At 39.9% G+C, this 72,089-nt stretch overlaps 1 protein-coding gene and 1 gene segment (V, D, J or C); both read left to right on the top strand.

Moving 5' to 3' along the window:
* Positions 1 to 313: 313 nt before the first annotated feature.
* LOC148646811 (interferon-induced protein 44-like) lies at positions 314 to 21,303 on the top strand. The gene is made up of 8 exons (XM_088608844.1): positions 314 to 415; positions 7,843 to 7,881; positions 8,744 to 8,783; positions 9,980 to 10,175; positions 10,850 to 10,999; positions 16,341 to 16,512; positions 18,204 to 18,304; positions 18,958 to 21,303. Exons 2-8 carry the CDS (start codon positions 7,845 to 7,847, stop codon positions 19,156 to 19,158), a joined length of 897 nt encoding a protein of 298 aa, XP_088464970.1. The 5' UTR covers positions 314 to 415; positions 7,843 to 7,844; the 3' UTR covers positions 19,159 to 21,303.
* A 19,231-nt stretch (positions 21,304 to 40,534) lies between these two features.
* LOC148646812 (immunoglobulin kappa variable 5-48-like) lies at positions 40,535 to 41,056 on the top strand. The segment is given in 2 exon segments: positions 40,535 to 40,607; positions 40,737 to 41,056. Coding segments are annotated over 2 exon segments (393 nt in total).
* The last annotated feature ends 31,033 nt before the right edge of the window (positions 41,057 to 72,089 follow it).

Here is a 72,089-nt window from a genome sequence, read left to right on the forward strand (position 1 = left end):
ACTCTTTTATGGGTGGGCCTTGTCCAGCCTTTAAGACATTATAGTGCAGAAATACATTTACACTGAAAGAGTGTAAGAAAGTGAAAATTGCTATTGTTGTTGCACATGTATACTGTATAAAATATAAAATGAAACAAAAACTTCAGTCATTGAAATAATCAGAAAATTAAAGCTTCTCCAAAACCAATGACTATGTTATGGTAAGACACAATGGACAGTGCCTTTAATGGTTAAACATCTGGGAAGTAAGCATGACAATCAGTACTGAAAGTGAAACTTCAGCTAAGTTTCATTTTTAGTAGTCATTTCCTGATTTGTCCTTTGCGCTTCCTGAACAAAAATCATGTTCACTGAAACTATTTATATTGATTTGATATTTCTGACAGTTCAGACCAAGACCTCTGCTTTGAAACTGGTAAGAAAGGGAAAAACATTTTTTCTGCATTAATGTTATTTTTATACTGTTGTATTGCATTGCAACACTAGAATAAGAGTTGTCTTTGATCTAGCTCATGATAAATTACTCTTACTATATTATATAGCAACTTTAAATGTGGATTCTCAAAGTGCTTTACTGTGAGGAAAAAAAGCTATAATGGGAGACAGCAGAATTTATTTCAAATTAGCTTTGGAATACAGTAAGAATGTAAAGGTAATGACACAGGAACAATTAAATAAAAGCCCTTCTAAAGAAGAAGGTTTTGCATCTTCATTTGAAAGTACTTAGGGAAGGTGACTCTCTGACATCCTTAGGGATCAAATTTCAGAGCTCTGGAGCGCAGTAAGAGAAGGCTCTGTCACCCAGAGAATGAGCTTGGGGAAGACCAGCATAACACTAACGAAGGTTCGTGGACAGTAGGAAGATATTAAGTCAGATAGGTACTGAGGTGTCAAGCCACATAGAGCCTTTTAGGTGAGCATGAGGTTTTTGAACTTGACACAAAACCTGATAAGAAGCAAGTGCAAAGACTCCAGGAGAGGAGTAATGTGATCAAGAGCTGGTCAGAATTCTAGCTGCTGAATTCTGGAATAATGTAGTTTGATCAGTGTTGATTTACTGTACTGTAGATACCTCAGCAAGTACAGATGCAGCCATTCAAAGTGCGCGGTACAGACACCGCGGTACAGATACCGCAGGTATGATGACACGGGGTACCGCGGTGCGTGATTGGTTGACCGACAGGGGCACTTGTGGTCTGTTGGTCTGTCGTAGAAAGACTTACTGTAAACGTCTTTACTGTGCCCGTTGTAGATATTGAATTTTACCACTGAAGGGAAATCTTAGTAGCTGAGCATAAAAAGAATAGGAGCATACTGTAACGCGTGTGAAGGCCATAAACGATATTAATTTTGGAACGTAAACATACAGTATATAGCTGGTCTTGGTACTTTAAAGAAAAAAATACACACCGGTATTCCATTTCTCCCTAAACATTGTAAGCTTCGAAGTCTTTAACTAACGTGAAACCGGAGTCAACAAGCATACTTTTAGAATTTGATTAAAAGGGAATATAATATGGAATCGCGTATCTCAAGAATTTAAAGACCAGACAATCGCAAACTCGTTTTCAATAAAATTATTTTATTCATTCAGCAGTTTTTGAGAGGGACATCCAGCAGGGAGAGACACACACACCGGTTTTCATTGACAAAATTTTTTTTTTTCAATTCCTCTTGTCTAACAGGAATGTTTTGTTTGTGGACAGACTGTTAGACAAGAGGAAAAGACCGCCTCCTCCTACGAAGCATTTCGTTGATCCGATCACGAATTATTTTCCAGTCGTACGCAGCAAGGGTTGAGAATCTCCGATTCACCATCGTACTAATGGTTTCCCGGAGATTGCAAGGCAAGGCACTTTTGCCTCTGGACCCATCGAAATTTACAGACGTGGTCCACCCCCAGTAAATTTCAAAAGTCACAAGATTTCGAAACACGAGGGCGGCGTAGCGGTCGGCTCTTGCTTTCCCGTCTATGCCGATGCACTGCAAGTACAACCCCCCCTCCATCTCCTGGGTGATGGGTAGCAGTTGGACATCTGGGAGAATTATTCGTCCCACTGGCATCTGTGAATTCCGCTGTGCTTCCTGGGGGGAGATAGCCGGCGGGGACAGCATCAACAGATTCCTGCGCGGTGGTGAACTGAGAGGCCGGGATGGAGTGTCCTGAGGCGGTGTGTGCTCTGCGGGGGGCAGAGCTTCCGCCAGGCATTGCAGCCTGCGCGGCAGGGAGAGGCACTTTTCGGGAGACAGCTGCTCAACTGTTTGACTCCTGGAACTCTAGCCTCCCAATCCTCCCCAGTAATGCATCGTAATGCTCCCGCTGCTGCCGAAATGTCTCCATACAGGTGCTGCTTCTACAGGTTGGCACCCTGGCCAGTGGCCGAGAGCAGAGACCCACGGCCTGTGGCAAAATAACATAATTCATGTAAGAAATAAAGTCACACAGTAGTATTCATCAGTCGCGGAACAGAAGTCAAAATAAACTTTTCTTTTTTTCCGTCTTACCGCTTTCTTTTTTACTGTCCTGGTGGTAGATCGTTTCGCCCGTGTGGTGTTTTCTTGAAGAACAGGCTACGAAGAAATAATTATAATTGAATTTAAAATTCAAAACGGCAATAATACCTTGTAATATGCGCTGTAATCGCGTATTTCAGATGAAGTCTGCTGTATTTGCTTACCCTTCGCTCTTTGGAAGCTGGGGCGGCAGAAGCACCCCGTCTCTTCCCGTAAAACGCCTTGGTCTCCATACTGTACTATGGTCGCTGTAGTGCAGGTTCGCAGTTTTTTTTTTGTGATGGGAGCTCACCCAATCCCTTGGTGTCTTTTATGCGTCACACATACTGTATTTCAGCGCCATATATTTCATGGATATTATGGAATATAATGGATGGATATCTTAGTTATCTTTCTAGTTCACAGGTTTGCATGCATAATTTAATTTTGAAAGCCACTGAGACATCAGGTACTACTGTTGTATTTATGAAAAAGAAACAAAACAAAAAACATACTAACAACTGTGCCATCCTACTCCTTAGTTAATACATTTTATTATTCATAAACAGTTAACATTGTTAGCAAAATATTTTGAATTATATTTAACCCTATTTTTTCTTTAGTTTTGTATTTAACTTATTATATGATAGTCAGACTTAATGTATATTTGAACAATGAAAATATATTTTTACAAGATTTTACATTAAGCACTTAAAATTAATATGGTTAATAATAGTAAACTGTAACATGCTGTAACAAGATCGGTTAAACTGCGAAGAAAATGCTTTCAGAGAAAATGTTTCAGGTGTGAAGAACATAGATCAATGCAATTTCAACCAAACCTGTTCCCACACACCCCGCCCCCACTACCATTAGAATATACACAAACATTTTAGCGTTTCATTCTGAGCAGAAGACCCTCACACCTGAAGAGTGCTGGCTGTGACGAATTAAACCGGTTTTACAGGTTTTAATCACAGACCATGTGACATAGGACTCAGTAAACTACAGTAACACCGTATTTGATAACGCTTTAAAAACGCTATAAAATAATGTGACTTGGCACAGAACAAGTCACATCAAGTCAATTTAAACACAAGCTGTCTTTAGCCCTCTAAGCTGGTTCATACAGAAATGTAGAGATCCAAGCTCAGAACACACAGCTTCATTAGCGAATACATATGCAGGACAACTAGAGAAGATGTTTTACAGAGGATGGATTTTTAGAAACATCCCATCAGACATCCCATCATATTTACAACGTGAAATCTAGAAAATAATATTACGTAACCAAAATCCGTAATATGGAAACAGAACCTGTGTAATTGTTGATAGATGATGTACTCGTAACATTTTTTCAAGACGAACTACAACATTTAAAAAATGACTTGTATGTACTTGATATCTCTAATCAATCCACGGGTCCCAGCACAAAACGAAAGTAAAACGCATACCGTTTCACGCTTCTTATTAGTTGCTCAAAAGTAATTTGACCGTATGAAATGCATAATATAAACCTAGAAACATATACGTGAGCAGTACTTAAGCACTGTAGTATCGGTGTTAAGACATACCTCTCAAATACTGTAAATCAAGTTAATAATAATAATAATAATTGCTTACACTTATATAGCGCTTTTTCTGGACACTCCACTCAAAGCGCTTTACAGGTAATGGGGACTCCCCTCCACCACCACCAATGTGCAGCATCCACCTGGATGATGCGACGGCAGCCATAGTGCGCCAGAACGCTCACCACACATCAGCTATCAGTGGGGAGGAGAGCAGAGTAATGCAGCCAATTCACAGAGGGGGATTGTTAGGAGGCCATGATTGATAATAGCCGATGGGGAAATTTGGCCAGGATGCCGGGGTTACACCCCTACTCTTCTCGAGAAACACCCTGGGATTTTTAATGACCACAGACAGTCAGGACCTCGGTTTTACGTCTCATCCGAAGTTAAAAATATCTCAAGACCGATTCTGGTCGTAATGAAACCATGCAAGGGAGTTTTTATGTCCGTTGCAGTTCTTTTGCAACATGAATATAACTATATCGTTATTAATTTCTTGAGATACGCGATTCCATATTATATTCCCTTTTAATCAAATTCTAAAAGTATGCTTGTTGACTCCGGTTTCACGTTAGTTAAAGACTTCGAAGCTTACAATGTTTAGGGAGAAATGGAATACCGGTGTGTATTTTTTTCTTTAAAGTACATAGACCAGCCATATACCGTATGTTTATGTTAAGATTTCCCTTCAGTGGTAAAATTAGATATGAATATTCAATACTTAAACGGGCACAGTTAAGACATTAAATATACATATACATATTGTATACAGTACAGTTTGCATAACATGTTTATGTTACGCGATTAAAAAATAAATAAAACTGGAAGGTCCAGCACCACCATTATGTTTATATGGTTGTTTTTGTTGGTTGGTTGTTATTATGGTTATTAATAATACGATCTATAGTTGAAATCTGAGCCTAAATAAAAAGAAAAAGCAAGTGATTAGGTTTATGAGCAATCTAATTACTTATTCGTTTAAAACGCTATATAAAATAAAGTTTATTATTAATTTGCTGGACAGAGCGGTGAACATTATTATGCATAAGACAAAGATAACGATCCTGATCAGTTTAGAAATCTGTGTACGCTGTAAGGTTTTTACTTCTTAAACTTTTAAAATACACGTTTTGAATAGAAAGAAATCCTCTTCCTGGCACAGTGTGTATAGCAGACCAGCACGTCTTTTTTCTCCAATCAGAGGGGTGTCAGATAGTGTCAGCCAATCACCATTCTGCGTTGGGTAGCAACGGGTGACTGTTCTCAGGCGGAAGATGTAAACAGCTTAATGTTCGTGTTAAATAATTTTTTTTAATTCAATTAAACGGGCACAGTTAAGACATTAAATATACATATACATACTGTATACAGTACAGTTTGCATACGGTAATATGTTTATGTTACGCGATTAGAAAATAAATAAATAAAAATGACCAGCTGGATTCGAACACACAACCTGCCAGTTGGTAGTCACGCACCTAGACCAGTAGGCTACAAGACAGCTCGTATGATCAGGCAGCCGAAACAGCCCTACACAGCCCTGCCACAGTACACGGATATAATCATACCGTTATTAAATTCTTTAGATACGCGATTCCATATTATATTCCCTTTTAATCAAATTCTAAAAGTATGCTTGTTGACTCTGGTATCACGTTAGTTAAAGACTTCGAAGCTTACAATGTTTAGGGAGAAATGGAATACCGGTGTGTATTTTTCCTTTTGATATTTTAAGCTCTAGTTGAATGATAGGTGTCGCATTTTAAATCATTTTCGTAGCTAGAAATTATGAAACGCCCTGTTAAAAACAAGGAAGTTTTTATGCCCGTTGAAGTAAAACAAAATGCCTGACAAAGTATGGCTTGGACAGATTCCAAGTGCTTGTACAAATGTGCTAAAGAAATTATACTTTCAGTATACAGCTTGTCCAAAGTCATCCATTATTAATACTATTAGTAATATCTTCAGTAAAGGCTTTGATGCATAAATATTTCTGATAAAGGTAGGTTGTGTACTTTTGTCCAACAGAGCAATCTTGGTTTCATAAAATATACCAACATTTTAATGACTGATGATTAACATGCTGTAATACACAGTTCAAAATTAAAGGCTCAAATGCTGTACATGAGAGGTTAAGCTCCCCCTGGCGGTTTTACAAGGCGACGCCGGATAGTTAGTCACGTGACACACGTGAAATGCGTGATACCGCGTGATACCGTGACACGCCCACCGGGGTATGCCGCGAAATACCTCACCCATTTTGAATGGCTGCATCTGTAGGGCATTACAGTAATCAATTCTAGAGAAGATAAAAGTGTTGATGACCTTTTCAGCTATAGTCAACGACAACATTGGATGTAGTCTGGCAGTATTTCTGAGGTGGAACAATGATGTTTTTACAATGTTTTGGTTCTGGTTCAAATACTGTATCACCCCTACCTTCTTCAATTTAGATTGCACCCCCACAGATAGGGTTACTGCACTGTTTAGTTGATGGGAGGTGAAGCAAGAAAACTTCAGTCTTGTTGCAGTTTAAATGAAGGAAAGTCTGTGTCATCCATGTTTATGTCTGCAATTACAGTGCAGAAACAGCCACTTCAATGTCAGGTTTAGCATGGATGTATCATCAGTTTTGAAATGATCATTCAGACCATGTGATCTTAATTGCTTGCCAAGTGGGAACATGTACATGCTGAATAGTAGGGAGCCCAGTATCAAACCCTGAGGAACATGTCATGCAATTACTTTATCATTATTATTACAATGATTTAATTGTATAATTATTGACATTTGAGCAAACTTAAATGATCATAGCACCTAGCACCATAATTACCAAGCAATACTTTTACACCGAACATTATCATAATTTTACTCAGTAAGTACAGTCATTGCATAATACAAGTGTTTATTCTTTCCCTAATTAATCTACACATATGATGCAACATTTAATTTGTATCACATATAAGTAGATTAGAAATACAAATTTTTGCTGAATACAGATATTTGAGGGTATTGTATTACATGTAAGTTCTTACATGTAAGAACTTGATTAATTTAAAATTGAAAGAGGATTGTAATTTTATTTAATTGGGCACTGGAGTCAACCATAATTTCCTAATGTGGTATTCAAATATAAACTCTTCTAAATCACTCAAAACAACAAAACACCAAATCATGTTATATGTAAAGATTTATAATTACACTCACACAGGATACATGGATCATAATAAATGTCAAAAGTTAATTAAAAGTTCATCTATACTTTTAAGCTTGAAAAACAGGAAAGGACCATACCCTCATTCATTTACAAATACTGTATTTGTATACCTTTCTTTTGTAAAAATGGTATAACTGAATATTGCTCTAATCTGCCAGCTACATAGTAAGTATAGTCTCAGGATTCATCAAGTGAAGAGAACAAGAAACTATGAAGTGTTTATTTCTCTTTTTAAATTACACAATGTTTTTTTTTTCCTTCACCGCTAATTTCGCAAAGAGTGTGGGAAATATCTTCTAGTTACCACGGCTTGATATCGAAGGAACCAGAGGATGAAACTGTTCCCATGTACTGCACAGTATATATTTACCTTATTTTCTAAATTCAGTAAGGCACAAACGAAATAGTGTGGTGACCTTTCATGCTCAAGATGCTATCTGCTCTTTAAAAACTGAAGTTTTAAAATGTTTACGTTTTAAGTTGACAGTTAAAAGTTAAGTAATATTGTTTCATGAAAATGATGCTGATTGAGTGTAACACATTTGTACTTCAATACAGCAATGGGTGGTTCCAAATCAGTACCAGAACCATCTCCAGGTAAGACCTGTCATTCATACATAATCTTCAAAAAAATGGAAAAAGAATATCTCAATAGCCAAAAAATTGTATCCAAGGAGTTAAAGATTACTTGGTCCCTATTTGCATACTCAATGCAGTTCTCCTATGTAGTGAGATAGGCTTTTAATTTAAATGGAATTTAATTCCACAAACAGAAAAGACACTTTGCACTATGCCTGTAATGTGTTCTTTGTAATGTTTAACTGAGTAAGATGGACTGTCTTGGAATGAGTTGCCAATACACCAAAATACCAATACCTCTTTCTCCAAGAATCTCAAGCCAAGGTCCTGCACCACAGCTTGAACTTGGGCTCTGCATTTGCATCCCTGAAAATTGGCCTACACATAAATAAGACAACACACTATCTTATTATTTCAAAAACTTGTCACATGGCCAATTTCCTTCCGCAGTCACAACCACAACTTCAGTAAACTGAGTATCTTAGCTTGCATTCAGAAAGGATCATGTGTACAATTTACTTTCATTTTGATTTGAAATGTGCTTATCAAGGTTGATTCTTTCTAACCCCCAAAAATAAAAATACCATTGCAGATCCCCTTTAAGGGGCTCGTCTACTGTACATTTCTATATCCCAGACAGATTGATACACGCACAGGAGTATTGAGAAACCTCTTCATATCAGTGTAGTATGGTGTAAACAAATATACAGTGCAAAGTTTAAATTCAAAGTTTTGCAACAATCTCAGACAGTCTGATACCTTACAGTAATTTTATAGTTAACCACAACATGATAGGAAATAAAGATGAAGAAATTGTGATGCTTTCCAGTCACTGCTTTTCGGTCATTGAGGCTGTCATGGTGTTATTTCTGTTTTTTAGACCTTAATACACCATGGAGGGAAACAAAATGGACCAGAGAGTAAGTATTTAAAACTGAAACCTACATCATGCTGATACTCCCAATAGGGACAATAGCTACAAGAACTACATGGGGGCTGTTAAATACAGTCCTGGAGTGCTGCTGTGTGACAGAAGTTGTTTAAACAGTCACAATTAAGACAATAATGAGTATTAAATTAAGAGCTGAACTGGAATGGCAATCTACAGATATGCACTTCCTGTATGTACCTCCAGACAATGATAGAACATCTGCGTTGACCTTTGCATTGGACACATTACCCGCAAACTAAGATTCTTCACGTTCTCATTCACTTCACATTCGGTAGATTCTAGGGCTTACAAACACATTAGAAAATGCTTACATTTACATGAGCCTTTTAACTCGAAAAAGCTAATGTCTCAGTCTTGCTAATCAATACGGGAGTGTGAGTTTTGGCCATTTTCTGTTTGAGACAAGATGGAAACTAAGACACCATTTCAGGGAACATGTCAGCGCTGTGAGGATAAAAGATCTCTTGTGCATAGTTTCTGATCTGTCCATATGCGTTCTTACAGAGGGGTTTTGGAATTCCTATGCTGAAAGACATCTGAAACCAAAATTATCCTGAAACTATTCTTTTCAATACATTTCAAGTATTGACCGAAGGAGTGTAATAAATAAAAATTAACTTAATAAATAGGCCTAATGGAAATATACTGTATATTTGGGTGGGTAGCTGTATCAGCATGCGTAGGCTGCAAAGGAACAAGTAATAGGTTTATTCCATGCTGAAAAAAAGAAGAGAGAAAACACAATGTTTCGGTTGTAGAGCCTTCTTCAGGTGTGTAACACACCTGAAGAAGGCTCTACAGCTGAAACGTTGTGTTTTTTCTCTTCTTTTTTTCAGCATGGAATAAACCTATTACTTGTTCCTATACTGTATATTAACAGACATGTTCTTAATTGAATAGCCCAAAAAAAAACATGAGTCAGGAAGAATGATAGCATTTTGTAAAGAACCATAATTCTTGGTCTGGCAAAAAATTGTTAAGTACAGTGATCTCTATGTATAGAAGGGTTGTGGAAAATCACAGTAAAGTGTAAATATAAAATGTAAATATTTCCTGCTGTCATGCTGGTTTTGACAATAAATATCCATATACTGGTGTAGGAACACAGTTATACATAAAGTCTGATTTTCCTGTGTTATATGATGTGTTCTTTCATGCTTCCAGGGAGAAAGAACGACTGATGAAAGAAATAAGGAACTTAACACCAAGATATAAAGAAGCAAAAGAATTAAGAATCATGATGACTGGGCAGATCAAGGCTGGAAAGTCCAGTTACGTCAATACAGTTAATTCTGTGTTTCAAGGTTATTTGACAAGCCGAGCTTTGGCCGGTAAGGATACACATAGTTTTACCAAGAAGGTTAGTAGCCATCTAGAGAATGAGCTGATTTTATTGGAGATTAATAAATTAATACATTCTAATTCTTTATAAACCATTTGCAAGCTGATAAACGTAACTTAGTTGTGATAATATATTGCAAGCTCTACGATGACTTCACACTAGCTGTTAATGTCAAGGATTGTGGCTCCTAAATGCAGAAACTTTTCTTATGGAGCCAACTATGTGACCTAGCAATTATAAGGGTGCCACATCTTTTTCATCACAGCAGGTTCTTTTTATCTTCCAGAACCACCAGTGCATCCACAGCCAGATATCCTAAATAATATCCCAGTTATTATCTTTTGTTGTGCAAATGCAATAAACAACTACACTTTTGACAGCACTACAACTAGATAGAGTCATTTTGAAAATCCATTCCTGAAGTGAGAATATAAAAAGATCGAATGTAGAAATGTCTTTAACATGTCGGTAAGTTTCCATTAGGACTGGAAGCAAAACAAAGGCAACTGTCCATGAGGACCTGAAGTGAGAAAATCTGATGGAGTCCTTTAATCACAATACAATTCTATTAAAATCTCCATAAGGACCCTTAAAAGTGCAATACACTTACACCTAAAAGTGGTTATTAAATTGTATCTGTGCAATGGGCATAATTCTCTCAGAATTTATCTTTTTGCCTTTCTGTCATTTAGCTTACACCATACTATGTAGAGGACCCTGCAAAAGGAAAAGATGGATTTCTCCCTTTTGTTATCTATGACATCATGGGAATAGATCATATTCTGACAAGACCTGATGACTTCATCGGTGCGGTGAAAGGCCATATAAGAGATGGATACACGGTAAATTGCATCACCTTTACATCACCACATAACTACTTTAGGAAAATCATCTGTTTAAGCATTTACTTCTTTATATGGGAAGCTTGGGGAAAGGAAATAATCCATTTCAAGGAACAGAAATAACCAGGCAGTAGTTCAATTTTAAAAGGTACTCGAAAGAAATTGAAATTTCGAAAGAAATGTTATTTTTTTCAGCGCTGGAAGGTACTGGACCTGTGTGACAAGAAGATCACCAGTATTCTCAACAGGCAGGAAGGTTCAGAGAACCCTTTAACAGACTACTGTGTGATCTTAAATAACTTGGAAATGATGAGAAAGTAGACAATGTCTAGGACAAAAGCCCAGTTTGGATTATGTATTTGAAAAACAAAGTGAAAACATCCAAACAACATATGATTACTTTTGCTAAAGAACATTTGAGCTTATAAAAGTAATTTGTTGAATTCCTGTATGTGCCTGTTGGTCTTCTTAAATTGTCTGGGGAAGTAAGTGGTACTACAATTAATCATTTGTTTTTGAAATAGTCAAAAACATTGGTCACTGGACATGATATACTGAATTTTTCAAGAGGTTACGTCTATACTATTGGATTTCCATTGCAATCGATGATTACTTCCACTTATATTTGTGAGTCTTTCAATGGCTGTATAGTCTTATATGAGAAGCACACTGTCCTCCACAGACAGTGCACACAAAGTTCTGTGGCGTTGGGACAGGACCAAATATAACCATATACTTTTTTGTCTCTTCAGTAGTTAGTAGGTTGGTTCTTTGTAGGATTTCTGTATGTGTCACAAGGTCAATTTCAGAATACGCTGGAAGCATTTTATGTGAAAGGAATCCAGCTGTTTTAAATGACAGCTGTAAAGTGTCCATGAATCACAACTGTAAAGAAGTGTGCATACTGTATGAATGCGCTGCCTTATATACTGCCACTTTAGTGTTTAGGTATAGATTGCTGTTACTGAAAACCCTCTATATGTAGATGTTCAAAAGATGATGAGGACTGTCTGATGCTGTTCTGTATGTCTAGGTCAATCTTCAGAGAGGCAGCTTTAGAGAGGCACAGTGTCAAATGTCAAAAAGGGTAAGAGGCTGGTAGGGCAGGTGGATCTCTGGATGGCCACAGACACAAAACCTCCAAAAACAAATCCCAAGTCCTATTCTATTGCACCCTTGTACAGCTGCAGTGAGTGTACTGTATCTTGCATTGCTTCTGGGGTGTGTGCCACAAAAACACAATCATCTGCATATTGAAGTTGAATAACATGATTTTAGCTCACTATACTATTTTGCATTTAGTTTGGAATCTCCTGACACTGAAGTGTTTCCCATTCAAGCTAAATTTAAAGAAATGCCCCGCTCTCTGCTGCCATGCCCATGGGCAGGAGGCTTGTAACACATAGAAGGAAGATATGACATAGGACTGCAAGCACATCAGGAAGCAGTTCCTCAGAGATGATGTCAGTGAACTTTGCCAGCAGCTGACAAGACAGCTGTTAATGTTGCAAAAGGATCTGTCACTCTTCTTCATATACATGGTGATTGTTTGCATCCCTCCATTGATGTGGAAGGCATTCCTGTCTACACACTTCCACAGCAAAGAGCTGAATGATTCTGGTGCAAACATCTCCCCTTTTCAGAATTTCAGCAGGATGAAGACAGGTTTAGTAGTTTTGTCATTTTTGTGGCACCTGATGGCAGGGTAGACTTCAGAGAATGTGTGTGGGAGATCCAGACCCTGGATGGTGGGCTGGAGAGGAAATAAACCAAGTTCGGCTGGTTTGAGAGTGTTTGGAAATTTGCTCTACTTCTGTACTGTTTTTCACTGATCCGTTATTAAAATAGATCAATCTGCACTCATAATAGGATTGAGAGGGCCATGAAAGATCTTCAATGTATCATAGAAGTTATGCATGTCATATTTGTCCGTGTAGTCCTGAATTTCCTATGCCTTGGATACCCACCACTCATTTCACAAGTATCGCAGAACATTGTGTACATTCCTCCTACATTCTTCCTACTGTTTTATGAGAACCTCAGAAGTGGGGTTGTAGGCCTTGTGCATGATGCCTAGTAAGTTGGAGACTTCTTCTGAGCCCTCATCAAACCAGTCTTGATGTTTTTTTCTACTATAGCCAATGCATTGGGCTGCCCGCCTTTTCATGGAGAGATACTGTATATAGGGGTCTATTTGTCCTCTATAGAAAGCTCTGTACTCATTTGAGCTTCACAGTTTCTAGAATGCCGTAAGTTGTTTCATGCCTCCACTTCTTGTCATACAAAGTATAGTTTTTTTCTTGGAGGACTTCTTTAGGTGAACAGTTGGCCCAGCCTTCATTTTGAGTTTAGCTATGATCATCTGGTGGTTCATCCAGCACTCTGCCCCTCTAATGGCTTGTGTGTCAAAAACTTGTTTAATATCAGAGCGCCTCACAATGATGCAATCTATGAGGTACCAGTACTTTGAACATTGGTGCATCTAACAGGCTTTGTGTTTATTTTTCAACTGAAAGATGTGATAGTGAAACTATGCTCAGTGCAGAGACATAACAGCCTCAATCCTTGTTAGCATATCCAATGCCTAGGTTTCCAAAGGAACCCACTCCAAATGTCACTTTTGCTCTCTACACTTCCATTGAAGTCCCCTAGAAGAAGGATCCTGTCATTTTTTGGGACTTAGTGGAGAGCATCATCCAACATTATAAGCAGCCTTTTGCTTGATTCTTTGATTTAAGAGTTTGCTTGTAAGCACTAAGGAGAGTGGCATGCTTCTCACAAATAACAGGAAAGTGGAAATGGAAAGTGCCATTCCATGTGCTTTTTGCTTATGCTAGTAGATGTTTCTGTGAGATTCAGAAGCATTTTTTTCTATTGCAAAGCAAACACCATGCAAATGTTGTTCTACTTAGGGCTATTCCTTCCAGAAGAAGGTGTAGCTTTCTCTGTCTTCCCCGAGAGACCATTCAGCCAGACGTATGGTTTCACTTAGAGCAGCTATATCAACATTATAATTTTTCAACTCTGCCACAATGAATGCAGTCCTGCAATTGGGCCTGTCAGTACCATAGCTAGTATGCCAGCAGCTATATCACTCTGCAACTCACAACTTGCAGCCCACTAAAGCTCAGCAGGTGTGAGCCTGGTCATTACCTGAATGGGAGACCTCCTGGGAAAGCTCAGGTTGGTGATGAAAGAGCTGTTAGATTGGCCAATACGGTGCATAAAATCAAGGTTCTGACTCTCTGTGGCCATTAAAAATCCCAGCGCATTTCTCGAAAAGAGTAGGGGTATAAACCAGGAGTCCTGGCTAAATTTCACCCTGGCCTTTACCCATCATGGCCTCCTGATAATCCTCTTCTCTAAACTGCTTCATCACTCTGCTCTCTTTCCAACTGAGAGCTGGTGTGTGGTGAGAGTACTGGCACATACTGGGTGCCTTCAAGTCATCCAGGTTGGGTAACACACTGGTGGTGGTGGAGAGGAGTCACTATTACCTGTAGTTACCACCTGGTTAGAGGTGGAGTGGAGTGTCTAGAAAAGTGCTATATAAGTGTAAGGAATTTGTAAAGGTTCCACCATCTGGCCACCAGAGGACACCCCAAACCCCTATTGCCTGCTCAGACTGCACAGCCAAGACACAGACCAAGCAGACGTCAGCAGCCAATCATTACTTGCCTAGTGTCCAGTGCTGGTCTGTTTTTTGGGATTTTGTCCAGTTACTTGACCATGACATTTTGGATCATAGTCCTAGACCTAGATTTTCAACTTCTCCTTCTGGCTCTGGACTCCCCCCTTGCCTTTTGACCCAAGCCTTGGATTCCCTCATTGCTGTTTTGGATCTTTGTGACCTTGGAACTTGCATAGGGTCCATTCCTTGCTTTCTGAGGTGTGGACTGGCCTAACAGAGTTATTATTAGTAGAACCCAGAACAGAACAGTATGTTACATGTTGCAAGTTGCTAGAGACATTTCTGTTCAAACACAAGACAGAATGTCCAAATAGGTGAGGTAACCTATCCAGGAAAGTTTGTGTGGAAAATATTTGGGGCACTTTTCTGGGGCTTCCCCCAGCTGGGGTGACCAGTGTGGTCACTAAATATGGCTGCTTGGATACAGGGGTCTGCCGGGAGCAGCTGACACTTAGATCCCAGCTGCTAAAGATCAATAGCGATGTGCTGCTACAATGCAGGGCCCTGACTTGGTGTCACAAGGAAACCTCAGGAGCTACTGGTTTGGATCCTATGCGAGGCACAACCAGTATTTGTCAAAATGTAAAGCGAAGTCATAATCCAGGAGTAGGTCGAGGAGTTCAGTAGCCAAAAGGAACGAAAATAATTTAGATCACTACTGGCGGATAGCTCGGAGGAAGAGACCTCAACAATGAGCAGAGAGTGGGTATAAGGAGTGAGTGGGTATAAGCAGAAAAAAGCATGTGGAATGAGAATTGATTAATTAGTGCGTGGGTGAGAAATGCTCGTGGGAATGTACAGAAATGCAGTTAGGTGCTCGTGTGCAGCTCGTGACACTAGGGGCTTCCAGTTCATTCAGTCCTACCCCCGTCACAAGACATACCATTGTGAGACTAAGACTAATTATAGGAATCCAGGTGGGAGCTCTCTAAATGACAATATTGCATACCTGCACAATGAAGTTTTCGAGTGGTGCCTTTTTTACCACTTCTTTGTTCAGGGGAGTTGGACACTAGTGGCAAGGAACAAATTCACATTGTCTAGCACCCCCTTTTATGTGGATCAAAGGATTAAACCCAGTGTAACAACAAAGTCCTAGTGGTCATAGTCCACTATAGTCCAGTGAAGAAAACACCAGTACAGTGGAATATATTACAAGTCTCAAGACACATTGAGCAAATTGTTATAAATTAAAGCAGGTAGGTAGCTGATGTAGGAAACTGATGAAAATGAAAATAGAAAATAGAGATAAACTCTAAGAGAGTATTGCAAAGTTGGGATGAAGCAGGTAATACATAGATAATATATAGAGGTTTATTTTCAGCAGTAAATTAATGATGGTATGCAGGTATCTAGGACTGTTGTAGTTGTTCTCAATGATATAGAAGAAGTATCTGGGTCTAGTAGACAACCTTGTATTTAATCAAGTGCTCATTCTAAAACTGAAGATGTATATTCAAGCCAAAAAGTCATAACCTATGTTCTAGTTTTCAGGAGACTGTCTTCATTGACTGCAAATGGTCAGTAAAGCAAGGCAGAGGGAGTATAGGATATGGTTCAAGCTTTAAGAGGTGCTAAGGTATCACAAGTAATTAAAATAGAGCTATTGTACCTTGCTCATTGCATTTTTATACTCTTTGTCTCCATCAGTTCAATCCAATCAGTCCTCTCAGCGATGATTCTCCATATTTCAACAAGAATCCCACTGTGAATGACAGGATCCACTGTCTTGTCTACGTTGTAGCAGCAGATCAACTGAGCATTATGGGGAATCATGTTCTGAAGCTCATAAACGAAATCAGATCAAATGCCAGTGATCTTGGTAAGATAATTCTTATGTAAGGGGCAATAAAATGTGTTTAAAAAATCTATTTAATTGTAATAAAGAACAATACATTAGCAATGTCACCCAATACATTAGCAATGTAATAGTGAGTGTGGAGCACTCAGGGGCAGTACAAAATAATGTACAAAAGTTCTTCTGTTTAAATGTTTTTTAAAATTTGACATAGTTTGCATATCAAAGGTTTCATTTTTGAATATCTGCTTATGATTAATATGTATTTATAAATATTTGAATCCTATGCAATAGAGACCCCACACCACTGGGTGAACTCATTGTGGACCCCTCTGTACATTATCTTTTCGCCACTCACTACACTGTTTTTTTTTCTTTCATTGACTCTGCCAGGGACATTCTCTATCCCTGCAGTGCAGACACACCCAACATCACTCTTCTGAAACACAGCCAGGGTTCTTCAGGCCACACTCTTTGCTCTCTGGATTTCTCTCTGGTTTACTGTCAGAGAAAGAGCAAGATTCACACCTCTCCTGTCTTCTATCTAAGCAGACCAAATCCCACTGAATCCCCTGCTCTCCAGTCTAACTGACCGTACGCACATATCAGTGGCCCTTCCAGCCCAGCACCCACCAGACATTCACTCATCCACACATGACTGCTCACACGTTTTCCATCTCTCTCATTTTCCAATCGCTTGGGTGTGTCAAGACAGAAAAGTTCACTTGCAGTCTGAGAGACTCCCAGGGAATGTGCTCTACACTGCCAGCTCCACTATTTGACAAAAGCAGATCCCCACCACCTCCTTTTCTGTCAGAACCCCTCTTGTCTCCTACAGTATATCTCATCATGTTGTTTCTGTGCCTACTGTCACTGCCTAACATTCATACTGTATATATGACTGCCACATCTGTATCGATTCATGACAGCTATGGCTTCCCAAACTGGCCGAAAGCCATATCTCTCAAATGGTTAAAAATTACAAGCTAAAAAAATAGAAATTGGTTTGGTATCTGTTTGGTAGTAATTAGCTAGTAGTTTAAAGGACTTTATTCTGCTGTGGATTCATTTTTTCTTACTGCTCAACAGTCACTTCTGGTAGAAGCTCACAGTGGTATTAAGGAGGGACAAGCTCACCCTCAGATTGGTATCAGCTCTCTTACAGATCTCATTACAGGACACATGATGTATGGATCTGATAAGCAGGTGTAATGCCTGTAAAGATCACCATTCTTCTTTGTATTAAGAGTATACTGTACATATAAACTGAGCTGATTAATCACAGGCAATTTAGAGTGACTGAGTAAATACAGCAACTGGCTACTCCTTTTAAAAAATTATGTTTCTTTAAAAATGAATACCTAAGTATTAGTATATATTTTTAGTATACATTTTTAGAGCTTGAATATGAGAAAATGTTAATTGATTTACTGTAGTCATTCATTTGTAGAAACAACAGTGGATTGCATTATTACATCTAGGATTGTAGAAGTTCTTAACATAATAATGAATTTGAGAGTATTTCTGAATGCAATTAAAACTGACCCATATGCAATCTGTACAAATTTTCTGATCCAACAAATATTCTAAAGGTATAATAAAATCAGAATTGATAATCAATAAAGCACTCTTTTCTATTTCCAATCTCCAAAATCTTAACCTCTGCATTAGGAAGGTTAGAAAAAATAATGTATTTTGTTCTATAATTTATCCAGAAATTCCCCAGGTTGTGCTGTTAACTAAGGTGGATTTAGCCTGTCCATTGGTAGCAGGTGATCTCAAGAAAGTGTACAGGAGCAGATACATCAAACACCAGGTGAGTTTAAACTTTGATGCAGTGGGTTTTAATGTTAGAGCATTCACTTTTTCAAGTCACACTTAGTGAAAAAACTGCTACAAATTTGTACCCAATTAAAATATTGAAGTGTGCTTCAAAATATCTTGCTAATTAACTTCATAATTAATCAGCATTTAGGCTCCAGCTGGGAAGGAGACAGTAAGAGATGTGAAGTTAAGGGTTCTTGCTAGATTGAGACCCAGTTGGCTAACAATCCTTTGAGACTCTGAGTGAGGTATACTTTATGAAAATACAGCAGATGCACAGTTGTACTGAGGTGAGTCACAGGTTCAAGATAGGCATGATGGAGCCTGTTTGCTTGGCCCAGTAATTAAAAAAAACTATTGTTGAGGAACAGGAATGGCTTGCTGGAGCAGGAAAGGCAGCAGAATATCTTCTCATAAAAAGAAAGGAGAGCAAAGTCTAGACACCATAGGCTGATCACTTGTCACCCTGTATAGCAAGATCTGCAGACAGGCAGGTATTCAATAAGGCACAGGAAATAGATAAAATAGAAAATAAAGATATTTGATTGGGCTTTCTCTCACATTTTCAATGTTTAAAGGACAATTAAATTCCATGGACTTATATTTATTTAGCACTAATCTCCCCTGTCTGTCTTTATATTTCAGATAGAGAAGGCCAGTAAGATATTGGGCATTCCTGTAAACTGCATTCTTCCTGTGAAGAACTACCATGAGCAAATCAGTCTTAATGATGAGACTGATGTCCTGGCCCTGACGTCACTGCTGCAGATACTCAGATTTGCTAATGACTACTTACAGAACTTGTATCAACAGAAATATAAGACAGAGTTGCAAAGTATTCAATAACTACTGCACGCACTAAATCTTAATTGTCACTGCAACATATTTGAACAGCTTAATTAACTCAATTTAGTTTCTTGGCTTTCTGATATTTTCATATATTTATTTGACAGTGTAATCTAAAAATAACACCATATAAAATATTAATATAAAATAAGAATAAAAAACATCAATTACTTATTAGAATTAAACCTTTTATTATGTTAGGCTTTTTCACAAGATAGAAAGCAGCAGCTACAGTATATCACCCTGTAACTCGGAACTGGCAGCCTGCTGAAGCTCAGCAGGTGGGAGCCTGGCCAGTACCTGAATGGGAGACCTCCTGGGAAAGTTCAGGATAAGGATTAATGATTGACAACGGGCAGTCCAGAAATGCACTATGTACTGTAAGATCACATTTAGAGAAAAGAAAGGGGGAAATGAAGAGAGGAAAAAAAGGAGGTCAGATGACAAGAGGGGAGTCAGGAGGAGTTGGAACTTGAAGCTTGTGCCAGGCGAGAGTGCCTACTTCATGATCATCCAGACAAAACCTGACTGGAGCTAAGTATTTGAACCTTGTCGCTCTGTATTTTTAGGGAACTTTGGTTTCCTGGGTAAAAGATAACTCGGTTAGAGAAGTCTGTTAGAAGATCTCCAACAGAATGAAGACACAGACGACAGCAGTCTTCCCAGACCTAGCAGTGCTGAGGGTGCTGGTATCAGCAATCTGAACCTCTGGGTTCCTCAGCCAACAGGTTAAACCATTGAACAGGACTTGGAGGAGCACTGCAAGATCAGAACCCTTGTGACACCCACGCTACATTAGAGGACTGGGTGAGATGTGAGACATTTCAAGTGCAGAGCAGCAGCTCTGAAATCTGTGCTGCCAATTGAATTACTGCCTGCAACAGCAGTACACAGTTTTCTTTGCCACAGGGCACTGAAGACATGCCTCTCCTAGAACTTACTTCTGCCTGCAGTACCGATAACCTGTCTGTCTCACCTCATACATCGGTCTGCATCAGCGTCAGAAACCGAAGAGAGGGTCACATAACCCCTCCAGACAAGGACTGTCAGGTATCGGTGAGCCAGGATGTTATCCTTGAACCATCTCCCTCATTGTAGCAACTGGACAGACAGCTTACTGAATTTGTCTCATCTCCAATTCACAGTAGCAAGATTGGACAGTTCCAATTTGAACTCGGCCCCAAACCATGCAAACATAAGAGTACATAAAGTTGAAAAGAATCCAAAAAATATCAGTAGGAAGAAAGGAAGATGAAGAAAAAGGAAAAAAACAAATAAAAGGATAAAAAAGGAGAGAAAGGGAAAATAGAATGGAGGAAAATTAGATACAGGTAAGGCACAGAAAAAATAAGGGAAAAAACAGAGAAGGTGAACAACACAAAATAGGCATGGCAAGAAAGGAAAGCAAAAAAAGGTGGAAACAAAACAATAGTGACTGGCACAGCAAGGAACAATGGTAACACTAAGTTTAAGAAACAGACAGCAAAAGTTAATTAAAAATCAATAAAATCGGTCGCTTAAAGCAAAATTTGGATAAGCCATCTTGAAATTAAGAAATCAAACAACCTTGACATTTTCAGTATAACCATGGGGTGACATTTTAATCTCTTAACAACTGGCCATCTATATATAGTTTTTGTTTTTCAAATTAGCACGCTTTCTGTATTTCTTAAGGAGAGGTAGTAGCACTCTTCTATGTTCATTGATCTTTGAAGAGAATATATGTCTAATACCATCAGTTCCATTGCCAGACACCTTCCATTGTCCAGTTGGCAATGAAACAATGAAGGACATAAACTGTGGTTCTAAAGTGTAGAACCTCTGTTTTCCAACAGGGTGATTCTTCCGGGTTTCAGGAAGTCACTTTCTTGGATTGTTAGCCTTCTCCTGCAGCCAATGGCAACTCTACTGATACGTAAGGCAGTTTTCACTTCTGCTGAGCTCTGGTTTATAACTTGTCTCCATCTCCAACCTACTGAACAGAGTTTATATAGGGAGGGACAGAGTTCCTGTTTGTCATGGCAGTAAATAGCAACAGCTAGCTGACAGCCCATTACATGCTGAAAGGACATTTAATGATTTTATGCATAATTGTACTCTTCTTTAATTTAATTAAAATTTTATAAAGCATTCTCTTTCACCTTATATTTGTCCTAGTTGTTTTTCTGAGGTATTATACTGTTTTTTGACTTTTGATTTATTGACTTTTGGGACCAATTTGTTGTGTTCTTCAAACACGACCCATTTCCTCTGATTTCCTCTGATTTCATTCCTTTCCTGTCCTATCTTACTTCTCTTAGTGATAATATCTTTCCTTAAAAGTCACCTCGTTTTCCTGTAAATTGTAAACTTTTGCTTTGGACTCAGCCTGCACATGTCAAAATAAGCTTCAAAGCACTAAAACCTTATGATCACAGTTCTCTAATGGTTCTCTCACTTCTCTTTACCTCAATCTGTTGTTATGATTGTTTGAATAGAAAAGATCTGTAAAAGTATGTCAACTTGTATTTCAACTTCAACTTGGTGCTTTGAGAAACTAAGTAATCGAGTCATCATTAACCACTTCTATTATTTCAGGTTCTACTGCTAATAACTCTAATAAGAGTTTAACTGCTAATAATAAGTCTTTCACAATCTATGTTGGGGAAGCTGAAGGCTCCCATAAAAACTGCATTAATTTGATCATCTTAGTTTCTCTTCTGCTCTTTCTAGTTTAAACATTTATTTAAATGAAAATCATTTTGTCAATACAGTTACTGCCTGTTTAATTTAGATGGTTTCTACAGGTTTTTTCACTTACAGCCGTCTTGGTTCAGAGGCACTCCACTGTGCCTGATTTTTATGCTATGTTGGAGGTCTTCTCACAACATCATCACTCACTACATCAGAGGGCCTATCTCAGTTAGAATGCAATCGCTGTACAGATGTGCTTTGCCACAGAAAGGTTTCCAGTGGACCAGAAAACGTAAGGCTGCTTACCCTAGCTAAGAGGCACTTGCTGAAAACCAAGTCGCGTCTCATCTTAGCCAAGGGCAACTCCCTGGCTACTAAGCATGTGCAAACTAGGTAGTGATGCCTCTCAAACAGACTCAAGTTATTTCAGTCAACAAAGGTCTCAATTACCCCAACAAACCATATATTTAAGGCTGCTCATTCCTCTGTGTCTACATTTTGTTTTACTTTCAAATACTGGTTTCAGATACTGTATTTGGAGGTTTTGATTCCACAAAATCCTTATTTTCCTCTTCTGGCTAGTGTCTTATCATTGCCAGCAGATTTTTCTTTTGTTTTTTCCAAGTGGCATACTATTTTTGTCTTTGCTCAGCAGCCGACTTTCCCAACATTCCCGTATGAGACTTATTTCCCTTCCCAGCTCCCTTTTGTTTTCAGACTGCTTGCTGCTGCTTATTCTACCTCAGCCCTCACTACATCAGAACTATTTTACCTTTGGTTTTTCTCCCTATCTCTGTTTCAAGAAGATCTCAAAGTTTGGCATTTTGGCTTCAGCCAATCAGCACACTGCAGCTTCTGTTTCTTAAAAAAGCTGCTACATAACAGTAAGATGACATTTCTGTGTGGCACTATAACCCTTCTGCACCCTGCAATGAGAAGAGATGTCCATTGGTCCTGGGACAAATCACAGCTAGCAGCTGGCCTGTCTCTGAGTCGCATACAGTATATACAGAATACAATATGATTCTACATTACATGCATTACTTGCAAAGGGTGCAAGGCAGGATACACTCTATACACTCTCTTATGCCAGCAGCCATATCACCCTGCAACTCACAACTGGCAACCCACTGAAGCTAAGCAGGTGTGAGCCTGGTCAGTACCTGGATGAGAGACCTCCTGGGAAAAACTAAGGCTGCTGCTGGAAGAGGTGTTAGTGGGGCCAGCAGGGGGTGCTCACCCTGCAGTCCATGTGGGTCCTAATGCCCCAGTATAGTGACGGGGACACTATACTGTAAAGAGGCGCTGTACTTTGGATGAGACATAAAACTGAGGTCCTGACTCTCTGTCGTCATTAAAAATCCCAGGGCGTTTCTTGAAAAGAGTAAGGGTGTAACCCAAAGTTCCCATTGGCCCTTACCAATCATGGCCTCCTAATAATCCCCATCTATGAACTGGCTTCATTACTTTGCTCTCCTCCCCACTGATAGCTGATGTGTGGTGAGCGTTCTTGTGCACTATGGCTGCTGTCGCATCATCCAGGTAGATGTTTTACATTGGTGGTGGTAGAGGGGATCCCCATTACCTGTAAAGCACTTTGAGTGGGGTGTCCAGAAAATCGCTATATAAGTGTGAACAATTATTATTATTATATGAAAGCCATTCCATTGCAGGGCAGACAGACACAAACACACACACTCTCACGCCGGGGTCAATTTTCCCAGCAGCCAGTTATTCTACCAGTATGTCTTTGGATAGTGGGAGGAGACCAGAGCACCTGGTGGGAAACCCACGTGATCCTGGGGAGATCATGCAAACTCCACACAGTGTTCATCCCGGAAATTGAATCCAGGGCTCCAGTGCTACCAGGCAGCAATACAAAATCATTCATACAAACTGTGTTTTTACTCACATACAAAGTACTCAAATAAAATGCATGAAAAGTCTAGCATTATTTGATTTATACCTGTAATCTGCCTGTTTGTTTTAACATGTCTCAAATATATATACCATTTCTTAATTAAGGACAGATCAGTTCTGGCTGTAAAATGCTTGCTCACAGTCAGTAACAGGTATCTTGACAGAGAGATTGAGACAGTACACACTGTCTGCCCGTTACTCTCTGGGACGAACAGTGTCGATCAGGTGACACACAGGCAAATGGTCAGTCTCTGTCTCAGAGTGTCCCACATCTTTAATGTCTGCCTTCTCCTTTAATGTTATGTCAGTATTTCAAAATTCCTTCTGTCTGTTTCTGCATTGGTGATTTTGGGGTTCACTTGCTTCTTTTTGAAGGTCGAACTTCCTCATTCAATCACCTCTTAACAAAGCAGATAAAACCAAAACTTTTTATAATTAAATGATCAAACATCTGCAAAGCCCCTGATTCTTGGATGTTGTTATTCCTTAAGAACTATACAGTACAGTAGTACAGTAGGATCCCTGATACAGAATGTCTGAATGAGAATTTCTGCAGCTCTAAATTTCTATTAGAACTGGTGACTCTTCCCTAAAACAAAGAGAAAATTGATTAAAAAGTGTTGAGACTACTTATTATAGTCCTGAGAAATCTAGTAATTTGAATACAGAAACCATATTAATATTTACAATGCTTTCAGATTGACAGTACTGGGAAATGGGAAGGAAAATAAAAATGATCTGTCCGTCTGATCTGTTTCCATCAGGTTTTACAAAAGAAATGGAGGCACAGATCTGCTGCCTCAGGCTGTGAGTAAAGACCTTTGAAGCAGCTGTGTGCTTCTGGATTCAAGAGTTTTGGAAATAAACCAGACCAGAGGAGGTGTCCAGGTTGCGTACAAACACAAACAGACAACTCAGGCAAAACAACAGCGGCGGACTCCCTCCTGTTCACAAGCACGGCCAAGCCGACTCTGAGTGTTACACCGCGATAGACCAGGGAATGAGGGGGACAGTTTTCACAGAGGTCTGCTCTTTATTGTGCATAACTCGTAACTGACACAGAATGGCAAAAGCCTGCCAAGGCACATAAGTACCGTAAAGCAGTAAAACCCAAATGGACGCAGTACACTACACAACACTGAGTATCAGATTTAACCCCGATCTCCCCTGGCGCCTCACACCTGGTTGGACAAGTCCCTGTTCTTCCTGGGGAGGAGTGAAGAGGCCTGCCAGGAGCTGGCGCTGAGTGACCTGGCTGCCATCCATGGCGAGGGCGTCCGCGCTCTGTACAAAGGCGGGCTGGTGAAGTAGTGGAGCCTGGATGAGTCCAGCCTGGTGCCTTGTGCTCTTCACACCCTTCCAACTGACAGATTATCACCAAGACCTGCTCGTGCCCTTTCAGAGAGTCTGCTTCACGGGGGAGCACACCGCCCTGCTCCACATGGGGATCGAGACGTCCAGGAAGTCTGCCATGAGGGCGGCCCAGTGTGTGAATGACAGAGAATCTGCGGAATCCATTCATCAAGTAAAGATGGAGCTTTCAAAAAGCCTGCAGGGCCTCTGGGCTCTTCTTTCCAAAGCACAGTGATCTCTACAGGCTGGAGGTCTGTACGCCCAGGCAGAACCCCTCCAGAGGTCAGTCTCACTGACAGTCATTCTCACATTTCCCTGGGCATGAAAATAAATCAGAGCATTGGCTCTCAGCCCTGGGGCTGCAGGAACACAGTCTGCTGGTTTTCATTCCAGCTGAACTCCTCCAGTGCGTGTTCATAACATTACTGATATTCTTGCTTGTTCAGACTTTTATCAAACTTCAGCTGTGCAGCATCAGCACACAAATCTTTAGGTGGCCTGTCCTCAACTTGCCGGCTGTTGATTCTGATTAAACAGCTCTTACTTGATGGTGAATTGTAAATGAACAGAAGGGTGGGAGTGATGTGGTATCAGACATGCCTATAACAGGACTGACCCTATATCTGACCCGCTAATTTTAATGTGGGACACTATTAGAAAAGCACCCAAATTGGAATGACATTATTGAACATGCCCACTTTGGAGCCAGACAAGGTATGAGACACGCCAAAAAGAGGATTTTAATTCCGCAGGTGCAATTGGTTACGTCAGGTGCCACAGCGAAACTCTGAAACAGGTACAGATCTGTGACCTATTACAAATCTCTGTAATGAAAAATGACCTTTTTGGAATTTTGATACAAATCTGTACAAAAACCTCTCTCAGCTCTACAGGAGCTGATCTGGCTCATAAACAGGAACCACCAACTGCAGAGCTGCTTCAAATGGACTGCTAATGTGCTGGAGTGCAATAATTACATTCCTGTTACAACATGTACTGTATGTACATTACAACATATAGTACTTTCTATACATGCAACTTTTCAGATACACATAGAGCACATCAAAGGAGCACTGAATTGGATATTGTCTCTAAAGCGCTGGCTACAGAACATTATTTTTGCTGTGAAAGAAAGAATAGCAGTCATCCAATATTACAGCTGACGTGTTCTCTCTAATTTTGGAGTCTGAAATCAGGATTCAAGTGAAATGGATGGATTGGTGAAATATGGTCATGGTAAAAATGATATACACTATGCAACAGTCTCCAATTAGTAACCAGAATCTCTTATTTCATATCAGTTTGAAGATTTAAGAGCACCATTGCTGTTGGTCAGAATGAGTATTTTACATCACTTAACACTGTTTTCCAGCTTTCATTACCTCACTATCTCATTTCAGTCTTTTAGTTATGTTGAGTCTCAGCAGATGCACATCAAATTGAGACTGTTGAGTTTTAAAGTATGTTTCTCTGTTCTTTTTTACACCTGTACCTGCAGCACAGACACTCTTAAAAAATTACCTGGACTGTTTCCTGTCACTCAAAGAACTTTCTTTCCATCATGCCTGGACAATCTAGTTTCACCCTTGAAATTGCCTACCGTGAGCAGCTCCAGCTTAATGATCATTTCCAGGGTCTACACACTACCTGGGAGACACATGGAGTTGTCTTCTGCAGATAAAAACTGAAGCATCTAGTTTTGTAAAATAATCTGCCAAATACACAAATGTAATAATAAAACTCTTACATTTAGAATTGCATTTTTGTCAATTTCTTGTAGTACAGGTGTTGTTCTAAGTGTATTGGCTAAACCACAATGGGGACATTTACAATACATCATGTTCAAGTTTATTTGTCATTCCAGCCATATACAAGTATACAGAGGAGCGAGATACCGTTCTCCAGGTCTACGGTGCGAATACAAACTAGAAGCTGACAAGACAATGCGACAATGTTGACAATGTTGACATAGACATTTCTAACAGGGGACAGGGTACATAAAGTGCAATGTGCATTGTGCAATTTACATGTAAAATCTAATTTTGTAGGACCCCGCTGCAGGAAATTTCTTTAAAAATATACTGACTTCCTGTTTTTTGGAGAATCTGTGGTGGGTTGGGACTGCTCATAAAAAGGAGAAAAAAACACAGTTAAAGAACACAGGGACAGAAATTTCCTCTCAGCTCCTACAGAATAACTAGTAACAAATTCTGAGACAAACAACAGCTTGTTTTTGAACTGTAATCCTAAAATGCACAGAAATAAAATGTTGATTAAATCATCAGCATCAAAACAGTTGCATCAAATATGATCTAGCTACTAGTACCCTCCAGTCTAAAACTGGTTGTAAGATGTTCACATTTTGTATAATAATAATGATTTAACTCAAACTCCATCATTAACCTTGCGGACGATACAACAGTCATCGGCCTGAACACAGATGGTGAAGAGTCTGCGTAGAGGGAGGAGGTTGAAACTCTGGCAGCATGGTGCCAGGAGAAAAACCTCTCTCTGAACATCAGTAAGACTAAGGAGATGATTGTGGACTATAGGAAACACAAGGGAGGAGATCACACACCTATCTATATCAATGGGACTGCAGTGGAGAGGGTCAGCAGTTTTAAGTTCCTGGGAGTTAACATCTCAGAGGACTTAACCTAGACCCACCACATCAACACCGTGGTCAAAACAGCACAGCAGCGCCTATTCTTTCTCCGTAGGCTAAAGATGTTTGGCATGCCATCACATATCCAGGCCAACTTCTACAGGTGCATTATTGAGAACATCCTGACTGGTTGCATCACTGCTTGGTATGGGAACTGCTCCGCCCATGATCGCAAAGTACTGCAGAGGGTGAAGTCAGCGCATCTCATTACTGGCTGTGAGCTGGAAAATATCCAGGATATCTACTCAGCTAGATGTCTTAAGAAGGCCAGGTCTATTCTCAAGGACCCCAGTCATCCCAGTCACAAACTGTTTTCTCTCCTACTGTCTGGTAAACGGTACCAAAGCATTCGGTCAAAGTCCAACAAATTACGGAACAGCTTCTACCTCCAGGCAATAAGACTGCTAAATAGCCAACCTGCAGCTCCTTTAGCAAATCACCCGTAATGGCTACATGGACATACAGTTTTCATTGTATTCAGCATACTGCACTACTTGTATATATTGCATACACCATGGACACATAGCAGCTCTATTCATATTGAGTTTTATTCAATTTCTATTACGTTATTATCTATTATTATGTAACCTTATTTTCGTAACCTTAATTTTGTGATTTTTGTGATTCTTGTGATTTTTGTGAGCTCGCAGAAAAGACATTTCATTGCCAGCAACTACTGCTGCATGCTGTATTGTTGTGCATTTGATAAATAAACTTTGTTTTTATTTGATTTGAATGACTTTGTTGTGTACTGTAAGTTGCATTGTAGTGTTGTAATGTTGTAAATAATTGCATCTAGATGAAGGCAGTGTGCAAGAATGCTACTAATACTTTAGTTGATGCACAACATGGATGTATGCAGATATTACTTCACGGAAATCTTTAATGTGTGTGGCACATCATGACTTTTTCTGTTCACGTATTCAGCTCATGCATGATTAAAAGCTACATGCTGTGAAGGAGACATTTCCCGTTCTATTTAAACAGACCCTTTAAAAATAAAAAAAACTTTTAAATTATTTGAGAAATGTAATATTAATTAATGTCACTCGCAAAGTCCAAAAGTATTGCAAATGTTTGTCTCTTGTTTTCGTCTCTTCATGTCAGATCCAGCCATCAAAATACAGTATATTATTACAGCTATAGGTGACAAGAAGCTAGATAGTCCAGATCCTGTGATTTAAGCATTCATAAAATTCACCTTGGTTCACCTCAGTTAATCAGATTCTGTTTTCAATTTCTGGACTTGTGATATTTAATTGAAACTTAATGGATTAATTAATTTTCAATTAAACATCAAATTGGTTTCCACAGAGCTGTTCAATTACAATTACTGGGTTCAGATTAATGTACAAGTTTTCTTAAGGGAATATGCATGTGATTAATACAGAATACAACAGCAGTAGTATAAATTAGAAATATAACAACTGTAATGTTCAGTAGAATTCAGACAGCAGCAGAGAGCAAAAGCCCAGCAGAGGCTGTGCTGTGAGTTCAGTGCAGCAACAGTGGGGTATGAGTGGGGGTGGAGGGTTAAAGGGTGGAGTTTAGGAGTCTAATGGCTGTGGCAAATATTTATTTTAATACTGTAAATACTTCCATTTTAAAATAAAATTCAACAAAATTTAATCAACATTAACATTCCACTGTGCAATTACAATAAACATGTCCAAGAATATATAGAGAAATATCTAAAAGCCTTCAACAGGTTACTGTTTCCCTGGGGTATAAAAAGGAGGCAACATACAGGAAACACTCATTGCATTATCACAGTGAAGAGCAGAGAGCTTCTTCAACACTGCAGGGAGATGATAGTTAATGCCACAGGGTGAGGGAATGGCTGTAAAAAATATCTGCTTGTGACAGATAGCCTAAATACCTGTGGATCATGCTGCCTCAGCAAATTAAAACTTGCAACTGTAGAATAATTATAGTGCAAGGATTTTTTATTAAAGCAAAACTTTCCTATGGAGGCTCTTCAAAACCCAACACCAACCTCCACCTTGAATTCCCTGTATATAACAAAACCACTTCATCACCCTCCAGCAAGTAGAAAGAACAGCCCCTCAGTGTAGCTCCCTCTGTTGTCAACTGGAGGCTACAAGTCCCTGCTCTCTTCTATAGGGAGCTGCTGTCCCCTGGAGGCTGAGAGCAGGCTGTGTGAGAAATTCCTCCTCCTGGGTTGAGATCGTGAGGAGAGCAGGGTTGTAATGATAATGCTCTCCCCACAGTCCCCAGCAGAGGGAGATGTTGTACAGAGTGAGACAATGTGATCTCTCCCTGGCCCTCACCTACTGGGGTCTCCTGTTGCTCAATGTCTCTTTTAAATTCAGTCAGGGATCAGACAGAAAGCCCCTCTCTCTCATCTTTCAAAAAAAATGTGACTAATGAATGATGCAGAACAGAGGAAAACTATCCATCCATTTTCAAGTCCTACCTCTGCTCACTGCTCAGATCACAATGTCAGGTCTGGCGCAGGATTTATATACAGGAGAATAAAGTGCTTTGCATACCAGAGCTACACTATTTTAATTAACAACTACAACAGCTGCTCTTCTCCATTTTCTACAGATACAGGAAGACAATTTGCATAGAAGAGACACTTTGCATTGGCAGCACATGCTTCAGTGCTCTGGGAGTGTTTATAGCCCTGTGAGTTTAACACTTCATGACTTAGAGCTGCCCTTCATGGCAACAGAACCCACAGCAACAATGACCTTCAGCACCATCTTCATCTGGACTCTTCTCATCTTTGTTCAGGGTATAATTTAATACTTGGCTAGTTGTTGTCTTAAACATATTTTTAATTTGTGATGGAAGATATGAGTATTAACATATAATGTACAAGCTTTACAGAAATGTAAAAATAGCTAAAATAAATTAAAGCATTCTAGATCTTGAATTCCTGCTTTTCCTTTGTTTTTTCTTGTTTTCAGAATCCAGTGGACAGATTACTGTGACTCAGACTCCAGCAGTGAAATCTGTTCTCTCTGGACAGATAGTCATTGTGAGTTGTAAGACCAGTCCTGCAGTGCATGGTAATGTATACCTAGCCTGGTACCAACAGAAAGCTGGAGAAGCTCCTAAACTCCTGATCTATCTTGCAACTACCCGTCAGAGTGGGATCCCAGAACGTTTCAGTGGCAGTGGATCTGGGACTGACTTCACTCTGACCATCACAGGAGTCCAGGCTGAAGATGCAGCAGATTATTACTGTCAGAGTTTACATTAACCCAACAGTAACTGGGTGTTCACACACTGTTACACAGCCATACAAAAACCTCCCTCAGCAGCACTGTACAGTGACTGCACTGCTGCAGCTGAGACCTACAGTACTGCAGGTGGACTTATATGTTGATTTTAGTACTATAAGAGATCTTTTCACAAAGTTACAGTATTACAGTTACAGTACACCCAGGGAATTGAATCCAGTGCCCCAGCGCTGCCAGGCAGCAATGCCAGAACTCAAGAAATCATTGCTACAAACTGTATTTTTAATCACACTGCTCACAGAATGACATGTGAGCTCAATACCAGATTGTAGTGTTTTTTTTTATTTTTTTATATTCTTTAAAGTTTTTATCCTCCTCTGTTTACAGTTGAATACTTCAAAGATACATTGTAAGTGTAAGATTATATCTCTTGGTACTAATGAAACACCACTGGTCTGTTTTAAAGATAGTTGGATTTGGATAGTTTTTATTTCTTAAACTTTAGAAGAAACTAAAGAAATTCTCCTGCAGTTTAATCAGCTCAGGAACACTGTGATGTCTGGGTCTGGCTGCTAGTACAATGTACCAGTTGTCTCTTTTGTCCTCGCGGGGGCACTGTGGAATTCGCTAGTTCTGGTTGCTGTGGAAACGCAGTCACACAGGAAGCTGGCTTCACCTGTGGATCACCACGTCCTCCCCGTCTCCTGGTGAAGCAGGCTGTTTAGGGTCTGACTGAGCTCTTCTTTGGGCTCCAGTATAGAGCTTCAGCTCTGAGCCACTGCCTTGTTCCTGGCTGTGTCTGTGTTTCTCCTTGGACTATTGACCCGATTTGTCTCAACTCTGGCTTTGCATTTTCCTTGAGTTTCACTTAACTGTGTACCTGGGTTGCTTCTCTAGTCCTAAACCATCAGATGTTTCCTTGTTCCTTTGATGTGTCTCTCCAGCTCAGAGCTGCAATTGTTTCCTGACTTCAGTTCTGGTCTGTGCTTTGCCTGTTTGCTGCTCCTGCCTGCTGCTCACCAGCTGACCTGTTCCAGCTCTAGGGTTCATCTTATGACCTACAGACCACTGTTACAGTTCCATCTTTAACAGCCTCATTGCACCCGTGGGTCTTGTTTCTCTGTGCCTGGATTCCATGTCATAGTTATGGGACCCTCATATAAATCAGATTTAACCCTCCTCTCTCCCTGCACAAGGAAGAGACCCCACTATGACAGCTGGACTGAACTCTTCCTGCTCTTCAAGGAGCGGTTCTGGGAAAAGGAAGGGATCCGTGGGGGTAGTCCATCACAGACTGTCGTCGCACTTTATTTACTACGTGAGCGAAGCACTTGAGAGCGGGGTCGGGCTGGTCTGGTGTCTCACACCTGGTTGGACGAGTCCCTGTTCTTCCTGGGGAGGAGCGACGAGGCCTGCCAGGAGCTGGAGCTGAGCAACCTGGCCACCATCCATAGCAAGGGCGTCCAAGCTCTGTACGAAGGTGGGCTGGTGAAGAATTGGAGCCTAGATGAGTCCAGCCTGGCTGCCTTTGTGCTCTTCACACCCTTCCAACTGATGGATTATCACCAGGACCTGCTCGTGCCCTTTCAGAGAGTCTGCTTATTGGGGGAACACACCGCTCTGCTCCATGCGGGGATCGAGATGTCCAGGAAGTCTGCTGTGAGGGCGGCCCGGCATGTGAATGACAAAGCATCTGCTGAAGCCGTTCCATTTATAAAGACTGAGCTTTAAAAAAACCTGCAGGGCCTCTGGGCTCTTCTTTCCAAAGCATAGTGATCTCTACAGGCTGGAGGTCTGTACGCCCAGGCAGAGCCCCTCCAGAGATCAGAGTCTCACTAAGAGTCAGTCTCACATTTCCCTGGACGTGAAAATAAATCAGAGCAGTGGCTCCCAGCCCTGGGGCTACAGAAACACAGTCTGCTGGTTTTCATTCCAGCTGAGCTCTGCTCCTCCAGTGCATTTTCATAACTTCATTGATATTCTTGCTTGTTTACACTTTTATCACACTTCAGTTGTGCAGCGTCGGCACACAGATCTTTACACGACCTGTTTTTAATTTGTCAGCTTTTTATTCTGATTGAACAGCTCCTACTAGTTGATTAATTGAAGATGAATAGTTAGGTGGGAGTGATGTGGTATCAGACACGCCCACAGTGGGAGTGACACATTATGAACCACTTTGGAGACAGACAAGGTATCAGACACACCCAGAGAGGTTTTTCCTTCTGCAGATCCAATTGGTTGCATTTCAGGCATCAGAGTGAAACTCCAAAACATGTACAGATCTGAAACCTATTAAAAATCAGATGATCTCCAGTATGTATAATTTTTAATATGATTGTATTTAGTAAGAAACCAGGATGAAACTCTATTTTCCTGCCAGGACCCACAAAGAGCCTGTTCTGTACTGGATTTGAGGTGCTTCAGGGGGATTGTAGTGTTTGGAAAAATAACCTCTTTAAAAGCAGGAAACACAACTGGTGCTACAAGGGAATGTTTGGCTCTCTGACGGTTTTCAGGTTTTGCACAAGGTCGGTGAGTTCTGGAGATGGAAAATTATATTGGCTTAGAAAAGTACTGTACATTCAATGTACTGTTTCACAGTTTTCGCAATTTCTTTTCACAGAAAAGTAAAATCACTTTGGTGCCACCAGAGGGCAAACTCCCCCAGAGTCAATTCCTGAAGTCAGAGATGTTCTGTTCAATGTGCTGCTCTCCAGCCCAACATACTGTACAAAGTGCAGGAATTGAGGAGGGACTTAATCATCGGTGTCACTGAACATTAAGAAGAAGTTAACTGATGTCTTATAATAGCAACTTACATTTTAAGCTTTAATCCTACAGTCCTGCTACAGTATGTCTGAACACACAGAGCCATGTGCTACTTTAACCAGACTCTCCACACTCCACTCCGTTCCAGCTATGTTGAGTGGAATAAGGGCTCAGCTGATTGTGTCTCATCCTCTGCTCCTTATAGGCATACCTTAAAGAACCCACTTAAAACATGCTGGTCACAGTTGTCTGTTTGGATACAACCTCAAGGAAGATAGGTGGGATAAACTTGATTTGTCCCAGCTACAACCCTTAACTGAATACAGGTTTGTCTGGATATTCAGAATGCTGACAAAAAGAGTCCAACTCCCTTTCATCAATTTAGTTTCATCAATTAAAAATTAATAATTGGTTTGCAAAATATACTGTAAGATATATACAGTTGTAGGAAGAATATCTCAGGCAGAATTCTTTACTTTAGTGACTCACTGTCTGGGTCTTACAGTACATCTTGGAGAAAAGTTAAGTCCTTATCTGGGCTGTTGCAGTCACGTGCTTGGTAAAGTCCAATTTGCCAAGTTAGTCGGAGATAGAAGTGAAGCCAGTGAGTTTACCAATGAAATGAGTTGGTGGCTATATTTTAAGGTACGAAATCACAGCTGAGGATTGATTAGGATGTTATCAGGTCCATCAGTGAATGATCATGCTGAGGGTGTCTGAATGTCTTTGGCAGAAGGGCAATAGCAAACTGAGGGGAGCCAGGTTGCACCAAATATCAATAGGGTACTTCAGAATGGTAATAATAGTATTGATCTAGCGGATACTTTTTTTTTCTCCACAGGCAGTATGTGCACAGCTCCTGCTCAGCAGCTCCATTGTCTGTCTTACCCCAGAGTGTCTCTGCTTTGCCACCTGCCCTTCCCCTCAACTATCAGCCTGCTTTCAGCACAGTATCAGCCTGTCTTCCACATCTCTCAGCTGGAGCTCCCTACACTTACCTTGCTGACACCCTGGGAAACTCCTGCACCTGCGTTCCCACCTGACAGCTCATCCTGCTACCAATCTCCAGGACCTAGATTGTAATTAAACACATTGCATACCTACAGGCTCTATGGACTTGAGTAGAATCCATATTGCTTACAACCCATAAATCTAGGGTTCTTGATGTGATTCAATGGCAGTGGGTCTGGAACAGCGTTTACACTGACAATAACTGGAGTCCAGGCTGAAAATGTAGAAGATTATTACTGTGGGAAGATTGGATTCTACTCTATCCTGCAGAGATGCTGACTCATTAAAAAAGAGGCACGTGTGTATAAAGATTCAGAATTAAGATGAAATGAGAGAAACAGAAGAAAGCATTTTTAAAAAAAGATTGGGTATAAAGTGTGGTTTGGCTCAGATAGTGTGAATTGTGTAGATCTCTGCGGACTAGAGTAGAATCCATATTGCATACAGCCCATCTGTCTGGGTTTCCTGATTGATTCACTGGTGGTGAGTCTGGACCAGCCTTTACACTGATAATCACTGGAGACCAGGCTGTTCTCTCAGCTCAGGCCTTTTCTGTCTGTGACGGGATTTGCATACAGGAAGGAACTTTGCATACCTGTGCCGCCTCACTGCTCCAAACACTTTAAGACTCACAGTGTGGATCAGTCACTGTTCAGCCCTTTCAGAGTCACTGACACACAGGACAATGATGCCACTGATCCTACTGCTGGGGACACTGGGGCTCTTTGCTCAAGGTGAGGATTAAAGAAAATACTTATCTAATTTTATTATATTTATTTTATTAACATTAATTTCACAACATTAACCTTTTAAAGTTAAAGTTTAAAGAACTGAATAAATTTAGAATAAATCTAAAATTTTAATTATGTTTACAGAGGCAAATATATTTGTAAAAAGTGTGTATTATAATTAATTATTGGGCTAGGTGTTGACTTTAAGATATGTTTTGATTTGTGGAGTATATACTGTCGCTGTTAGTATATTATGTAAACAAGTTTTACAGAACAGAGTAAAATAGCTAAAAGAAATTAAATTCCCTGTGTTTTGTCTTGTTTACAGAATCCAGTGGACAGGTTACTGTGACTCAGACTCCAACAGTGAAATCTGTTCTCTCTGGACAGACAGTCACTGTGAGCTGTAAGACCAGTCCTGCAGTGTACAGTAATAACCGCCTAGCCTGGTACCAACAGAAAGCTGGAGAAGCTCCTAAACTATTGATCTATTATGCAACTACCCGTCAGACTGGGATCCCAGAGCGTTTCAGTGGCAGTGGATCTGGGACTGACTTCACTCTGACCATCACAGGAGTCCAGGCTGAAGATGCAGCAGATTATTACTGTCAGAGTTTCCACTACCCTGGCAGTACTCGTGTGTTCACACAGTGTTACACAGCCGTACAAAAACCTCCCTCAGCAGGACTGCACAGTGACTGCACTGCTAAAGCTGGGACCTACTGCAGGTGCACTTACAAGTTTATTATACTACTGTAAGAGATAATTTAACACAGTCACAGTGTTCAAGAAACTGTGATTATTCTATTTCTCATTTAAATCATTTTGACAGTGAGGCTTTGGGGCAGACAGACACACAAACACAAACACTCACGCCGAGGTCAATTTTCACAGCAGCCGGGGCACTGTGGAGCTGGCTAGTTCTACCAGTCCAGCCGGTTGCTGTGGAAACGCAGTCAGACAGGCAGCTGGGTTCACCTGTGGATAACCATGTCTTGCTGAACTTCAGTCTTTAAAAACAATTGATTTTGATTTCCTGGGTCTGGCCACAAGGTAGACAGGTGGGAGAAATCAGTTTGTCTCGGCTACAGCTTATTTCTGAATATATTCGGACATTCAACATGTCGACAAAAAGAAAGAGTGCAATTGTCTTATTTCAAAATAGACAGCAAACATAACAGTTGGATCACGAACACAAGATTTCTTGAACACAAGTAAGAATATCTTGGACAGAATTCTGTACATCACAGCTGGTGATTGGCTGAGATGCTGTCAGCTTAGGTTCTGGTACCACCCTACAGATCTCCCACTGGTGGATCTTCCTCTGGGTGATGAACAGTGACCTTGGACCTTATGATCATGTCCAGATGACTCTCTGCTAGACATCCAGCCACCAGCAGCAAACATCCATCATGGAGAGTACTGGGTCATCACTGTCCTGTGAAAGACAAACCCATCTCCCTCACTTCCCCACACACAAAGAGCACCAGGTCACTCTGTGGCTGAGATCACAGCATGAGAGCCATATAGAGCTAAAGACAGGGGCCTTTTCAGCTACATTCTTGTGCCCTTTCTGCTTGCTCAAGGCACACAAAGATAATTGGAAAATTAAGAGAATGTTTCTGATACTTCTTTTTCAATGTAGAAAGAACATGATCATCCAAAAAGCTCACATACAAAAAATTGAATCAACAGACTAATTAAAAAAGTATGATGATATACAAACAAAAATAAAAATCATCAGACTGTGCTATCAGAAACATTGTATGAGGAAATTGCAATTAAGACTTTTTATTTAAAATAATTTCTCTAACTTCAGATGCGAGACACTGGTATTTATAGAAAATCTGGTGAGTGGAAGGGTATTCAGAAACTAGTATTTTGTAGCAATCAAAATACAGAAATAAAAAGTTAATAGAAGTTTGGTAGTAAGGGATATTCTAATAGAATCTGCTAATTAACATAGTCTAATAATAATTTGAAAACACATCATTGATATCATAATGAACAATTGGATTGCTCTGATTGAGAATGATTAAAAATATTATCTTTATTAGTACAATAAGCAAAGCAGAAGCTTCTTCACATTTAGAATCATACAGTTTGTCTAGATGCCTGGGTGCTCATCAATTACCACACAGTTAGAATGGATGTGTGCAGTTTGGCCCACAACTGGAATAGAGGGACAGAAAGAGCACTTAAAGAGAAGGAACTAAAGGAAAAAAGAGACAGTACTCAACAACACTTTGCCAGTAATCATTTAGTAATACTCCTATGAATCAAAATACAGTTGGCAGTCATATCCCTAAAGCCATGTTAAAACCCACCTGAAATGTGGACCCCGATCTTCTGGTCTGCATCTTAAATAAGTGGAAAATCCTGGAAGATTCCGAACCACAATATTACATCTTTCCAAACTCCTACAAAATAGATCACCTTTCCACGATAAGAACTTCAGGAAGTTCAGATGCAAAATAAAAAGTAAATATGCAAAAATTTGTATTGACACATTTGATAGTTTTATGGTAGTGAAAACAGATTTATTTGTATGAAGGAATAAATGTGATTTAACTGCTTGAGACTGATATAACCTACAAGGTTTACAACAACACTTTATAGCCGATCTACACTATGTTATAAGATAGGTGATCATTAGAATTAACATATGTGATATATATAAATTTTGATGTTTTCAAGTCTTATCTTGGTAATCCCTGAGTGAAAGATCAATCTTTCTTATCACATCAGATCATTTCACAAATATATTCTATTAAGATTTATCGTTTATTATGCATGTTGTGGTGTTGTATCAATAAGTTGTACATCATGTACATGTATGTTATGCTGCAGCTGCTATTAAGCCCTGCAGTGAAATGACAGGTTGAGCCCCAAGCGCAGGACTGCAGGGATCTTTGGGAGATCAGAGAGATGAGATGGAGGTGAGGCAGCAAGCAGGAAGCAGAGAGTGAGAGATGTGAGGGCTGACTGGGCTGGGAACGAGTGAAGGCTGCAGTCTGCAGACTGGGACCTGTCTGTGGAGAAGGTGGGGAGACCAGCGTGAGAGAAGCTGTGTGGAAGGGAGACAGCAGGGTCACTGGGGAGAGTTCACCAGGAATAAACAGACAGAGGAATAGCAGGTTCTGTAGCAAGGCCAGCGGAGGACTGGGATCCCCAAGTGCTGGCAAGAGGACTTCCAGGGGAAGGCGAGTCTCTGCTGGATCAGTGTTTTCAGAATGTTTAGAGGAAAGGCTGTTGTTTTTAAGAGGTGTATATGCAGAGTCTAAATGTGGTAGAACGTCAGAGTACTGATCTAGCAGTACATGCACTACGTATTATATACACATAACAACAGATCCAACCCTTGCAGATTGCACCTGTTCTCCCAGCTCCGGCCTTTTCTAACTGTCTGTGACAGGATTTGTATACAGGAAGGAGCTTTGCATACCTGTGCCGCCTCACTGCTCCAAACACTTTAATACTCACAGTGTGGATCAGTCACTGTTCAGCCCTTTCAGAGTCACTGACACACACAGGACAATGATGCCACTGATTCTATTGCTGGGGACACTGGGGCTCTTTGCTCAACTTGAGAATTAAAGATCATTCTTGCTTTCTATGTCTGAGATTTATTCTGAATTCTGAATTCCTCCTTTAAGGACGCTCCAGCCCTTCCTTGTTTTGTACTTATCTCCTGCACCTGCCTCCGGTTCCTGCCCCCTGTGTTATAAAAGAGCCATTCCTGCCAATCTGGACTCAGCTTTGGAAGATGGACGCCTGGAAGCCCGCCTACCCAGGAGTCCAGGAGTGACTCGATGGCATTGGCTTCACCATAGTGTCCTGACCATCTGGGACTGGGACTGGAGCGTCTGGTCCTGTTACCCCTTTTTATTCCCCCGCTCCGGCTTTTAACTCTGTTTGTCTGTCAGGATGGATTACCTGGTCTTGGACATTTGCTACACTCTCTGATTTGCCTCGGGTTCCCTCGGATTGTTTGCCTCAGCCACACCTCCCCCGAACACCAGCGCACCATGGATACACCCCCTGTTTTCCTTAGGGAAAAGGAGGTTTTATTTAGGGGTCTGGGTGTTATGATGCACATTCTAGTACATAATGATGAACATCACTATGATTAAAAAAAAAAGTCATTTGTACCTCTTGAACACTTCATCATTCATTTGGTTCAATAGCGAGTTGATTTATTCATAAGGAAGTCAAGCTAATTCATTTTGATTACACACAGGCGGTGACTGTGATTAAATTTGTATCACAAGCAACCTGCCAGAAATATAAGAGTAACATCAGACACCAGTGTCTGAACACCTGACAGTGAGAAATATCTGCTGCCTCATTGTGCCTCAACAGACAGCTCCAATGATCTCACTGCTGGTGTCTGCTTGTCAAATCTCCTCTACAACACTAGAATTGACTTTCCCTCTCAGGTGTGGCCAACCAGCTCTGTTTATGTTGCTCTGGAGTTGTAACTCAAATTTGTATTTATTTTTATACTGCCATTTTAATAGCAACTCAACAGACAGTAACATAATACTACACATATTTATAAGAATAGGATTTTGATGTATTGCAATGAAATGATAAATTCTCATTATTTCTCATATACTCCTCCTTCATGTCATTATCACCAGAACCAATAGGATAGGAATGCCATACATACAGTATGTGTACAGTATAAGAACAGACTTCAGCTAAAAATGTAGTGAAGTAACAAACCATAATTTCTAAAAATAATTTATTAAAAAAATATATTTATTTAAAAAATATACCTTAACACATACAATATGGCCTCAGCTGATTGTACTTTATCATGTTCTTCATATAAATCTGTTTTTTCATGGATGTTTTAATACTAAACTGCTAATCTTACTCTATTCAAAGACAAACAGTTTTCTTGAAGTGTCCACGATTCAAATGAAAACAATTTGCATCAAAGAGACACTTTGCATTGGCAGCACATGCTTCAGTGCTCTGGGAGTGTTTATAGCCCTGTGAGCTTAACACTTCATGACTGAGAGCTGGCCTTCATGGCAACAGAACCCACAGCAACAATGACATTCATCACCATCTTCATCTCTGCTTTCCTTCTTTGTATTCAAGGTAAGAATGGTATACTGTAGAAAGATACAAAATGTGTGGAAGATTTATGTAAACAAATATCATACTACATATATGAACAATATTCTAGTTAAAAATGTACTTTAAATTCTTGTTGTTTTATTCTTTCAGAGTCCAGTGGACAGGTTACCGTGACTCAGACTCCATCAGTGATATCGGTTCTCCCAGGACAGACAGTCACTGTGAGCTGTAAGACCAGCAGTCCAGTTTACATAAGCTCGTCAGGTGAACGCATGGCCTGGTACCATCAGAAATCTGAAGGAGCTCCTAGACTTCTAGTTTATTATGTAAATACCCTAAACTCTGGGATCCCAAGTCGTTTCAGTGGCAGTGGATCTGGGACTGACTTTACTTTGACCATCACTGGCGTCCAGGCTGAAGATACAGCAGATTATTATTGTCAGAGTTTACACAAGATCAACAGTTACTAGCCACGCACACAGTGTTACACAGCCGTTCAAAAACCTCCCTCAGCAGGACTGCACAGTGACTGCACTACTGCAGCTGGGACCTCCTGCAGCTGCTGGGAGTGAGGGTAAAGACACAGGACCCAGCCTGAGGAGGAGCTCACATGCACACAAACGCACTGAATTTAATTAATGACATTTCCATAGTAGTGAGAAGCTCAATAATGAGATAGAGTGGCTCCAGCTTTATTCATATCCCAGATGAAATAGGAACAAATCGCTGTCTCACTGATCACTGTCACTTTGTCTCTCTTAATGGGTATAGGTCTGAAATTGGTCTTGTTAAGTTTGGTGTTCCTCGGGGCTCAATACTGGCCCCCCTGCTCTTCAGCATGTACATGTTTCCACTTGGTCAGCTTATAAGATCACATGGCCTCAGCTATCATTTCTATACTGATAATGCTCAAATATACTTCCATACCAAACCTGACACTGATGTGGCTGTCACTATTCTATCTAATTGCATCTCTGACATAAAAATCTGGATGACTCAAAACTTCCTTCATCTTAACTGCGATAAGACTGAAGTCATGCTTATTGGTACCCCCCATCAACTTTGTAAAGCCAATCCTGTAACTCTATCTGTAGATGGTTGAAGATGTACTTGAACTTCAGTCTAAATTGAAAAACTTTGGGGTGATATTCGATTCTGGCTTAACATTTGACCCACATGTGCAGCATATTGTCAAAACATCTTTTTTTTCACCTCAGAAATATCGCTAGACTACACCCTACAGTATGTTATCACTAACTGTGGCTGAGAAGCTAATCAACACATTTGTATTCTCTCGAATTGACTAGTGTAATGCTGTACTCGCTGGGGTATCTAAATCTACTGTGAACAAACTGCAGTATGTCCAAAATTTGGCAGACAGAATCCTGACCAGGTCTAGTGCAAGTACAAGTGATCACATTACTCCTATCCTGGAGTCCTTGCACTGGTTTCCTGCCAAATTCCATGTGGACTTTAAAATCCTCGCGCTCACCTACTGTATGAGGTTCTGCATGGCTTGGCACCTCATGTCTGAACTATAATCGCCCTACTCCCCACCTCGCAACCTTCGCTCTTCTAATTCTGGTCTCCTAATGGTCCACTAAGCCTGTCTACACTCTATGAGTGACAGGGCCTTTTCCTGTTATCCCCCCAAGTTCTGGAACTCTCTCCTCAAGGATATCAGAGAGACACCTTCTATAAACTCCTTCAAATCCAATCTTAGAACCTTAAAAACGTAGAGCCGTTACTTAACTTGTTCCATTCTTTACCCCTCTGAATCTACTTTAATTAGTACCACCATCCACAGTCTCTACTGTATATTGTAATTGTGTTTTATCTTATGTATTCTTTTTTGAATTTATTGTTGTTGTCATTCTGTAAAGCACTTTGAGAAACCACCTTTAAAGGCGTTATATAAAATAAAGTTTATTATTATTATTAAAAACAAGAGACTGAAATCTATAGTTAAGATATCGTATCTTCATTTAAACTATTAAAAAAATGCAAGACTAAAATATTAAAAGCACTGAACAGTAAAGGCATGTTTTTGATTAATACATGATTGGGTAGAGTAACAACTGTAATCTTCGGTAGCATTCAGATAGCTGCAGTGTGCAAAACCCCAGCAGTGGCAGTACTGTGAGTTCAGGGGGTATGAGTGGGAAGAGGTTTGGAGTCTTATGGCTGTGGGGAAGACCTCTAATAAAACTGAATTTAAAATATTCCTTTTTCAAATAAAATCCATCCAAATTAAATCAACAACGTTCTGGAATCACAATGAGCATATCCGGAAATATATATAGAAATATACAGAGGCCTCCAATAGGTTACTGTTTCCCTGGGCTATAAAAAAGAGGCAACACACAGGAAACACTCAGCTGCAGATGGCATTATCACAGTGAAGAGCAGAGATCTCATACTCAGCTGCAGAATGCATTATCACAGTGAAGAGCAGAGATCTCATTCAACATTGCAGGGAGATGGTAGTTAATCCCAAAGGGTGAAGGAATGGCTAGAAAAATATCTACTTGTGACTCCTGTGGTGTGGATCACAAGGCCTAAGAACAGTAAAACTTGAGAAGAAAGAATAATTACATTGCAAATCTTTCCTCTGGAAGCTCTTCAAATCCCAACACCAACCTCCACCATGAATTCCCTGTATATAACGAAACCACTTCACCAGACCAGTGTGTGAAAGTGTGAACTCTACCCTCCAGCAAACGGAAAGAACGGCCCCTCAGTGAAGCTCCCTCTGCTGTCGACTGGAGGCTGCAAGTCCCTGCTCTCTACTACAGGGAGCTGCTGTCCCTTGGAGGCTGAGCGCAGGCTGTGTGAGAAAGTTGAGATCGTGAGGAGAGCAGGGTTGTAATGATAATGCTCTCCCCACAGTCCCCAGCAGAGGGAGATGTTGTACAGAGTGAGACGATGTGTTCTCTCCCTGGCCCTCACCTACTGGAGTCTCATGTTGGTCAATGTCTCTTCAATTCAGTCAGGGATCAGACAGAAAGCCCCTCTCTCTCATCTTTCAAAACCCTGTGATTAATGAATGATGCAGAACAGAGGAAAACCATCCATTTCAAGTCCTACCTCTGCTCACTGCTCAGATTACATTGACTGGTCTGAAACAGGATTTATATACAAGAGAAGGAAGTGCGTTGCATACCAGAGCCACACTGTTTTAATTAACAACTACAGAATCTGCTCTTCTCCATTTTCTACAGACAGAGGAACGCAATTTGCATAGAGGAGACACTTTGCATTGGCAGCACATGCTTCAGTGCTCTGGGAGTGTTTATAGCCCTGTGAGTTTAACACTTCATGACTGAGAGCTGCCCTTCATGGCAACAGAACCCACAGCAACAATGACTTTCATCACCATCTTGATCTCTGTTCTCTTTCTGTGCATTCAAGGTAAGAATGATATACAGCAGAAAGATTTTGTGGATGATATATGGAAACAAATATTGTGCTACATATTTCAACAGTATTCTAGTATAACTTTCAGTATTTCTTGTTCTGTCTTCCTTTCAGAGTCCAGAGGACAGGTTACTGTGACTCAGACTCCATCAGTGAGATCAGTTCTCCCAGGACAGACAGTCACTGTGATGTGTAAGACCAGCAGTCCAGTTTACAGTAGCTCAGCAGGTGAACGCATGGCCTGGTACCATCAAAAATCTGATGGAGCTCCTAGACTTCTGATTTATCTTGTAAATAAACTAAACTCTGGTACCCCAAGTCGTTTCAGTGGCAGCGGATCTGGGACTGACTTCACTCTGACCATCACAGGAGTCCAGGCTGAAGATGCAGGAGATTATTACTGTCAGAGTTTCCACTATCCAAGCAGTACCTATGTGTTCACACAGTGTTACACAGCCGTACAAAAACCTCCCTCAGCAGGGCTGCACAGCTGCAGCTGAGACCTACTGTACAGTACTGCAGGTGCACTTACATGTTTATTTTAGTACTATAAGAGACCTTTTCACAAAGTTACAGTATTCAAAGAACTGTGATTAAATTATTTATCATTTGAATCATTTTGACTGTGAGGCAGGGGAGAGAGATATTGATTACATATGCCATCTCTGATATCCAAGGGGTTTTATTTTCCTGCAGCTGAGAAGTGTCATGTTTGAAATAATAAAGATACAAAAAAAACATAGATATAGGAAGAGAAAGAAAAACATAAGTAACACATATATCCAGAATACAATATGATGCTTCATTACTTGAATTAATCTCAAAGAGTGCAAAAGGCAGGATACACTCTGGATGTGAAGCCAGTCCATTGCAGGGCAGACAGACACAAACACACCCACTCACAGTGGGGTCAATTTCCTCAGCAGCCAGTAATTCTACCAGCATGTCTTCGAACTGTGGGAGGAGACCAGTGCACCTGGACGAAACCCACCAAACACAGGGAGAACATGCAAACTCCACACAGTTAGCACCCAGGGAATTGAATCCAGTGCCCCAGCGTTGCCAGGCAGCAATGCCATAACTCAAGAAATCATTCCTACAAACTGTATTTTTAATCACACTGCTCACAGAATGACACGTGAGGTCAATACCAGACTCTAGTGCTTTTTTTAGAAATAAACATTTTGAAAAACCCTATTTTTATATTTCTTTAAAGTCTTTATCCTCCTCTGTTTACAGTTGAACACTTCAAAGATACAATGTAATGATACAAAGATGTAAGTGTAAGATTATATCTCCTGGTACTAATGAAACACCACTGGTCCATTTTAGAGTTAGTTGGATTTGGATAGTTTTTATTTCTTAAACTTTAGAAAAAACTAAAGAAATTATCCTTCAGTTTTAACAGCTCAGGAACACTATGAACCAGTTGTCTCTCCCGTCCTCGTGGGGGCCCTGTGGAGTTGGCTAGTTCTGGTTGCTGTGGAAACGCAGTCAGACAGGAAGCCTGCTTCACCTGTGGATCGCCACGTCCTCCCCGTCTCCTGGTGAAGCATGCTGTTTAAGGTCTGACTGAGCTCTGCTCAGGGCTCTGAGCCACTGCCTTGTTCCTGGCTGTGTCTTTGTTTCTCCTTGGACTATCGACCTGATTTGTCTTAACTTTGGCTTTGAATTTTCCTTAAATTTCACTCAACTGAGTACCTGGATTGCTTCACTAGTCCTAAAACATCAGATGTTTCCTTGTTCCTTTGATGTGTCACTCCAGCTCAGAGCTGCGATTGTCTCCTAACTTCAGTTCTTGACTGTGCTTTACCTGTTTGCTGCTCCTGCCTGCTGCTCACCAGCTGACCTGTTCCAGCTCTAGGGTTCATCTTATGACCTACTGACCTTTATTACAGTTCCACCTTAAACAGCCTCATTACACCTATAGGTCTTGTTTCTCTGTGCCTGGATTCCATGTCATAGTTATGGGACCCTCATATAAGTCAGATTTAACCCCCCTCTCCCCCTGTACAAGAGAGAGGCCCTGCAGATTGTCCAGTACAAGAGCTGGACTGAATTCTTCCTGGTCTTCAAGGAGATGTTCTGGAAGAAGGAAGGGATCCACGGGGGCAAGTCCATCACAGATCACCCATTGATCTTTATTTCCTATGTGAGCGAAGCGCTCAAGAGCGGGGTCAGGCTGGTCTGGTGTCTCACACCTGGTCAGACGAGTCCCTGTTATTCCTGAAGAGGAGCGACAAGGCCTGCCAGGAGCTGGTGCTGAGTGACCTGGCCGCCATCCACAGCGAGGGCATCCGTGCTCTGTATGAAGGCGGGCTGGTGAAGAAGTGGAGCCTGGATGAGTCCAGCCTGGGCGCCTTTGTGCTCTTCACACCCTTTCAGCTGTCGGATTATCATTAGGACCTGCTCGTGCCCTTTCAGAGAGTCTGCTTCACGGGGGAGCATACTGCCCTGCCCATGTGTTACGTCCCAGTGTGTGGTCCATGTGTGTTTTGTTGCTATGTTCCACACTTCCTGACCTTGATTGCTCTCCCTCCCCCATTGGTCCATCATTACACCATTGACCATTACACATCATCAACAATCAGCTTCTCGGCCAATCAGAGTGCAGCTTATTTAGTATATAACTTGCAGGTTTTCTGAATGAATGGGCCTTTCGTTTGACTTCGGTCCTGCTCAGTTCAGCATCGGCTTTGTTTCACCTTGTGTGCGTGCGTGCGTGCGTGCGTGCGTCCGTGCCCGGTGCGCGCGCGCGCGCGCGCGTGTCCGTGTGTGTGTGTGTTTTCCTATAGCTCCGGCTTTTGTTGGTTTGTATTCATCTCTCTGACTTTTGTTTGTTTGTGTGTTTATCCTGTATTTAGCTATTACCTTGTCCAAACATATTGTATCAAACTCTGTGTTCTTTTGTACCCTGTTACTTGTGTCTACTCTCGTTTTCCCTTATTGGTATTCGTAGTTCACTTGTGTATTTGTGCGAACTTTTGTGTATTGAGTTAGTTTAGGTTGTTGGGTACATTTTGCACATGTAGTTGATTTTTGTATTTGTCACACTACTTTAGTACAGGTGAGTTCCGCTTGTCTTGTATGGTTTTGGGTAGTCAGTGAAGGTTAGCTAGGGTGTTTGAAGAAGCCGAAGACTGTGTGTAGTACTTTTGTAGTAAGGTCAGCTTTCCCTCACTTTCTTAGCCAGCTCCATTTTGTTTGTTGTTTTCTTTCCTTTGGCACCACTCTAGTTCCCTCTCACTGTGTGTTATTGTGTCCTATTATGTACAGTACCAGTCACTTATTCACCTTAAAATAAATCACTTTTGCACCAACACTTGTTGTCACGCTTCCTAAGTCCCTTATCAGAACCCACCTGCATCTAAAAACTATCCTAATTGTTACACCCCTTTACCCCTAGACACCTGGGGTTGTAACACCATGTGTGGATCAAGACTTGCATGAAGTCCACAGCGAGGGTGGTCCAGCGTGTGAACGACAAAGCAGCTGCCGAAGCCGTTGCTCAGTACAGTAAATCCCCCAGTATGTCTCTTTTTTCTATTTTAATATGATTACATCTTGCTTGAGACCAGGGTGATAATTTATTTTAATGTCAGGACAACCATGGAGCATGTTTATCTCCTGGAGCTGCTTCAAGGGGAGCATCATGGAAAAAAATTAAATAAAACAGGAACTCAACTGGTGCTAAGAAGGGCTGCTTGGGTCTCAGATTGTTTTCATGGTTTATGATTTCTGGAGACGGAAAAATGTATTGGCTTAGGAATGTACATTCAATGCTCCTTTTGAAACACAATGGATAGGAATGATTTTTCAAGCTAGACAAGTATGTATAGAGTAAGTACTGTATGTATTTATAATGAAGAGGTTCCAATAAATGTATTTTCATTGAAAACCTAATCACTTTCATGCCACCAGAGGGCACACTCTCTCAGAGTGTGTCCCTGAAATCAGAGAGGTCCTCTTCAATGTCTCACTCTCCAGCCCCACACACAGAGCCAAGAGCTACTTTAACCAGACTCTCCACACTCCACTCCATTCCAGCTGTGTTGAGTGGAATAAGGGCTCAGCTGGTTGTGTCTCATTCTCTGCTCCTTATAAAGCTGCTTTCTGTCTAGTCCTGCTGTCCTGGGAGTGTTCATGCTAAACTGCTAATCTTGCTCTGTCACAACACACAGCACCAAACCTGTGTTTCCAGCACTGACTGGCTACAAGTGCTGCTGAACCCAGGAAGACAATTTGCATAGAAGAGACACTTTGCATTGGCAGCACGTGCTTCAGTGCTCTGGGAGTGTTTATAGCCCTGTGAGTTTAACACTTCATGACTGAGAGCTGCCCTTCATGGCAACAGAACGCACAGCAACAATGACCTTCATCACCATCTTCCTCTGGACACTCCTCATCTCTGCTCAGGGTATAATTGTATATTTGGCCAGGTGTTGATTTAAAAAAGTTTTTTTTTATTTGCGATGGAGTATACAGCTTCTAGCATATTATTTAACTGACTTAAACTCAGTTTTTTTCAATCTTTGAAGATTATAGAACGTTATTGTAGAATATTATTAAAATAAGCTTTACAGAAAAGTGTAAAATAACAAAATGGAAATCAACCTTTATAGTTATTAAATTCCTGTATAAATTGTGTTTTGTCTTGTTTTCAGAATCCAGTGGACAGGTTACTGTGACTCAGACTCCTGCAATGAAATGTGTTGTTTCTGGACAGACAGTCACTGTGAGCTGTAAGACCAGTCCTGCAGTGTATAATAACAACTACCTAGCCTGGTACCAACAGAAAGCTGGAGAAGGTCCTAAACTGATCTATGATGCAACTAATCATTATAATGGGATCCCAGGGCGTTTCAGTGGCAGTGGATCTGGGACTGACTTCACTCTGACCATCATAGGAGTCCAGACTGAAGATGCAGCAGATTACTACTGTCAAAGTTGGCATTACCCCAGCAGTAAATGGGTGTTCACACAGTGTTACACATCCGTACAAACACCTTCCTCAGCAGGACTGCACAGCGACTGCACTGCTGCAGCTGGGACCTACTGCAGGTGCACTTACAAGTTTATTTTAAAACTATAAGAGATCATTTAATACAGTCACAGTATTCAAACAAGTGTGATTAAATGATCTCTTGTTTCAATAATTTTGAGTGTCAGGCTGGAGAGATACTGATTACATCTGAGATCTCTGATATTCAATGGGTTTTATTTTTCTGCTTATGAGAAGTGTGTTCACTGGTGGCACCAAAAATTCCATTAATCCATTTTCTAACCACTTTATACACAGGGGAGCAAGGTCAAGATAACACTCTTGCAAAAATAAACATTTGGGTTGCTAAGAATGTTTTTATGGTGTGCTTGATATAACAGATATAGATACAAGAACAGAAAGAAAAATCCTAAGGAATACATATACAGTATACAGAAGTTCAGGTAGGTCAGGGAGCCTTTTTCAGGTGTGGAGCCTTCTTCAGGTGCATACCTGAAGAAGACTCCACGGCCGAAACGTTGTGTTTTCTTTCTTCTCTTTTCAGCCTGGAATGAACCTATTACTTGTTCCATGTATACAGAATACAATGTGATGCTACATTACTTGTATAACTTGCACGGCAGGATACACTATGGATGGGAAGCCAGTCCACTACAGTGCAGACAGATACAAACAGACACACACTCACACACTCACTCTGGGGTAAGGTTTCCAGCCTGCAGCCTGTTATTCTACCAGTATGACTTTGGACTGCGGCAGGAACACATGAAGGAAACCCACATGAACACGGAGAGAACTTGCAAACTCCACCCAGTCAGCACCCCGGGAATTGAATCCAGGGCTCCAGCACTGCCAGGCAGCAATGCCATAACTCAAAAAATCATTCCTATAAACTGTACAATGTACCAGTTGTCTCTTCCGTTCTTGTTGGGCTGCAGTGGAGTTGGCTAGTTCTACCAGTCAGGCTGGTTGCCGCGGAAATGCAGTCAGACAGGAAGCTGGTTTCACCTGTGGATAACCACGTCTTACTGAACTTTGGTCTTTAAAAACAATCTTGCACAGTTTGATTTCCTGGGTTTTGCCACAAGGTAGACAGGTGGGTGAACTCGATTTGTCCATTCAACATGTCAATAAAAAGAAAGTGTCAAATTGTCTTATTTTGAAATATAAGGCAAAGATAAGAGTGGGTTCACCAACAGAAGATTTCCTTGGTTGCAGAAAGAATATCTTGGACAGAATTCTGTACGTCATCAGTGTGACACTGGAGATCTGGATGTTTTTCATTCAGATAAGTTAATCAAACAGAACCACAAGAATCAACAATGACTGCAATATTAATAATGATCACAAGAGGGGGACAGAACAGGTCATTGCTGTCTTCTTTGTAACAGAAAAAATGATTTCATCAGTGAAACTATCTTCTGAGACTCATTATAATAAATCTTGTTTTTATGTTTATATTTGGAGAAGTGTTTCAGACATGCTTATACATGACAATTACTGTTTAAAAATTGAAAGTTCAATAACTTCCTGTCAGTTTGCATTTCATGAAATCCAGTCCACACTAAATGAAAGGACATTATGCACATAGTATCACATTGAAGTGTGAGGTCTGTTCCCCACAAAACCTCTCCTAATCTCCACATTTCTAATCTTCACTATCCTCATGGCTTCCTCATGGAATCACTGCTTCCTGGGGACACAGGGACTGCTACAGTAGTCTTACTGCAAAGACCCAGATATCTGCATGTATAATGTATAAAAACAAATGTTTCACACACAGCCTGAAGAAGAAAAATAATTTAACATAAGATACACTTAATTGGCCAAATAAAATTTTCTTGTATTAGCAATTAATCTTTTCGCCTACCCCAACTTACACTCCATGAGACACACAGACACATGTAGACAGGCAGACAGCTTGGGGTCAAAGCACAGGGTCAGCCATTTATACGGCACCCCTGGAGCAGTTGGGGTTAAGGGCCTTGCTCAGGGGCCCAACTGAGCAGGATTCCTCTGCTGGCCATGGGATTCAAACCAGCAGCTTTCCAGCCACAGGCGCAGATCCTTAGCCACAGAGCCATTTAATGGCTGAAACATCTGATTTACACCTCTGTGGCCCGAGGCCCGGACAGGCCCGAGATGGAACCTCTGACCCTTGGGATGGCATGGTGGCTCTGTGGCTAAGAAGGAATTACCTTACCAGTCTTATGGTAATCACCTTGTGGTCCTTTATACTCTACATGTTCCTAAACTAAAGAGTTCCAATTAACACAGCCCATTTCAGTTCAGTGGTAACTCATTCCTCCTTCAGAGCCAGAGCCAGGCCACACTGATGCAGATTAAAAACACTCTGACAGGTGTACATGTAATATTGTGCAAAACACACATACCATGAACAAATACCCATAACAGATGCATATATAATCATAAATGTCACGTGAAAGTAGGATGTGAGTGGGTTTAGGAACATGATTATATACATAATTATCTAACTGTCCAAAGATTTACTGGATCAACTCCAGTGACCAGCTCACTGTCAATTCTCAGTATCCCCTCTAGATGTCACTATGGAATATATAAATAGAATAAACAGGTCACACATCAACTGAGCACTCATTCACCTCATTATACAGTACTAATGTTCAATTAATAAAGTGTCTGTTTTAAAGTTACACCAATAGCCAGTCTTCCTACTTTTGACAGGCAGGTGAATTCCCTTTTGATATAAAAACAGTTAAAACAAAAGCCATACTCCTTACTGGAGTCCCACAGCAACTACATTTTAAGCAATTTTATCTAATGAGAAATGAAGCAGGACTAGTTACAAACTTCAGAACATCCAAACAATAACAGCTGTTTAAATATAACTGACTTCTTTTCTCTGTCTCTGTTTCCACTGGTCCTTTTCCTAAAGAGGCACTCCTGCTCTCATCTACCTGCTTGAATTATCAGCTAGTGATCTGCCTTTTTAGGTGAGTTTGAATTTTTATGCCTCAGATTTAAGAGGATCCTTATTCTTGGGGACATTAGTATACATATTGACTCCAGGTCTTCCAGTTTGGCAAAGGATTTTCTAGCTCTATTGAGATGCTTTGATTTAACCCACTTTGTTCTCAGCCCGAAACATAACAAAGGAAACACCCTAGATTTCATCATTGCAATTGGCTCTTTAAATTTCCACAACTGGCGATCAGTTGATCAACTTATTGTAGGTTCACAAATTCTGTTCTGTCCTCCTTATCTTGTTTCTCTTCCTCTGACCCTCTAAAAGACAAAATAAATTTGCTTAATAGCGCTCTTTTATCTACACTCAACACCTTTGCTCCTCTAAAAACTTGAACCATCTCTTTTTCTCGCTCTGCCCCCTGGTACACTGACCATCTGCAATCAATGAAGGCAGTCTCCCAGAAACTTTTGACGTCTTTCTGGCCTAAACATACATTATCATTCTTGGAAAGATGAGTTGTCTGAGTATAAGGATACGATAGAGACTGCTAGATCCACCGATTTCTCTCACATCATTGAAAATAACCATAGCAACCCCAGACACCTTTTCTCCACCACCAACAGACTGTTTAAGCCAAACTGCCCCACCACATCACCTGCCTCATCACTACTTTGCAACACATTCTTAGATTTCTTTAGCTCCAAGATCGACAATTTCCGGCATCACATTCTCACCAGAGCACATGTCACTTCCACACCTCCTCCCTGCTTGCCCAACTTTATTGGTTCCCTTCTCTCTTCTTGACTCTGCATCCATCAGAAAACTAGCTTCACGTACTATATGAAATCCACCACTTGTATATTAGATCCAATCCCCACCACTTTATTTCAGTCCTGTTTCACTTTTCTCTGCCCCATTGTCCTCAATATAATAAATGAATCCTTGAGCACTGGTGTTGCACCAATGGTCCTCAAAACTGCTGCTATTACCTCTGTAGCTAAAAAGCCTAACATGGCTCTGGACAATCTAAATAATTTTCACCCCATTTCCAATTTACCCTTTCTTGCAAAAATACTAGAATGTGCTGTTATACTTCTGTTAAATAACAATCTATATGCAAATAACCTTTTCAAACCCCTCCGAACTGGATTACACAGATATGTTATTTTCATTTTAGAGAAATTACCCTATTACTGAAGCCAAAACAAAAGGCCAGGTGGCCTTATTTCAGTTTTTACAAATGATTTGACTAATTACACACAACAGTCTTCATATGAACACACTCTTAATACAATGAACCAAACTGAATTGCAAAACCCAAGGCCTTAGATACAGTTGATATCATTGTTAATTACTAAATGCAAACTAGTCAGGTTCCTAAAGGACTCTGGCCCACACTTAAACCAAACTCAAATGCTATTTGCCAGCCGTGCACAGCATCCAGTCACACATGTGGCTCATTTCAGACCACCATGTACTCTATGTGACATAACTGCTGGGCTGAAATATTGGTCATCAAGCCAGAGGAATATAAAAGCTACTAGCTGCCAGCAGCCCTTGACATCGTGGAACCTGCAGATGTTCATGGATGGGGTCATGGATTGGAGGATGAAGTCAGACTTGCTTGTGAGGTTGAAGTCAACAGCACAGATACAGTATGCCACTGTCTTAAATGAAATTAGAGCTGCAACAACTGCGTAATTATGCAGTATCAAACATAATGCCTAAATAGGCCAATAAGAGAAATGTGGATTGATTGTATTTGTATGTTTATTTTGACTTGTGTTACTATATACAAATTTCTGTCTTCAAGGAGGTTCTGTGATAGATGTGCACAAAAAATGTGACAGATGTACAGTAAACTGCACTTTAGAGCAAATTATTCTGTCTGAGGAGCCAATTTAAAAGTGACAATTTTCCTTTTTTTTTTTGCTTGAATCATTAAAATCTACAGTGTTGACTGAATTCCTTACTTCCATTTATAGAATTATAGAATTGTTGCTCCTGGTTTGAGTCATTTGAATCATTGTATTAAGAGTTTTGCATACAAGACTGTTCTGTATAATGATTATTTTTTGTAAAAGGATGCACAGGGATTACTGTATTATTAGTCAACAGAGGGAAGCACTCTAACGCATGTTTGTCGCCATTTCTGTAACAAGTAGAAATGACACGGCTTTCCAAGCGTACAGTATGTTATTCTTGTTGTGAAACAATGCCTGCAGTGATTATGAACCAGGTTAGATTGTGCTCAGAGTGATTCTGTTAATAAAAAAACAGTAAAGAAAACCATTACTGAGTTGAGCTCTGAATGTCTGAAGCACATTGAGAGCCCAGAAATCCTCTGCAGACTCCTCCCACATTCCGGCTGTCCCTGTGAGTGTGAAGGGATCAGAGTGGAGCAGAGTGGACCCAGTGGAACTGGTCTGTTTTACAGCTCAGAAACGGGGCTGGTGAACTTAGAGAATTGTTGAATCGCTGCACAGCCCTGTATTGTCCAACACTTTTCTACTTACAAGAAACACATATGTTGACTCAGAGATAATAATCTTGCCAGGCAGCATATCACTCTTATTGAGGGTTGGTTTCAAAGATACCCTCTCAACTCAACTTTAATCTTAAAGTATAATTATTGTACTGCAAGTTTTTTTTTGTTATGAGCTGCAGATTCAAATGCTGGTGTTACATCAATACTTTCAGTGCATCATATATAGAAACTGATGAAACAGATTGAAACTGGTGAACATCCCGAAGTACAAAGAAGAAGTGTGAGGCAGCAAAGCATCTCAGAGAGGTTCACAGGTGAGGTATCTCAATATCAGGCAGACTGGATTCTTGGGAGAGGCTGTATTGATAGGATGAAACAATCTGTTGGACAGGTAGGGTGAAATGAAAGAGCAGCACTGTTCTAACACACTGAGACAAGTGTCAGAGTAAGAGGAGCAGAACAGTGTTTTTTGAGGAAAAACTGAGACTCTCAATTCAGTGTTCAGTGCTGCCCTCTAGTGTCAGTAATACGGCAATTACACTGAGACAAGAGTCACATCAGCAAGAAAAGCAGCAGCGTTTTCTAGCAGAGACTGAGACTCTCAATTCAGTTTTCAGTGCTGCCCTCTGTTGACTAATAATACAGTAATCCCTGTGCAGCCTTATACAAAAAAAATATTCATTATACAGAACAGTATAAGTGTAAGCAATTATAATAATTATTAAAAGCTTTTAGACTACAGTATGCTGACATCAAATTAATTTGAATTTGGATTTACACAGCAAAATGCAGGAAAAGTGCATTTTGATGGGAGAAGAAACAGTATTTGTGCTTCCGTTTGCACGGATGTGCATGTGTACAGAGACAGAGTGATGCCAAACAAAAACGTTTTGAAAAAGAAGAATTCCAGGACGGCACACAACCTGTATTACAGCTGGCACACGGCTGGCTTTCCGTTTACTGTTACCAGCGATAACACTTGGCATACTTTAAGTCTTACTATTAAGTCAAGTGAACGTATTGCGTTCAATGTTTAAAGATAAGGCAATGTACAACCTATGTACAGGACGTGTTTCGCAGCTTCACATCAAGAAGAACATACTGAAAGTTTGGAAAGCCGTGACGTCTGTTCTCACTGAAACGGCGAAAACGATATGCGTTTAACCTGGGAATGCTTACTTACGGAAGCGCATTGCTGCCACCAAGGAAAACAAAATCCTGGATAAGGAATTTTCTCGTACAAGATAGTAATTCTCGCGTACTTCATGTGATAATGCGACAGCACGATCGTCATATAATACCTCTATCGCTCCGTGCGGACTTACAGTTTAAAGCAGTGGAGCTGATCAACGTATAACTGTTCATAACGGAGCCATCATTGCTTTGATCTCTAAATCCCACACAACTGGTCGTCATGCTTATAATGATTCTGTTCATATTTGCTCAAAATCGCAAGACTTCATTATGACTTATCCCCAGTTAAAAGTAAATCTGTACAAATTCTGCAGTGCTAGACATTGACACGATCATTAAACTGAAGGTCCCAGCCAAGCTCACACAACAGGTTGTGTATACACTGAAGTAATTTACTGACACGGCGTTATACTTCATGTATACAAAAGACAGAACACGTGTTCCTTTAAATTGTTTTTTTTTCCCCGAAAACAGGAGTGTGGAAATGTTCTGCTGTTGTTTAAGTCAATGCTACTTTGCAATGGACAAATTATTTCATATTGTGGCATCCTCACCAGGCGTTGCGGCCGAAGAGCGCCTGGCTGGTGTGCGCGGCGAGGGGCAGGATGGGAGTAGTTGTAGTGGTCAGGGCGGGGACTAGGACAACTACTGGCCAGTGCCGCTGACCATTCTGAACGGGTGTACACCCTGGATAGTGAAATGGAAATCTAATAAGTAAATTGATTCTTAAAATGTAGAGAGCTTTAGGAAAATATATAACAACAATGTAACTGCTGTGCTACATGCAGATTTTTAGAAGACAGTGCGTCCACAAAGTAGGCACTGTCTAGGTTACTTTTAGAAGACAGTGTATCAAAACAGTATGTACTGTCTGGGTCATTAGATTAGCCGAAGGTAACTGATAAGCTTTGCAAAAAATACATTCGTGCTTCTTTTTTTCGTTTTTATGATGTAATCTGTTTTTGTCCTAAGGAAAGGGGAAGTATTAGAAACGGCAACATGCTAAACTTTCCCTTACACTGCAACATCTTATAAAACTCCTGTACTGCTTGTAATGAGTTGAGTCTTTGATGCACTTTGCAGAGTGGCAACAAGGCTCCCAATATTGCAATATTGAAATAAAGACCTTACTCAGGTGAGAACTCTCTCTTGTGGCTTCCTTGATAGTTATATTTCCATGACAATAGGTTGCCGGGGTCTCTGTAAATAGTTATCCCAGTTTTGCAGCCCCTTTTATATCTGTACCCCCTTACCACTCTATACCACGTACTGTACACGAAATGACCCCAGTGTGTTTTACCCTGTTTCTCTCTTTACTCCCTTTCTCTGTTGCTGGTGCTGAGCCGGATGCACGTCCGACTATAAAGCGCTGTGGTTTTAAAAGAGCCCGAGTTCCTGTCTCCATCCTCGCTGACCCCGTCTCGTTACAATATACAGTACAATGCAATATACAGGATTAATATAGTAGGCACCATTGTTCACAAATTAACTATTGTGTGTTAACGCAATACAGATGCAGCCATTCAAAATGGGTGAGGTATTTCGCGGTATACCCCGGTGGGCGTGTCGCGGTATCACGCAGTTAACGTGGTGTCACGTGGTTAACTATCCGGCGTCGCCTTGTAAAACCGCCAGGGGGAGCTTAACCTCTCATGTACAGCATTTGAGCCTTTAATTTTGAACTGTGTATTACAGCATGTTAATCATCAGTCATTAAAATGTTGGTATATTTTATGAAAGCAAGATTGCTCAGTTGGACAAAAGTACACAACCTACCTTTATCAGAAATATTTATGCATCAAAGCCTTTACTGAAGATATTACTAATAGTATTAATAATGGATGACTTTGGACAAGCTGTATACTCAAAGTATAATTTCTTTAGCACATTTGTACAAGCACTTGGAATCTGTCCAAGCCATTTTGTCAGGCATTTTGTTTTACTTCAACGGGCATAAAAACTTCCTTGCTTTTAACAGGGCGTTTCATAATTTCTAACTACGAAAATGATTTAAAATGCGACACTTATCATTCAACTAGAGCTTAAAATATCACAAGGATCCTCAAGAGCACAGCAAAGAGTGTATTAAAAGACACTTGTATTTATCAACGCTTCTTTTCCGTATACCAGATTTTATGGAACCACTTCAGAAGGGTGTCAGCTAGTCAGATTCCAGGAATCGGCACTTTAAAGGAAAAATACACACCGGTATTCCATTTCTCCCTAACGATTTTAAGCATCGAAGTATTTAACTAGCATGTGAAATAGCGTGTGAAAAAGTGGTAGTTTTAAGCTTTTCTGCTAATATAATATGGAATCGCGTATCTAAAGAATTTAATAACAGTATTCGTGTGCTGCGACAGGGCTGTGTAGGGCTGTTTCGCCTGCCTGTTCATGCGAGTTGTCTTGTAGCCTACTGGTCTAGGTGCGTGACTATCAACTGGCAGGTTGTGTGTTCGAATCCAGCTGGTGCTAGACTTTTCTTTTAACAAACATTTCTTCGAAAAAATAGAATAGCGATATTATGGACAATCAATTGACTTTTATATTTCAAAATATCGCAACATGATCGATTCTAAGTCATTTTTGACAACGGCCCCTGCTTCTGCTTCCTGCTTCTATTGTGTGTGTGTGTGCACAATTTTTATAGAGAAATGGAGGCTGGACAGTATGCGTTACAATATAAACATTTATATTGATTTAAATCGTGTTCTGATTTAAATCGCAAACGCGTGTTTAATTATATGCGTTTTTTAATCATAATCAGGCTAATGCAACATAAATTGATACAGTATCTTTGTCTTCTAAGTATCTTAATAAACTTTCAGCATAGCTTTCTACCCGTCAAGATTTATATTTCTTGGGATTTTGGGGTCAAACGTGGAAGGATTAGATAATAATTGTTTTTATTTGTCAAATACGTGATTGTATTTCTGAATGTTATGTGACACCTACAGTAGTTCACTGCTTTAAATACATCGAATTAAGAAAGTTATGTGTAGCACTTTAGATCTTTTTTCTGAACCAGGGAAAATCTGATCATGTTTCTCTATAACAATAATAAAAAACTTTATTTTACATGTCGCCTTTAAAAGTGGCATCTCAAAGCAATACAGTAGATCGAAAAACAGTTAAAAGGGACCAAATTAAATACCAGACAATCGCAAACGCGTTTTCAATAAAATTATTTTATTCATTCAGCAGTTTGTGAGAGGGACATCCAGCAGAGAGAGACACACACACCGGTTTTCATTGACAAAATTGTTTTTTTTCAATTCCTCTTGTCTAACAGGAATGTTTTGTTTGTGGACAGACTGTTAGACTAGAGGAAAAGACCGCCTCCTCCTACGAAGCATTAATCGCGTATCTAAGGAAAATTGCAGTATACCTTTGTTCATGCACATCATTATACAGTACAGTATCTCAATTTGTATTTCGATAAAAAAAATCGTTTGCCCAGCCACTACTGTTGTTATTGTTTTTATCCTGTAAAGCGTTTCCTTTTTCTGCGTTTTCCATTTCCTTTTTCTGATCACTCGCTTTCTGGATACACATCTCACCTGTCCTGTTCTTTGTTTTCTTGGTTTGCTGATTATGCCTGCTGCGGTCCACTCCTACCCTCACACCTAAAGAATACTATTTTAAATTTCTTGGCGCAGTTCATTAACCCTTGTATGTGCTGTCCGCGCCCAAAATGCAATTTTAAAAAAGTCAAAAACCGCGCTCAAAATGCAATTTAGAGCTTAATAAGATACACTCCACAGGCAAAATTAAAGACAAAATTAAAGACGATTAAAATCTGTAATCTTTCCACTTGTACTGTGAGTCATCGGAAAGTTTCTGCTTTGTGTAAGGATGGTGAGAAAGCTGTGCTCAATGTATTTAAGGGACTTAAAAGTAAAAGGAGATGCTTCATATTGCTTGACTAATTTTAAAAACTAAGTTATAAATGCAGACGCTCCCTCGGTGCCGCGCCGGGTGTAAATATCAAAGTATACATTCCCAACAAGAAAAACTAAAATAGCAAATTTTACGGACACTATATTGACATTTTTGATATTTCTAAATTACAACATGTTCAAAGTAAAGTGATTTATTAATAACAACGAATCATTTCAAACTGTTTGTATTTTAAAATTGTATTTTGTTCAAGGTGATTTGTCACACATTGTTTTCACAACCTTCAATTTATAGAAGAGTGTTACACCCCACTGTCGGTTATATAAAATAGACAGTTCTGCTTGGGCGATGCGATAAATATTCAGTGGCATGCTCAGTTGTTATTGTTGCTTTTTACCAGTACTCAAATGTCAAATGTCCTGTTTTTTCTTATCACTCGTTTTTCTGTACTGTAGCTTTAAAACTTGAACAAAGACGTGTCACAGGCATACAGCGCAATGATGTATAGTTTTAAATCCACTACAGTATAGCTTGTGGGAAATACATTTATTTGTCCTGCATCAAAGTTTAACTTGACAAATTCCAAGCATTTCATTTTGTCTATTTCTACAATAATCGACAGCAATGTAGTTAAAAGGAACATGTCAAAATGTTTCCAAAATAACCACAAGTGAATGAGTTGAGGGATTTGATCATTATAGAGAAATCATAACAATGACCCCTTGTTGCTCATCATGCATACCCAACTGAAAGAAGGACACTTAAATCGACACGTGATGGTTTTGTGTTTAAGCATTTCCTACTGGAAATCTTTTAAGTTAATCAAGGGAGGGGGGAATGGTTATTTTTTTTACAATTGCAGTAATCGAAGAACAGCCTTTCAACATGATGGGCAAATTATTATTTTTTATTTTCAACAATTTAATCAAAAATAAGATACAATTACATGTTCCTGCCTAACTCAAACATTGCATGACTTTAAATGCTGTAAAAAATGGTTTAGATAGTTAAAAAAAACACTTTTTAATTAAATGTTTAAAATACCTGAATTTCATAAAAGTTGTACTGATTTAATACCTTTTGATAGTAATATTAATATGGAGTTGTGTAACTAAGCAGCTAAAATATCACAAGGGGACATTTTGGAAACATCTGACGTTCTTCCCTTCTTTTTTTCAGCATGGAATAAACCTATTACTTGTTCCTTTGCAGCCTACGCATGCTGACGCAGCTACCCACCTGAACTACAATGGACTGTCATGTAGTGCGCTGCACCCAGGCTTTTCAAACCCCGATTAGAGAATTACTTTGTTTCTTACATAGCCGAATATATAAACATAGTCCACTATTATAGCTTGTTGTTGGCTGCGGTGTGAGTGTATCTGGATGAATAATTATAAGGGATGTTTTCATGATTTAGATTTTCTTCACGCGATTCTTTAAGTTAAAGGAGGGAAAAAAGAGGGCTGTACTGTCACCGCGCTGCAACCGGCTTGTACCATCTGTATGTCTGCCGTTCGTTACAATATTAATAATGCAGGACCATGGACGAGCTGTAAACTGAAGACTTAGAGAAGACATGTTGAGTCTTGTCTTTTCAGCTTGGAATTAAATATATATTTTTTACATAGCCGGACGAGTAAAAACTGGATTAATAACTGGGGTAAGAAAAGATATTTCACACATACTGTACTTTGAAACCATACAGCTTTTGAACAGCGGGTGGCGAGACCTGGCTGGGGGGGGGGGGCATTTTGATTTCCCTGCGCGAACCTATTCGTTACAATACTTTAATGAGTCCCTGAGGCATACCGTTCAAATTTCAGAATTATATAAACCTTTGTTGAGTGTACAAGAGACAAAAGGTACCTTTTGACAAGTTGTGTACTGCTTGCAAAGTTGCAGATATTGACAAACATCTAATTTTGCTTGAAGAATTTAAAATTTGTCTGTACTGTAGCTTTTTTTTTAAATTGAGCAGAAAGTCACCTTGCTCTTACAACAGTAAGTATAAAGCAAGTATGTTTGTAATTACTATTTTTACATTTTGTATTCAGTAACATATCACTTGCTTTATACTGTTAAGCAGAGTTTGTGTTAACACATCACACCCTTTGAATGGGTTTTAATCAACTTTGTCAGTGAAAAAAATGACCGCGGGCACTTTTCATTCCCCCCTGGTGCGAGGTGACAATGGGTTTATTATTTTACTGGGAGTGTGAAAATTTAGTGAGCACCGGGGCGTACAGTGAGACTAACACAGTAAAATTACTGAGATGGGTAGTTTTAGTAAATATGTTGAAAATGGACAATTATATCAGACTTTTTGCAAGATCAATCCAGCTGTGAATCAGCTACGTGACCTTGCCCCCGTGAAATTGTGGGAAAGAGGTTTAGTGGGCAGTGTAGTGACTATAGAGTGTTTTAATACACTGTACAGTATAACAGTATAAAGTAAGTATGTTTGTAATTGCTATTCTTACATTTTGTATTTAGTTTGCTTCTGTGTGTTAGCTGGTGGGCAAACGTTTGAGGTGAAAATTCTTCCACAAGGAGTGTGTACCTTTAAAGCAGAGAAGAACACACCAAACTTTTTTTCTCTTTGACACTTTCTTTAGTCATAAAGGTGGGAAGATGCCTCCCCCCTCCCCCTTCCCTCTGCCTGCCTCACCTGTTCCCATTTTTAATTATTCTGTGCCCGAATTGCAGCGCATGAAAGAGAGTAGGGAGAAACAGAAAAAAGGTGAACCCTGGTTTTTTTTATAGTCAGATTTAACATACGTTTGAACACAGTCTTAAGAAATTAATGTTTTTGTCACAGTAAGGTGAACCTTATGGGCGAGGAATGTCCCTGCCTCGTGTACGACTACGCCACCTAGCAGTATACACGGGGTGCTAGGGCCCCTCTACATTACCACAGGTTCTGTTTATCTCCCAGAATCACCAATGCACACACAGACCAGTGACAAGCATTTGTATTATATAAGTGCCCTTTTATTTTCTACATACATCAACACAATCTACTATTCTAAGAAGCATAAAAAAGGAACATCCACAACAACCAGAAAATAGTTTAAAGGGGCACAATGAAACCCAGAGGGACAACATTCTATTCTTCTGTAAAGTACTGAAGAGAGGCCACTACCACATTTCTTCTTAATATCGGTGAAAGTCGTTGATGGCCTGGAGGTGAACAACCACTTTAAGGAGAGGGGTATCACCCAGTTCAATTTCCCTGTCTCCGTTCAGGTAACACTCGAAATCCTCCCATGAGCTGTACTCTATTTCCGCTCAGTTTGTATCCGTTAGTTGGGCCACGTTCTTTGTCCTTTGCCTTCAGGTATTAAAAAGTCTCTGTACAGTACCTCTGTTACAATGCCAATGTCTCCCGTAGTTGTCAATTCCTGGATTAATAGGTTCTTTGGGTCGCCCCCCTGAGTGAGAGGCAACATTGACACCACCCTGGAAATCAACATAACCTAATCACCCAGCCTTAACTGCCTCAATGGCCCATATCCTGCAACACTAATCAACATAGCCCAACCAATCTCCACCCTTTGACTGTCTCAATGGCCCACATCCTGCGACATTTTTACAAGATGTGGAAGCGCAACAATGTATTACAGTGCGAATTATAATACAAATGATTGATTACTTATAGTTTATGCACCTGACGCCTGACTTTATTTAGATGTATATAAAATATTGAACTGTGACAACACAGTCAGAAATACAATCGGCGCCACCTCTTCTCTGACTGAACTCAATGGGCAGTGCGCTATTTTCTCAATCACCTGCTAATTCGTTTCACACCACGGGAAGACAGGAGAATGTGATTGTACTGTATCTGTATGAGATGCGTGATACGTTTACAAAATTAAGTGTTTATTTAAAAAGTTAAAAAAACTTACAGCTTACACAAACATTCTAAGATGATCACAAGGAGAAAAATCACCTGTCGTGGATTTCGTGTTTTAACTAAACCGGTTTTTATGGGTTTTAAAACCATGCAATGTCTATTTGAGGCACACGTGTTATTGTTTCCTATTTTTGAACTTCTTAAAATTAAAAGAATCGGTTGCCCATCGGGCCACACAATATTACGTTACATTTTTATGTTTTTGAGAGACTTCAGAAGGCTTCAACTGATGCATAAAAAATATAGCATAATGCCTTCTCATGTTATGAAGTCACTTGCACCTGGGATCCGCTTTTTCAAACTAAAGTTTCTAAAAATGCAACCAGATAGTAGATATTGTTTAAACAAAAGCTGTGAAAGTTTTCACAATCGCGATCTTAAAACCTGTGGGTTGCAGGCTCTGTGTCATTTGTTCACAAAGTTATTGACATCTGAAACATCGTGTCTCATAAATAGGTATTTTAATAAGCGAAGCTTATGAAAACCGAAGAAGAAAATGACTTTGAAAAAAGATACAAGAAGCTTGAAATTATTATTATTATTATTAAATTAATACTGTAAATAATGACCAGACACATTATTATAGTTTCAGTGGTATTTTTAATACCGCTTTGTAATTCTTGATTCTAATTACAATATATACAATTTCGTTTTAAGGCTTGAGGAATCTGTTAATTTGTCCCACTGAATAAAGTGTTTTGAATTAAACTGGTTGAACAGTTGACAGTAATCACGTTTGCTAATTCATGTTTTTATTTCATTATCAATATAACTTAACATTGAATATGTTATAATATATATACTAAAAAACGTTAATATAGTGTACATAATACTCCATCATGCGTGAATGAGTCAAATTAAAAATAAAACGTTTACAAAGAAAGTGGATTGCAGTAATACTACCAGCTATACTGTATAAATACTTATATTTAGATCCATAAATTAATATCGTTACTGTTTTGTTTCGATAACCGATTCCATATTATATTCCCTATTTAGCGGATTCTAAAAAGTATGAGGTTTTTTACTGCGATAACGAGTGCAAGTATTCATAGAAAAGGTTAATCACTTAGCTCACTTAACTTTGAACATGTTGTGATACGTAGAGATATCAACAAATTCAATAGGGTCCATAATATTCACTATTTTAGTTTTTCATAGAAATGTTTATTTGTTAAAAGAAAACTCATGGGGAAAGCTGGGTGTGAACCCCTGATCTCCAACATGTAAGTGAAATACCTAATCCATTTCACCAATGCACCACTTGGCACCTTAAGCTGTAACTGAACAGGGCAGGCAAAACGTTTCCAAGTAATCGCGGATGAACGAGTCAAATTGATGCAGATTTTTACAAAGAAAGTGTACTACTGTGATAATTTAAGCTATATGAATATAATTATATTGTTATTAATTTCTTTAGATACGCGATTCCATATTATATTCCCTATTAATCAAATTCTAATAAGTATGCGTTTTTTTACTGCGATAACGAAAGCAAATATTCATAGAAAAGGTTAAAACATTATAACTCTTTATGACATATATAACTTAATATAGTCAGAAAGAGCAAGTAAAAACTTTTCCAAAATAACCACAGTATGCAACCAAATGAAAGACTTTGATGCTTCAAATGTTTAGGGAGAAAGTGGAATACTGGTGTGTATTTATTCTTTAAACTACCAATACCAGCCATATACAGTTTACATAATATGTTTATGTTCCTAAATTAATATAGTTTATGACCTTCAGATGCGTTATGCTCCTCTTCTTTTTATGCTCAGCTACTAAAATTTCCCTTTAGTTGTAAAATTCCATATTAATATTCAATATTAAGCGGATTTAAACATGCGCAGTAAAGAGATTAAATGAAGCAATTGTTGCACTAAAAACCAATGCACCACGTGTGCCACCTGTCGGTCATTTTGGCCATCAATCACGTACTGCGGTATAACGCAGTGAACTGTAGATCATTTCGCACGGTACGGGGTTGTACCATGCATTTTGAATGGCTGCATCTGTAAGTGGAGTAGTTGAAAATGTTAACAAACAACAAACCTTGGCATTTAAAAGGTGTAAAACTATTTTGTGTTGCACATGATGAGTGTGTAGATATAAACAATGTACCGTCATTATCAATTCTTGTGAGATACTGTGGCTGAGGTGGAATTTGAGAAGAGCTGTGCTGCCCAAAACCCATGAATGGCACAACTACAGGGGAAGATGTAGCTAAGATGCTTATTAATCATTTTGAGGAAAGAGGAAATGACAGAAATGAAATATTTTCTGTGAGGACAGACAGTGCCCCTGCCATGGTAGGAAAACGGATGTGATATATGATAAATCTTTCTAGTATTTCTCCAAAGCATGGATATCATGTCACTCAAAGCACTGGGGTTTAAGCCTCTAGGTACAGAGAACACATTTGCTGTTTTCCAGGGACAATCCTGCATGTCTGATAACTACTTTGTATCTAAGGTACTTTTTGGAACTTCTCCCTGAAATGTAACCTTAGTTGTTTAAAATGTTAATGCTGTGTTTAACTTAAAGCTTTAATAGCTTGGATGAATGGCAGCTCCTCAGCAAAATGATGAAGAAGTATCCACCTAAATTAAAACATTACCTTTTATAGCTGATATAACTCAAAGTATTATGAAAATAAAAAAATGCTACAATGTTAATAAATTAAACACATAGAAAATAATTTGTAATGTGAAAACATTAAAGAATGGAAATGTCATTTTGAGGGTTTGACATAAATGAGGAATGCTTATTCAGGGGCTTAAGTTTATACTTTCAGCTAATATACAAAGAAGGCATTGTAGCATTCGAACTTCATCAACATCACTGTAAATAAACAATTATCCAATTCAGGGTCACAGTTACCCAGAGCCTGTCCCAGGAAGCACTGGACACAAGGCAGCACTGAACCCTGGGCAGGATGTCAGTCCATCAAAGTGCCAGCTTTCCCAGAAGTCTATTAACCTGCCAGCACGTTTGTGGACTGTGGGAAAAACCTGGAACACCTCACAAACATGAAGAGAACATACAAACTCCACACAGACAGCACCCCAGATTCAAAAGAGATTCAAAGATGAGAGATAAACAAATTAATAAATATTGCAAACCTAACTCACTTCCATAGCTACTTCCTTTCAGATGTATATAAAATATTAGAAAGAATGGAGGAATATAAGAGATAAGGGTAAGATTCAAGTGGAAAATTGAGGCTGGCACTCCCATAGCAAAAGAGGAATCTAAAAATATTAAAACCTGCATAAATCCAATAATTCACCTTCCTGGAAAGAATCAATAGAAACTGGTTAAACCTGTACAGACCTAGTGTTCAAATCTGCAAGGACTATATGATTGAAATTTCTAGAAGAAAATTACCTACAGAATTAAAAATCAACAACATATACAGTACATATTTTTTTAAAATGGGAAAGCTTGTGTTTCGACCATCTCAGTAATCAGATGTTTACAAAGAGCCCAAAGACAAGAACTTGTATAAAATTAGACAAAAAAATCCTTTTTATATGTCACCCTTCTTTTTGGTTTTGTATTTTCTAGCTGTTAAATTTTGATGCATGTGAAAAACAGATTGCAGTGAGACTTAACATATCTAAAAAAAAAACAATAAAAAGAAATCACCAGTGTTCACTTACTCTAGTTTTGTTAATTTACAGTTGGGATCCCTCTGAGCTGCAGACAGCAGTTCCACTCCTGAATCCCCCAGGTTATTGCAACTCAGATCCAGCTCTCTCAGACTGGAGTGTTGAGACTGAAGAACAGAGGCCAGATCTTCACAACATCTCTCTGTTAGTTCACAGACCCTCATCCTGCAGACAAAAAGACAGGAGCACTGCTGAACATCTGCACAGCTCATCCACATCCTTCTTTCCAAGTCTTCACTACAACACTCAGCTCAGCAGTAATATAAAACATCATGGCATTATCCATCTCAGAGTGTCCATGGATGAGGATGATGAAGATAACTGCTGCATCAAATTGTGGGCTCCAGAAAGAATAAGAAAGATTAGAAAAAACTGTCAGGAAGGGAGACAGTGGGAAACAGGGAGACACATGAAGCTACAATGGTTGGAATAGGGAAATAGAATGAGAGAGACTTTGACTTTTAACCATAATAGAAATTGCTTCACATTTTATGGCGTTTTGTTAAAGTTATAGCTTTGGTTGTTATTCTTCACATGGTGAAATTAATACAAAATTAATAACACTGGAGTAAGAGAACTGGAGATTTTGATTGTTATTTGTAGACGTGTTGAGGAAAACAACATTCTCTTTTGAAGAAAATAAACAATTTAAACAAAAACAAGCAAGGTTATAACTATAACAAAACATAATCATAATGTGAAGCAATGAACAATCTCAATCATAATTTGGCAGAGGAATCGACCGTGTGACTGCATCCACTTTGTATGAGTCATGAAACTGAACTTCAGTACAAAACAGCAGGTCAAGAGAGAGCAAGTCTGTATGAACCAGAAAACTGACTCAGACTTTGTCTGCCACAGGGGAAATCTTTAGACTTGGGATCCATCTGTACATTTCACTTGAATACCATTAATATTAATACAGTTGGACTCCATTGTCAATAGAGTACTGTACATTCGTTCTGTTAAAATTACTATTATAATGTGTGAGAGAGAAGCAATTATGTTTGAGAAAACAAATAAACTGTATTATACCAAAAAACACAGGGAGGCAGAGGTGCACATTTGTATTCCAATTGGGAGGGGAAAGACAAAGAAAAGACCCCCCCCCCCCCGACAAACTAACTGACTAAAAAAACAACTAGACAGGCTAGAACCGGAAAGGTGGTCGTGCCTAACAATGAGGCCATACCAAAACAAAGTCTCTCAGTATTACCGCTTTTGAATGCTTGTGCCTCGTTTGCTTAATACAGTATCTTAATTGGCAGCACCCAGAGAAAAAGGAGAAAACAATTAGGGAAAAAATAATAACTCTCCAACTCAGGACCATAACAACCATTGATATAGATTCCAGGTTAGTTAGAAAACTAACCACATTTCTCCATGATACTGTGACGTCACAGTGGTAGTGACCCCAACAAACAGGCGTGTCCACCACTCCAGACACACCCCTTACAGCCTGCTGGAGAACGTTTTCACATTTTTTGCAACCACTCTTATTCAAGAATGGTGATGTGCTCACTCCCTCATCATGGCACCAGAGCATGGGGCACACATCCTCAGAGACCTCTGGGTCCCTGTCTCACAAACTCTCAGGCCCTGAGTCTCCAGCTCACTGACTCCACTGGCCTTTCTATCTGATGTCCTCTGAGATCATGATGTAGGTCCCTCACCGAGCCAAGCCCTTCTGTCGCAGATTCCTTGACTCACTGAGCCTCACCTCTCACACGCCCTCCGGCTGGTCCCTTTCAGGGAGATGGCACCCTCTGCTCCGAGTCACCACAAGCAGCTTCCTGCTCTTTCCCTGATCTGGAGCCTCCTGCTCCCACATGACAGTCACTGGTCCCCTCATGGCCAGTCAGCACTCCGACTTCCAGGTCCACCTCCAGCCTCTGACATCCTCACTTGAAGCCACCAGACTAAGTCTCACACACACAGTCTCCAGAGACTCACTCCCACACTCAGACCTCTCACATTAACAGCCCCGAGTCTCTCTTCATCACATCCCACTCGTGCTGAGACTCGACACACTTTCCGTTATAAAAAACAAATACACAACCTCCCTGGCTCCTCACTCTGATGCCACTCTGTGTATACGATGCACAGGTCTGGCTTGTCAGTGTCACTCCCAGTAGCTCACCGATAATAATAATGGACATTTTCATAATTTTATTTTAATTTTATTTTTTATTTTGAAAGGCTAAAGAAAACCTTGTCAGTTCAGTAACATCACCAACTGTACTGATGGAAATACAAATCAAGGCTACTAAGTTTACAGAAAAAGTGAGAGAGGTGTGTGACAGCTGTGGTGTATGAAATGAGGGTGTGTGTTATGCCTACTTATTGCTCATACATGTCAGGCACCTCAAACCTCTCAAAAAAGCCACATATTGGAAGAAATTGTGGACTACAAAGAAAAAAGTGGATGGCAAACTCTGATCTTTAAGAAATTTATAACTGAGCTGCCAGAAGATAACATCTCTTTTACTATTTGCTTATAAAACTATGACTGTGTGTCTATTACTGCCCATAAGTATCTGTATAATTTTAGATTTTGAAAAGGTTTTGAGACCCATGGACCTGGCTTTATAAAACCTTCAAGCAGAATGTGCTGTCTTTGTTCCCCAGTTTCAGTAGAAGACACTGGAGTAGCACTGGAAAAGCACTGGAAAAAAAATCTGGGTATTTTCATGAGCTACAACTTTAGAAAATTGACTTTTAAAGAATGACAATCAAACCCCATTGTTTTGTACCCAATTACAGTGTGGTGCCTAGTGGAAAGACATATTAAAATCAGACTATATGGGGCTCACACTGTCCAGTTTTTCATCAAAACTTGTATTATATCTGATGGATGCCCGTTTCTTTTTCTTCAATTGTTGAATAAGGGAAATAACATTTGCATCTGCCATTGTTAGGGATAATATACAAAATTTTTCATTCTTTGTTACTTCCCTCTGCTATGTGTTTTTACGGGGTTACCTGGGACATGGAACTCTGGATCACCCCTAAAGTAAGATAATAGATGCAGGAGACACAGCTTAGTGAATAGTGTTCTAATGTTACTCGTTGTTACTTAGATCATGATATAAATCCTTAAGGATCTATAACAGCTGGAAATTGACCTGTTTGTCATGGATACACTTCTCATTGGACTATTTGGAGTGATCTGAATTTTGCTTTGAGAAATCCTAATCACCAGCTGATCCATTTGAACTAAATTCCTAGGACACATCTATTGTCTCAGAGTCAGTTTCAATGCATATTATTGATTCCCCAAAGTGCACACTGTGTTCCCAGGGAGCCACAGACACATTATCTACTGTAGTTTGGGAACACACAGATGTTAGAGTTTTGGGAAAAGATGCGTGCAATACTGTCTACACAGTTGAAGCAGAGTGTTCATTACTCCCCTCTGGTGTTACTGCTGAATGACCACTCCTCTACTGACTGAGCAGCACTACAGAAAATTGTCTGGCTGGCAATACTGCTGTGAAGACAATGATTGAGACAGATGGAGAACAGACAAGAGGAAGAAAGGCACAAAGTAAAACGAGGAAGTGAGTGAGGAGCAGGTTTAAACCTGTGAGACATGGAAATGAGAGGGGAAGCTTTTCTTACAAGATCAGGTACCTTACATTTCTCATCACAGTTTTATTACGGGGAAGGTGAGACACAGTGGGATGAAGAAGACTGTAGAAAGATGTGTCTGAATGTGGAGCCCTTAGTGGAACTTTTCTTTCTATTTAATTCCCACTTGCTCCCAATCAAAATCATGACCCCACCTGCAATATTGATCCACACCTCACTCAGATCTAATAGGGGAACTGAAGTCCCAAGTTCTCAGACAGGGTTTTAACTCTTGGTATCAAAATAAATTGACAGTATTGTAAAATTCTACACATTTCAGTTCAAAATAATGAATTTTGTGAAAGTACTGCATGGTTGCCATGTTGGTGAAGGAAGACAAGAATCTGCTGGTCTCACCACTGGCGAGAGTAAGAGTTTGTGAGGATTGTGATATAAAACTGGCCCTTCCTGCTCACTAGTCTCTGTAAGCCAGAACTTGATAATGAATATGAGTATGTTTTAGTTGGTTGACAGATTGTTCTTTTTTGCAATACTTAAAAGAATTAAAAAAAAATGTGCACCTTTTGTGAAAATATTTTAAATTAATATGGTAGCAAAATTTGCTTGCTCTAAAGCATGTTTACAATGTAACTGGAACACTTTTTCATCATTGAAAAAGCTGTTGCCGCATTCTGAATCACAGACAATGATGGCAATATGGCACTATGCATACATTGAAACTTAATCTCTTTTGCAATATAAATTGGAAGTTATGTTATGGCACATGATATTGTGTACTTGGTAGCTTTTCTGTGTTTGAAATGTACTCATCATTGCAGAATCATTATAAAACTGATATGTAAAAATAGCATTGCAGTTCCCCTTTAATATAGGATAATATTTCATATGTCAATATTTGAGCTAATGCATATTTAAACTTTCACAGTTTTAACAGTCTATTACAGGTCTCAAAAGACCTTCAGGTTAATGCATTAAATGAAACCCCTAAACCAGTCGTTGACTTACAGTACAGCATGCATGACATTACTGGCACACAAAGGGATTTTTAACAGCATGTGCAAAGAAAATGGCATGTGTAATAAAAGTCTAATGGGCAGCAAAGATATTAAGTTCAGAAACAATTAAATCTGTGCTCGACTGTAATTCCCTGCAACATATATCTGTAACGAACAGTTCTTTCCGGACCCTATGCGGACGACACAGTCCGACGGAGTGGGGAAACACTGGGGAAACATCATGCAGGAAAACGGGGTTGAAGACAGGGGGGCGTGTCCAAGGTGCGCTGGTGCACGGGGGAGGTGTGGCCGAGGCGAACAATCCGAGAGTAATCCTTAGGGAAAATCCAAAACGCAAGGGTAAGTCCAAAAC

Source organism: Lepisosteus platostomus, chromosome 16 (genome assembly GCF_059453375.1).
Source record: "Lepisosteus platostomus isolate fLepPlt1 chromosome 16, fLepPlt1.hap1, whole genome shotgun sequence".
Taxonomy (NCBI): domain Eukaryota; kingdom Metazoa; phylum Chordata; class Actinopteri; order Semionotiformes; family Lepisosteidae; genus Lepisosteus; species Lepisosteus platostomus.

Coding starts and splice junctions, on each gene's coding strand:
- LOC148646811 (XM_088608844.1), top strand. CDS start 7,845: ATGGGTGGTTCCAAATCAGTACCAGAACCATCTCCAG. Junction 8,784..9,979: donor GAAACAAAATGGACCAGAGA/GTAAGTATTTAA, acceptor TCATGCTTCCAG/GGAGAAAGAACGACTGATGA. Junction 18,305..18,957: donor GCAGATACATCAAACACCAG/GTGAGTTTAAAC, acceptor TTTATATTTCAG/ATAGAGAAGGCCAGTAAGAT.